General features: G+C 46.3%; 3 protein-coding genes across 3 annotated transcripts; all 3 read left to right on the top strand.

Moving 5' to 3' along the window:
- Positions 1 to 30,152: 30,152 nt before the first annotated feature.
- LOC123155898 (lysosomal Pro-X carboxypeptidase-like) lies at positions 30,153 to 45,041 on the top strand. The gene has a single exon (XM_044574051.1). The coding sequence runs from the start codon at positions 39,408 to 39,410 to the stop codon at positions 39,999 to 40,001; it is 594 nt and encodes a 197-aa protein (XP_044429986.1). The 5' UTR covers positions 30,153 to 39,407; the 3' UTR covers positions 40,002 to 45,041.
- A 3,053-nt stretch (positions 45,042 to 48,094) lies between these two features.
- Positions 48,095 to 52,933, top strand: LOC123155897 (lysosomal Pro-X carboxypeptidase-like). The gene is made up of 8 exons (XM_044574050.1): positions 48,095 to 49,518; positions 50,726 to 50,838; positions 51,231 to 51,354; positions 51,519 to 51,674; positions 51,782 to 51,934; positions 52,040 to 52,119; positions 52,237 to 52,286; positions 52,368 to 52,933. The coding sequence occupies exons 1-8, from the start codon at positions 49,327 to 49,329 to the stop codon at positions 52,496 to 52,498; spliced, it is 999 nt and encodes a 332-aa protein (XP_044429985.1). The 5' UTR covers positions 48,095 to 49,326; the 3' UTR covers positions 52,499 to 52,933.
- Positions 52,934 to 54,060: 1,127 nt separating this feature from the next.
- Positions 54,061 to 58,062, top strand: LOC123159533 (lysosomal Pro-X carboxypeptidase-like). The gene is made up of 10 exons (XM_044577366.1): positions 54,061 to 54,595; positions 54,929 to 55,109; positions 55,280 to 55,413; positions 56,283 to 56,395; positions 56,530 to 56,653; positions 56,821 to 56,976; positions 57,076 to 57,228; positions 57,328 to 57,407; positions 57,522 to 57,571; positions 57,663 to 58,062. The coding sequence occupies exons 1-10, from the start codon at positions 54,146 to 54,148 to the stop codon at positions 57,791 to 57,793; spliced, it is 1,572 nt and encodes a 523-aa protein (XP_044433301.1). The 5' UTR covers positions 54,061 to 54,145; the 3' UTR covers positions 57,794 to 58,062.
- The last annotated feature ends 13,848 nt before the right edge of the window (positions 58,063 to 71,910 follow it).

Consider the following 71,910-nt stretch of genomic DNA (forward strand, 5'->3'; position numbering starts at 1 on the left):
ATGTAACTCCCGCTTACCAGAGGAACACTTTGTGTGCTACCAAACGTCACAACGTAACTGGGTGATTATAAAGGTGATCTACAGGTGTCTCCAAAGGTACTTGTTGAGTGGACGTATTTCGAGATTAGGATTTGTCACTCCGATTGTCGGAGAGGTATCTCTGGGCCCTCTCGATAATGCACATCACTATAAGCCTTGCAAGCAATGTAGCTAACGAGTTAGTTACGGGATGATGCGTCACATAACGAGTAAAGAGACTTGCTGGTAACGAGATTGAACTAGGTATTGAGATACCGACGATCGAATCTCGGGCAAGTAACATACCGATGACAAAGGGAACAACATATGTTGTTATGCGGTTTGACCGATAAAGATCTTCGTAGAATATGTAGGAGCCAATATGAGCATCCAGGTTCCGCTATTGGTTATTGACCGGAGACGTGTCTCGGTCATGTCTACATAGTTCTCGAACCCATAGGGTCCGCACGCTTAAAGTTAGATGACAGTTATATTATGAGTTTATGTGTTTTGATGTACCAAAGGTTATTCGGAGTACCGGATGTGATCACAGACATGACGAGGAGTCTCAAAATGGTCGAGACATGAAGATCAATATATTGGACGACTATATTTGGACACCGGAAAGGTTCCGGGTGAGATTGGGACAATACCGGAGCTCCGGGAGGTTATCGGAACCCCCCGGGAGGTATCTGGGCCTTAATGGGCTTTAGTGGAAAGGAGGGGAAAGGAGCAAGGGAGGGGGCGCCCCCCCCCCCAAGTCCAATCCGAATTGGGAGGGGGGCCGGCCCCCCCTTTCCTTCCTCCCTCCTTCCTCTTCCTTCCCTCTCCCTCTCCAAATAGGAAAGGGAGGAGTCCTACTCCCGGTGGGAGTAGGACTCCCCCCCTTGGGCGCGCCTCCTCCCCTTGGCCGGCCCCCTCCTCCACTCCTTTATATACGGGGGAGGGGGGCACCCCATAGACACAACAATTGATTATTGATCTCTTAGCCGTGTGCGGTGCCCCCCTCCACCATAGTCCTCCTCGATAATATCGTAGCGGTGCTCAGGCGAAGCCCTGCATCGGTAGAACATCATCGTCGTCACCACACCGTCGTGCTGACGGAACTCTCCCTCGACACTCGGCTGGATCAGAGTCCGAGGGACGTCATCGAGCTGAACGTGTGCAAGAACTCGGAGGTGTCGTGCTTTCGGTGCTTGATCGGTCGGGCCATGAAGACGTACAACTACATCAACCGCGTTGTGCTAACGCTTCCGCTTTCGGTCTATGAGGGTACGTGGAAACACTCTCCCCTCTCATAGCTATGCATCACCATGATCTTGCGTGTGCGTAGGAATTTTTTTGAAATTACTACATTCCCCAACACGTGTGAAGCAGAGTACATAGCTGCTTTGGAAGCATCAAATGAAGAAGTCTGGATGAAGGAGTTCATATCCAATCAAGGTGTAATACCTAGTGCGTCGGGTCCAATGAAAATCATTTGTGACAATACTGGAGCAATTGCCTTGGCGAAGGAATCCAGATTTCACAAAAAGACCAAACATATCAAGAGACGCTTCGACTCCATCTGAGATTTGGTCAAGGAGGGAGACATAGAGATTTGCAAAACACATACGGATCTGAATGTTGCAGACCCGTTGACTAAGCCTCTTCCACGAGCAAAACATGATCAACACCAAGACTCCATGGGTGTTAGATTCATTACAATGCAATCTAGATTATTGACTCTAGTGCAAGTGGGAGACTGAAGGAGATATGCCCTAGAGGCAATAATAAAGTTGTTATTTTATATTTCCTTATTCATGATAAATGTTTATTATTCATGCTAGAATTTCATTAAACGGAAACTTGATACATGTGTGAATACATAGACAAAACAATGTGTCCCTAGTATGCCTCTACTAGACTAGCTCGTTGATCAAAGATGGTTAAGTTTCCTAGCCATGGACATGAGTTGTCATTTGATAACGGGGGGTCACATCACTAGTGGAATGATGTGATGGACAAGACTCATCCATTAGCTTAGCATAATGATTGTTCAGTTTTATTTCTACTGCTTTCTTCGTGTCAAATATATATTCCTCCGACTATGAGATTATGCAACTCCCGGACACCGGAGGAATGCCTTATGTGCTATCAAACGTCACAACGTAACTGGGTGATTATAAAGATGCTCTACAGGTATCTCAGAAAAAGTTTCTTGGGTTGGCATAAATCGAGATAGGATTTGTCACTCCGAGTATCGGAGAGGTATCTCTGGGCCCTCTCGGTAATGCACATCATATGAAGCCTTGCAAGCAATGTGACTAATGAATTGGTCCTAGGATGATGCACTATGGAACGAGTAAAGAGACTTTTCGGTAACGAGATTGAACTAGGTATGAAGATACCGACGACCGAATCTCGGGCAAGTAACATATCGATGACAAAGGGAATAACTATATTGACATTGCGGTTCGACCGATAAAGATCTTCGTAGAATATGTAGGAACCAATATGAGCATCCAGGTTCCGCTATTGGTTATTGACCGGAGAGGTCTCTCGGTCATGTCTACATAGTTCTCGAACCCGTAGGGTCTGCACGCTTAACGTTTGACGACAATTGGTATTATATGGGTTATGTGTTTTGGTGACCGAAGGTTGTTTGGAGTCCCGGATGAGATCATAGACATGACGAGGAGTCTCGAAATGGTCGAGAGGTAAAGATTGATATATGATACGTCTCCAACGTATCTATAATTTTTGATTGCTCCATGCTACTTTATCTACTGTTTTGGACTATATTGGGCTTTATTTTCCACTTTTATATTTGTCAGGACCCCGACTCGATGTCACATCGATCTAGCTGGTAACACCTCATATCACTTTGCGGCCTCACGCATGGTATCCCCACGGGTGTCGTCTTACCTTTTCCCGGGACCGTTTGCGCCTTTTGGCTCACGTATATGATAGTGTCGCTAGCATCCATATGATAAAGAGCCCGGGCTGACATGACTAGTCGTAAACCCAAAGTGGCACAGACTTACAGGGACAGGCATCCATGACCCAGCTTCGAACGTGTCGGTCATCAGCAAGTGGGTCCGGGCTGTAGTACTGGGCTAGCAGGACTCCGGTAAACCGGGCTGTAGCGGGCTAACAGGACTCCGGTACTCAAAGCGTGACATTTCCCCGAAGGGACAGACACAGGAACGAAGAAGGACACATGCCGGCCAGCCTAAGTGTTCCAGAGCAGTAGCAAGCTACCATGGCTCAGCGGTAACACTAGGAGACATTTCCCGGTAAGAGAGGCTACTAAAGATAAACAACTAGATAGTCAGATCCCACACATACCAAGCATTTCAATCATACACACAATATGCTCGATATGTGCAAATACAACGAAGCATCACAACATGACTCTATGACACAAGTACTTTATTTAAGGCTCAGTGAGCCATACATAACATACACAAAGGTACGGGTCTCACGACCCCACATACAAGTCATACAGTCATACAAACCAGCAGCGGAAGTAACTTGTCTGAGTACAGACAACTAGTGAAATAAAAGAGGCTTGGAAAGCCTAGCTATACTACGTGGTCCTTCACAAGCTCAGGGTCACCACCTGGGTCTTTAGCCTACTCGTTGATGTCAACGTCTACATAGAACCCATCAGAAGGGGTTGCAGCGTCTTCTGTAAAAAATGTAGATTATAGCAACATGAGTACAAAGGTACTCAGCAAGACTTACATCAGATCCTACATACATGCATAGTATCAAGAAGGGTTGGTGGAGTTATTGCAGCAAGCCAGCTTTGACTCTTGGCTAGGCTATCCTACGATACTCCAACTGAAATGGTTTTGCGCACACGAGTCCACTACTCACCACTTCAATACACTACCGAGGATCCACCTCCGTCTTCCTACGGAAGAGCCATCCTCGGCACTTACACTTATCTTGAGGCTTTTAACAGTATCCATTTACTTGTCTATGAACTGTATAGGTAACCAAGTAGTCCTTTACCGCGGACGCGGCTATTCGAATAGATCATGTTAACCCTGCAGGGGTGTACTTCTTCATACATGTTTCCACCACTTAGCGTCTGCACACGACATGTGCTCGGCAGACTTCAAGCGAAAGCCAACGTGGGTGTAGACCACGACCTACCTAAACACTTAAGCCTCTAGTCCAGGTTTATCGCCTATTCAGGTTCCATCCGCAGGGAGTCCGGCCGAGGTTTCCCATACGGCCCCGAACGATGTGAACAGGGTTCCCGAGATACCTAACGGGTATTCGGTACACCGTGCCACGTACCTACCGCATCACAGCCCACCCCTACGGTCAGCGCTGTCCACGGCCTCCAGTAGGCTACAAACACCAGAAACTACTTGCAACTCCTGGACAGAGAGCTAGGGTGAATAAGAAGTCGAGCGGGGTCATATTTCAGGGCCCAATGCATGGTAGTAGCTGTATCTTAAATCACATATACAGATCTCAGTGCTTAAGGTCGGCTTCAATGAAACAACCCACCATGTACTCCTACATGGCCTCTCATCGATACCTTTACCAAATCGTGTTCACCACACCACTCTCATTACCGACATAATCATTTCACTCTAGCCATCACCCAGATGAACCAGACCTGACACGACTCTAAGCATAGCAGGCATAGCAAGGTAGGAACAACACATACATAGGGCTCAATCAACTCCTACACATGCTAGTGGGTTTCATCTAGTTACTGTGGCAATGACAGGTCATGCAGAGGAAATGGGTTCAACTACCGTAGCACACAGCAGTTTGAATCGCGTTGTCTTAATGCAGTAAAAGAGAGCAGGAGCGAGAACATGGGATTGTATCGATATGATCAAATGGTTGGTTGCTTGCCTGATGGTTCGATGCACTGATAAGGTTCTTCGTTAGGGTAATCACGGTACTCCTCGGGGGCAGGACCTGTCGCAAGGACATCGATATACAACCATCACCAAACAATGTGCAACAATATGATGCATGCATGAAACATGGCAATATGAGTGTGTTGGGCTAATGCAACTAAAACCAGAGGGGTTTGAACAAATTTGAATCAAAGATTCAAATTTCAAACTCAAACATGGCCTCTTTAAGTGCTTTTCCTTGTTCTGCTTAAAACATCAATTTAACTTGTTTGATCATGCATGAAAATAGTACAGATGGATAGATTGGATTTTTCTAATCATTTTTCATATATAATTTGTCCAATTTGGAGTTACAGAATAAAAGTTATGAATTTTTGAAGTTTAAATAATATTCTGGAATTTCCTGATTTAAATTAAATCCAGAAAATCAATTACTGCGTCAGCCTGACGTCAGTGTGACGTCAGCAGGTCAACGGAACAGGTCTGGGTCAAACCTGACAGTGGGTCCCGCATGTTAGGGTGATTATTTTAATTAAAATTTAATTAAAACTAATCCTGTTTAATTAACAGGGCTGGGCCCCACCTGTCATTGACTCAGAGGAGTCAACCAGGGCCCACCCGTGGTCAAAGTCAAAGTCGGCTGCCGGCGTTTAGCCGCCGGCGAGCCCAACGCGGCGGCGGGAGTGGTTTTGGCCATTTCGGCCACCAAATGGGTCGCGGAGACCACCGGAGTGGAGCTGAGGACAAACCGCAGCTCTTGGCGGAGTCCGTTGGGGTCGGGGTGGCCGGAGTTGGCGCCAGCGACGACTTTGGCGGCCACCGGGGTTCGGTCGAGGATGAACTTGGCGCTAGAGGGATCGGTGAGGCTCGTGGAGTGGCTAGCTAGGTGCTGTGGGACTCGGTGAGCAAGATGGACACCATCTTGTGGCCGGAGTGTGGCCGGAAGCACGTCGGCGACGAGGTCCACGACGGTGCGGGCGTGTGATCCTCATGCGGTGGCTACACAGCTCGGGAATGAGAGAGAGAGGGTCGGAGGAGTAGCTAGGCTCACAGCGCTCCCGTAGAGGCCGCCGGCGGGGTCGGGGACGAGCTGCTGCGGCGGCGACGGCGAAGGGGATCTCCGGCGATGGCGGTTCGGGCGAGGTTGGTGCGGCGGCTTCGAGGCACGCGAGCGCTCGGGGCTCGGCTAGCTCGAAGGAGTAGAGGACGGCGGAGCTTCTGGACAGGGTGGCGCGGCGTGGAGACGACGGGGAGCACGACTACGACGGTGGTGCGGCGACGGTGGCGTCGGCCATGGCTGGGGCGTGCGAGGGGGAGGAGCTGGAGAGGAGAGGGGGTGTCTGGGGGGTTCGGGGGAGAGAGAGAGGCCGGTTCACGGCGTTAGCCGGGCGAGGGAGGCGGCAAGGCGGCGAGCAGCTGCGTGGCGAGCTGCGGTGCCGCCGCCGAGCACCTTGGCTGCCTGCCTGGCAAGCCAAGCAGCTCGCTGGAGCGGTGGCCGGGCTGGGCCGGCCAGGTGGGCTGGCTGGTGGGTGACAGGTAAGTTTTTCCCTTTTTTTCTGTTTCTGTTTTTTATTTAATATATCTGCAACTTTGTTGAATTTAATAAAATACCTAGGCAACTTCAAAAATCACCAAACTATTCCTGGCCCATAGTTGGATTATTTCCAACATGAAACATTTTAGTTTGGAGATATTTGAGCATTTAAATATTTTATATTATTTTAAATGCCCAAATTCAAATATTTATGATTTAATTCAAAAACCCTAGGATGGCCTAGGAAAATGTGCACCACTTTTGGCAGAGGTTCTGAACCAAGACAAAAATGATGGGCATTTTAGAAGGGCATTTCAGGTTCATTGAAAAATTATTTTAGTAACCCTAGTTGGTTTCAGAGGGGACTGGGGGTTCTGTCATCCCCATTTCAAGTTTCTGATGAAAGAGTAAACATGATGCAACACTCTAATGCATGACTAGCTAGGGTGTGACAATATTATTTTTGGGACTAACCTACTAACCGGAGGCCCAGCCCAGAATTGCTGTTTTTTTTGTCTATATCAGTATTTCGAAGAAACAGAATATCAAATGGAGTCCAATAGGAATAAACCCTTCGGGAACGTGATTTTCTCACCGAACGTGATCCAGGAGACTTGGACCCTGCTCCAAGGAACAACCGTGGAGGTCACGAGGGTGGGGGTGCCCCCCTGGGCGCGCCCCCTGCCTCGTGGGCCCCCTATTGCTCCACGGTCGTACTCCTTCCTCCTATATATACCTACGTACCCCTGTCAGATCAGATACGGAGCCAAAAACCTAATTCCACCGCCGCAACCTTCTGTATCCGCGAGATCCCATCTTGGGGCCTGTTCCGGAGCTCCGCCGGAGAGGGCATCTACCACGAAGGGCTTCTACATCAACACCATAGCCTCTCCGATGAAGTGTGAGTAGTTTACTTTAGACCTTCGGGTCCATAGTCAGTAGCTAGATGGCTTCTTCTCTCTTTTTGGATCTCAATACAATGTTCTCCCCCTCTCTTGTGGAGATCTATTCGATGTAATCTTCTTTTGCGGTGTGTCTGTTGAGACCGATGAATTGTGAGTTTATGATCCAGCTTATCTATGAATAATATTTGATTCTTCTCTGAATTCTTTTATGTATGATTGATTTATCTTTGCAAGTCTCCTCGAATTATCTGTTTGGTTTGGCCAACTAGATTGGTAGTTCTTGCAATGGGAGAAGTGTTTAGCTTTGGGTTCAATCTTGCGGTGTCCTTACCCAGTGACAGAAAGGGTTGCAAGGCACATATTGTATTGTTTCCATCAAGGATAACAAGATGGGTTTTTTATCATATTGCATGAATTTATCCCTCTACATCATGTCATCTTGCTTAAGGCGTTACTTTGTTTTTAACTTAATACTCTAGATGCATGTTGGATAGCGGTCGATGAGTGGAGTAATAGTAGTAGATGCAGAATCGTTTCGATCTACTTGTCTTGGACGTGATGCCTATATACATGATCATACCTAGATAACCTCATAATTATTCGCTTTTCTATCAATTGCTCAACAGTAATTTGTTCACCCACCGTAGAATACTTATGCTCTTGAGAGAAGCCACTAGTGAAACCTATGGCCCCCGGGTCTATTCTCATTATATCAATATCTATTATTTTATTACTTTCTTTATTTTTACTTTTCCTTTTACTTTTTACTTTCCATCTCTATATCAAAAATACCAAAAATATTATTTATCATCTCTATCAGATCTCACCCTCGTAAGTGACCGTGAAGGGATTGACAACCCCTAATCGCGTTGGTTGCGAGTAGCTATCGTTTTGTGTAGGTACGAGGGACTTGTGCGTGATCTCCTACTGGATTGATACCTTGGTTCTCAAAAACCGAGGGAAATACTTACGCTACTTTACTGCATCATCCTCTCCTCTTCGGGGAAATCCAACGCAGTGCTCAAGAGGTAGCAAGAATAATTTTTGGCGCCGTTGCCGGGGAGTTTGCGCAAAAGTCAACTATACCAAGTACCCATCACAATCCCTATCTCTTGCATTACATTATTTGCCTCTCGTTTTCCTCTCCCCCACTTCACCCTTGCCGTTTTATTCGCCCTCTCTTTCCCAATCTCCTCCTCTCTTTCCCTTCTGCCTTTTTTCGTTTGCCTTTTTGTTTGCCGCTATGTCTGAAACTGGGGATATTATCGTCAATATGGACAATAATGACAACATGGAAAATCCCAAGGCTCCGGCCGATGAACCCCCTATCTTGCATACTAAAAAATTTTGAATCGGCAGTGGTAACATTATTGGCAAGGGTGTTATTCAAGATTTCTTCACTTGTGCTGGTGCTTTACCTTCCTTGGGTTGTTCTATTCTTCATAGAACTAGTAGTCTTGCGGATGCTATCGCTATGCTTGTAGTTGAACTTGAAAGACAATTTATGCATATGCATCCTTGCATACAAAGGATTTTTCTAGAATTTTCTAATATTGAGCATTCTTCTGTTAAGCGTGCTGTTACTATCTTTTTGGCTCATGAGTTCAGATTTATCATTAGAGAGGCCAAAGAAATCTTTGCACACTATAGGGTGGACGTCGGTCGTCCTCCCATAGAAGCGATCCTTTATGATCAAGAGGAATTTAGACGTTTTCAATCTTCCGACTATGTCGCTTTTAATGAAAACCTTAGGAAAAAGGTTCCTACCAAAGTCTTGATTGATTGCATTAACGAACTTAATAATGATTTTGCTCTTTGAAACGATGAGCTAGGATACTCTCTTGAGTATAGGCTCACAAAATTTTGCCAAAAGAATGCTTTTAGTGATGAAATAGTTGTGCACTATGAAGGGCCGAAGGAGGAACCTATTCCTCCTTTGATTGATCTTGGGGACCTTTGTCCCACCAAATTTAGCCCTTTTGATTACTTTTTCTTGCCTCAAAGAAAGCTTGCTTCCGAACATAGAGAATATGAGATGAGTTTTCAAGATCTATCTTACTATTATGGCACTCGTTAGATCTATCCTTGCTTTTATGCCTAGCTAAGGGCGTTAAACGATAGCGCTTGTTGGGAGGCAACCCAATTTTATTTTTTGTTCTTTGTTTTTGTTACTGTTTAGTGTTAAATTTTGTTTCTACTTTCTGTTTAGATGTGTTTTTATGTTTTAATTAGTGTTTGTGCCAAGTAGAACCTATAGGATAAGCTATGATGATAGTTGATTTGATTCTGCTGAAAAACAGAAACTTTGCGCTCACGAGAAAAAATTCAATAAATCACAGAAACGTGATTTTGCATTGATTCTTTTTGCTGCTGATCAATAAAAAAATTTTCCAGTACTTCCTATTTTGTAGAATTTTTAGAGTTCCAGAAGTTTGCGTTAGTTACAGATTTCGACAGACTGTTCTGTTTTTGACAGATTCTGTTTTTCGTGTGTTGTTTGCTTATTTCAATGCATCTATGGCTAATAAATTAGTTTATAAACCATAAGGAAGTTGTAATACAGTAGGTTTAAAACCAATATAAATAAAGAATGAGTTTATTACAGTACCTTAAAGTAGTCTTTTGTTTTCTTTCACTAATGGAGCTCACGAGATTTCTATTGAGTTTTGTGTTGTGAAGTTTTCAAGTTTTGGGTGAATTCTTTTGATGGATTATGGAATAAAGAGTGGCAAGAGCCTAAGCTTGGGGATGCCCATGGCACCCCCAAGATAATCCAAGGACACCAAAAAGTCAAAGCTTGGGGATTCCCCGGAAGGCATCCCCTCTTTCGTCTACTTCCATCGGTAATTTACTTGAAGCTATATTTTTATTCACCACATGTCATGTGTTTTGCCTGGAGCGTCTTGTATTATTTGCATCTTTGCTTGTTAGTTTACCACAATCATCCTTGCTGTACACACCTTTTGAGAAAGCCATACATGATTTAGAATTTGCTAGAATACTCTATGTGCTTCACTTATATCTTTTGAGCTTGATAGTTTTGCTCATAGTGCTTCACTTAAACCTTTTTGAGCGTAATAATTTTTGCTCTAGTACTTCACTTAGATCTTTTAGAGCATGGTGGTGGATTTGTTTTAAAGAAACTATTGATCTCTCATGCTTCACTTAGATAATTTTGAGAGTCGTTAATAGCATGGTAATTTGCTTAAAGATAATATACTTGGTATTCAAGATATGTGAAACTTTCTTTTGAGTGCGTTGAACACTAAGATAAGTTTGATGCTTGATAATTGTTTTGAGATATGGAGGTGATAATATCATATCAATGCTCGTTGGGGTGATTATGAATTTAAATAATGCTTGTGTTGAAGTTTGTGATTCCCGTAGCATGCACGTATGGTGAACCGCTTTGTGATAAAGTCAGAGCACAATTTTATTTATTGATTGTCTTCCTTATGAGTGGCAGTCGGGGATGAGCGATGGTCTTTTCCTACCAATCTATCCCACTAGGAGCATGCGTGTAGTGCTTTGGTTTTAGATGACTTCTAAATTTTTGCAATAAGTGCATGAGTTCTTTTGATTAATGTTGAGTCCATGGATTATACGCACTCTCACCCTTCCACCATAGCTAGCCTCTCTAATACCGCGCACTTTTTGCCAGTATCATACACCCACCATATACCTTCCTCAAAACAGCCACCATACCTACCTATCATGGCATTTCCATAGCCATTCCGAGATATATTGCCATGCAACTTTCCACCATTCCGTTCATATGACACACATTACTTTTGTCATATTGCTTTTTGCATGAACATGTAGTTGACATTGTATTTGTGGCAAAGCCACCATTCATAATTCTTTCATACATGTCACTCTTGATTCATTGCATATCCCGGTATACCGCCGGAGGCATTCATATAGAGTCATATTTTGTTCTAAGTATCGAGTTGTAATTGTTGAGTTGTAAGAAAAATAAAAGTGTGATGATCATCATTATTAGAGCATTGTCCCAGTGAGGAAAGGATGATTGAGACTATGATTCCCCCATAAGTCGGGATGAGACTCCAGACGGAAAAAAAGGAGTGGCCATAAAAAAGAGAGAAGAAAGGCCAAATAAAAAAATGAGAGAAAAAGAGAGAAGGGACAATGCTACTATCCTTTTTCCACACTTGTGCTTTAAAATAGCACCATGATCTTCATGATAGAGAGTCTCATATGTTGTCACTTTCATATACTGATGGGAATTTTTCATTATAGAACTTGGCTTGTATATTCCAATGATGGGCTTCCTCAAAAGTGCCCTAGGTCTTCGTGAGCAAGCAAGTTGGATGCACACCCACTTAGTTTCTTTTGTTGAGCTTTCATATACTTATAGCTCTAGTGCATCCGTTGCATGGCAATCCCTACTCACTCACATTGATATCTATTAATGGGCATCTCCATAGCCCATTGATACGCCTAGTTGATGTGAGACTATCTTCTCCGTTTTGTCTTCTCCACAACCACCATTCTATTCCACCTATAGTGTTATGTCCATGGCTCACGCTCATGTATTGCGTGAAAGTTGAAAAAGTTTGAGATTACTAAAGTATGAAACAATTGCTTGGCTCGTCATTGGGGTTGTGCATGATAAAATACTTTGTGTGATGAAGTTAGAGCTTAGCCAGGCTATATGATTTTGTAGGGATAACTTTCTTTAACCATGGTATTTTGAGAAGACATGATTGCTTTAATTTGTATGCTTGAAGTATTATTACCTTTATGTTAATATGAACTCTTGTCTTGAATCTTTCGGATCTGAATATTCATGCACAATTAAGAAGATTCACATTGAAATTATGCCAAAGTATCACTCCGCATCAAAAATTCTTTTTTTTATCATTTACCTACTCGAGGACGAGCAGGAATTAAGCTTGGGGATGCTTGATACGTCTCCAACGTATCTATAATTTTTGATTGCTCCATGCTACTTTATCTACTGTTTTGGACTATATTGGGCTTTATTTTCCACTTTTATATTATTTTTGGGACTAACCTATTAACCGGAGGCCCAACCCAGAATTGCTGTATTTTTGCCTATTTCAGTATTTCGTAGAAACAGAATATCAAACGGAGTCCAAACGGAATAAAACCTTCGGGAACGTGATTTTCTCACCGAACGTGATCCAGGAGACTTGGACCCTGCTCCAAGGAACAGCCGTGGAGGTCACGAGGGTGGGGGGCACGCCCCCCCTGGGCGCGCCCCCTACCTCATGGGCCGCCTGTTGCTCCACCGACGTACTCCTTCCTCCTATATATACCTACGTACCCCCGTCAAATCAGATACGGAGCCAAAAACCTAATTCCATCGCCGCAACCTTCTGTATCCGCGAGATCCCATCTTGGGGCCTGTTCCGGAGCTCCGCCGGAGAGGGCATCTACCATGGAGGGCTTCTACATCAACACCATAACCTCTCTGATGAAGTGTGAGTAGTTTACTTCAGACCTTCGGGTCCATAGTCAGTAGCTAGGTGGCTTCTTCTCTCTTTTTGGATCTCAATACAATGTTCTCCCCCTCCCTTGTGGAGATTTATTCGATGTAATCTTCTTTTGCGGTGTGTCTGTTGAGACCGATGAATTGTGAGTTTATAATCCAGCTTATCTATGAATAATATTTGATTCTTCTCTGAATTCTTTTATGTATGATTGAGTTATCTTTGCAAGTCTCTTCGAATTATCCGTTTGGTTTGGCCAACTAGATTGGTAGTTCTTGCAATGGGAGAAGTGTTTCGCTTTGGGTTCAGTCTTGCGGTGTCCTTACCCAGTGACAGAAAGGGTTGCAAGGCACGTATTGTATTGTTGCCATCGAGGATAACAAGATGGGGGTTTTATCATATTGCATGAATTTATCCCTCTACATCATGTCATCTTGCTTAAGGCCTTACTCTGTTTTTAACTTAATACTATAGATGCATGCTGGATAGCGGTCGATGAGTGGACTAATAGTAGTAGATGCAGAATCGTTTCGATCTACTTGTCTCGAACGTGATGCCTATATACATGATCATACCTAGATAACCTCATAATTATTCGCTTTTCTATCGATTGCTCAACAGTAATTTGTTCAGCCACCGTAGAATACTTATGCTCTTGAGAGAAACCACTAGTGAAACCTATGGCCCCCGGGTCTATTCTCATCATATCAATCTCTATTATTTTATTACTTGCTTTGTTTTTACTTTTACTTTTACTTTTTACTTTGCATCTCTATATCAAAAATACAAAAAATATTATTTATCATCTCTATCAAATCTCACCCTCGTAAGTGACCGTGAAGGGATTGACAACCCCTAATCGCGTTGGTTGCGAGTAGCTATCGTTTTGTGTAGGTACGAGGGACTCGTGCGTGATCTCCTACTGGATTGATACCTTGGTTCTCAAAAACTGAGGGAAATACTTACGCTACTTTACTGCATCATCCTCTCCTCTTCGGGGAAATCCAACGCAGTGCTCAAGAGGCAGCAAGATATTGGAAGGTTATATGCGGACACCGGAATTGTTCCGAAGAGGTTCGGGGATTTTTCGGAGTACCGGGAGGTTACCGGAACCCCCTCGGTAAAGTTAATGGGCCACATGGGCCTTAGTGGAGAGGAGAGGGTAGCCACAGGAGGTGGCGCCCCCCCCAAGCAATCCTAATTGGACAAGGGGTGGGGGGCGTGTCCCCCTTTCCTTCTTCCTCTCCACCTCTTTCCCCTTTCCCTTCTCCGTAAAAAGGAAAAATAGAGGGGGGGCAAATCCTACTAGGAGTGGAGTCCTAGTAGGACTCCCCCCTCCATGGCGCGCCCCAGGTGGCCGACCTCAACCCCCTCCTCCTTTATATACGGGGACGGGGGGCACCCCAAAGGCACAACAACAACAACAACATTGTCTTAGCCGTGTGCGGTGCCCCCCTCCACCATTTACTCATCCGATAGTATCATCGTAGTGCTTAGGCGAAGCCCTGCGCGGAACACATCACCAACACCGTCATCACACTGTCGTGCTGATGGAACTCATCTACTCCATCGACACTCTGGTGGATCAAGAATCGAGGGACGTCATCGAGCTGAACGTGTGCAGAACTCGGAGGTGCCATACATTTGGTACTTGATCGGTTGATTCGAGAAGACGTTTGACTGCATCAACCGCGTTAAGTTAACGCTTCCGCTTTCGGTCTACGAGGGTACGTGGACACACTCTCCCCTCTCGTTGCTATGCATCTCCTAGATAGATCTTGCATGAGCGTAGGATTTTTTTGAAATTGCATGCTATGTTTCCCAACATAGAAATCGTCAACACTGGAGTCACCTTGCTGAAGAGCATGTTCCTGCCGGACTGTCACATCCCTAGCTTCTGGTGCTGCCTAGTGTTTGCATCTTGTTGCATCATGTTTAAATTTTATTTAAATTGAATTGGGGATGACAGAACCCCCAGCACCCCCCCTTAAACTAACCAGGGTTTACTAAAATCATTTTCAATGAACCCAAAATGCCCTACTAAAATGTTCATCATCTTTGCCTTGGTCTAGAACCTCTGACAAAAATGGTGCACACTTTTCTAGAACAACAGAGGGTCACTGGATTAAATCATTAGTTAATTGTATTTGGGCATTTAAATGCTAGTAAATATTTTAAATGTCCAAATAATCCCAAACCAAAATGTTCCATGTTGGATATATTCTAAACATTGGGCATGCACAGTTTGGTGATTTTTGAAAGTGCCTAGATATTTTTAGTAATGCCACAAACTTACAGAGCAAAAGAAAAATAGAAATAAAAGAAAGAGAGAGAGAGAGAAAAAAACCTACCTGGGCCACTTACCTGGCCAGCCCAGCCCACTGGCCCGGTGCCAGTCATCGCCTACCTCTTCCAGTAGGCAGAGGAGGGACACCTCGACGCCGCCGAGCTCGCCACGCCACCTCCCTGCCTGCCTGGCTCCTCCCTGGTGCTCCTAGACAATGCCACGGAGACGCCACGCAACCCCCGGGCCTCTCACTCTCTCCCGAATGTTCTCCCTCCTTCCTTGGTTCTCTCCCTCACTCCGCCCGAGAGCGACCACCGCCGCCGTTCGTCGCCACCGTGCCCAGAGCCACCCCCTCACCCTTCCGCCATGCCCCAAGGCTCCGCCTCGACGCCACGGAGCTCCAAGACGAAGCACGCGCCTGCGAGATGCTCGAAGCGACGCCATCTTCATCACCTTCATCGCCGGCCGCCGGAGATCCCTCTCGCCGCCCCACTCGCTCCGGTGCTTCCCCGAGCACGCCGAGGCCACCTCTGCACTCGCCGTGAGCTCCTGACCCTTCTCCACCTCTCCGTTCTTGCTCTCACACACCGTAGCCGTCGCCCCCTTGTTGACTGAAACCCGCCGCCGCCCGCACTCGTCGCCGGTGATGCTCCGGTGACCATTTGGTCCCGGGCAGGCGTCCAACGTCCTCGCCGCGCCGCGTAGACGCCGTAGGTGCTAACCTCGCATCGCCAAGACCGCTGTAGCCTCGACCCCGAGCTCGCTCGAACTCCGCCCGCCGCCGATTTGGTCGCTGCCATCGATCCCGACCACCGCAGCTCCTACCACCGCCACCAATGGATGCGCCTCATTCCCAGGAACCCATAGGTGCAAGCCGCGCATCGAATGGTGCCCTGTAGAGCATTTCCGAGCCGACCCGTCGTCTTTGTCGTCGCTGGCGGCTAAACGCCGACGGGCTGACCGTGTTGACCGGCGAGGTTTGACCCCTCTCTCTCACTGACATGCGGGCCCCGCCCGGCTAACTAAGTAGTTAGGGCTAATCCTATCTAGGTTAGTTAAGTTAGTTACTGACCAGTGGGCCCATGCCCTAATTAACTTAGGTTAGTGCTAACGTAACACTAACTAACCCTGTTAGTTAGTTGCTACACTGACATGTGGGCCCCAGCCGTCAGGTTTGACCTGGGCTGGCGCCTTTGACCTGATGACGTCACCCCGATGTCATGTTGACGCAGTTATTCATTTTCTAGATTTAAAATTATTCAGGAAATTCCAGAAAATGTTTAAAACTTGCAAAAATCATAGAAATTCAACCGTAACTCCAAATGAGATAAATTATATATGAAAAATGATCAGAAAAATCCAAAGAATCTGTTTATGGCATTTTCATGCATGTTTGAGCAACCTAAAGCTATTGTATATGACAAATTGAATTAATGGCATTTGAAATGTCATATATGGAGTTTGAATTTGAATCTTAGATTCAAACCAATTTCATTTAACCTGTTGCTAGTTGCATTAGCTCAAATCACAGCATATTGCCATGTCATGATCATGCATCATATTGTGCATTGCATTGATCGGGTGTTCTTTCTCTGTTGTCGGTGTTTGTTCCCTCTCGCTAGACGTGGTTCCAACGATGAGTTCGATTACACCGATGAAGAGCTATACTATCTTCAGAAGTGCCAGGCAAGCAAAACCCCCTTGTTCATTCCGATACAATCCCACTCTCTCGCTCCTGCTCTCTTTTACTGCATTAGGACAACAACGATTCAACTGTTACTTGCTGCGGTAGTTGAACCCCTTTTCCTTTGCATGACCTGTCATTGCCACAGTAAATAGATGAAACCCACTAGCATGAGTAGGAGTTGTTTGAGCCCTGATGTGCCTACTCATTCATGCTTGTTTGTCATGCCTGCTACTGCTTAGAGTTGAGTCAGGTCTGATTCATCGGGGATGAATTGGAGGTGTGTAAACATGTCCTACTGTTGAGAGCTAAGTGTGTGAACACGATTTGGTAAAGGTAGCGGTGAGAGGCCATGTAGGAGTACATGGTGGGTTGTCTCATTGCAGCCGTCCTCAGGAACTGAGTTCTGTGTTTGTGATCCATGAACAGTTACTACCACACATTGGGCTTCAAGCGCTCCAAGCTCTCTCGACTTATTAATCAACTTGATCTCTGTCCAGGAGTTGCAACTAGTTTCTGGTGTTTGTAGGTAGTGTTAGTAGTCTACCAAGTGGCACCCGGTACAGGTGGGCTTGGGACAGACTAGGCACCAGTGGCACGGTGTACCAAGCGTAGATCCACCCGTCGAGGTGGGCTTGGGAACCCTGCTCACATCGTTTGGGGCCGTGAGCGACACCCCGGCCGGATCTCCTTGCGGATGGAACCCGAATAGGCGATAAACCTGGACGAGAGACTTGTGTGGTTAGTCAGGTCGTGGCCGACACCCTCGCTGGGCTTCCGCTTGAAGGTTGCCGAGTACATGTCGTGTAAACGGCGGTAAGTGGTGAGAGCGTGTGTGAAGAAGTACACCCCTGCAGGGTTAACATGATCTATTCGAATAGCCGTGTCCGCGGTAAAGGACTTCTGGGTTGCCTGTACAGTTCATAGACAAGTGAAAGTGGATACTCTAAAATACGCAAGATAAGCGTGAGTGCTATGGATGGCGTTCTCGTAGGGAGACGGGAGCGGATCCATAGTGGTGTATTGATATGGTGAATATGTGGACTCGTGTGCGCCACCTCAAAAGAGTTACTTGCAGTCGTAGTTCAGGATAGCCACCGAGTCAAAGCTGGCTTGCTGCAGTTAAACCCCACCATCCCCTTGTTGATAATGATGCATATGTAGTTAGATCTGATGTAAGTCTTGCTGGGTACATTTGTACTCACGTTGCTTAATTTATGTTTTTGCAGAGAGACTTCAGTCTCGCTAGTAGTACCGCGTGGACTTCGACGTTTAGCTTGTTACCTCAGCTACGATCTTGTGCCCTCGGCAGGATCTGGTAGATAGTCAGGCTTCTCAGCCTTTTTCATTTGTAGATGTCTGTACTCAGACATGTTAAGCTTCCGCTTGTGCTTTGACTTGTATGCTCTGAATGTTGGGTCATGAGACCCATGTTTGTAATATCTCGCTCCTCGGAGCCTATTGAATAAAATACTTGAGTTGTAGAGTCATGTTGTGATGCCATGTTGTATTTGCACATATCGAGCATATTGTGTGTATGTTATTGAAATGCTTGGTATGTGTGGGATCTGACTATCTAGTTGTTTATCCTTAGTAGCCTCTCTTACCGGGAAATGTCTCCTAGTGTTTCCACTGAGCCATGGTAGCTTGCTACTGCTCCGGAACACTTAGGCTGGCCGGCATGTGTCCTTCTTCGTTCCTGTGTCTGTCCCCTCGGGGAAATGTCACGCGATGAATTCCGGAGTCCTGTTAGCCCGCTACAGCCCGGTTCACCGGAGTCCTGCTAGCCCAGTGCTACAGCCTGGATTCACTCGCTGATGACCGACACGTTCGTTGTTGGGTCATGTATGCCTGTCCCTGTAAGTTAGTGCCACTTTGGGTTCACGACTAGCCATGTCAGCCCGCGTTCTTTGTCATATGGATGCTAGCGGCACTATCATATACGTGAGCCAAAAGGCGCAAACGGTCCCGGGCCAGGTAAGGTGGCACCCGTGGGAATACCGTGCGTGAGGCCGCAAAGTGATATGATGTGTTACATGCTAGATCGGTGTGACTTAGGATCGGGGTCCTGACAGCTTTGGTATCAGAGCTTGACTGCCTGTAGGTTTACCAAGCCAAACTGGTCGAAGTTGAGTCTAGAAATTCTTTAGCTATGTAAGGGAATCGATTGTGGGATGGAACGTAAGGCTCTTTTTACTCCTTATACCTCATGCCCTCTGATCCGAGTCATCTTATCTCTCCTACGGGGTTAAGGAACTAGGCTATCTCTTCTGTCTATCAGGATCACGTGTTACTAATCCGTAGACTTATAGTATTGATGGACTCAAGCCTCAGTTCAGTTCCTACTGCTTCCGTATGTTAACTGTTGATCTCGAAACCTCGATATTGTGATGTTGAGTGGCTATGCCACCATTTTGCCGGATGTCTAAAATCTTTTTGAGCATTTACAGCCGTTATGTTGTCCGAGTCATCCCAGGTTTCTACAATATTCTGATGTATTTGCAAATCCCTTCCTTCTGTTTCTGATGTCTCTTTGGGCCAGTTTGACCACACTATCGGTGAGTTGAGGTATTCTATTGCCTTGACATATATGTTGGAATTATGATTATGGCCCTAGGTGTCTTGGAGTATTACCTAGTGATCTAGCCATGTTTTGTGTTCCAGTGTGATGATTCTGACCATCATTCTCAAAAGCATCCCGTGATGCCACTTAGTTAGTAGGCATTCTATTCCTGGGTTCTTGACCCAAGATCCACCCTACTTACTTCATGTTGATAGTGTTTGCTCGTCTCTTTAGGTTATTAGTAACCTTTGCGATAGTCCTCGAAGTTCCTGGTATTTCCTTCTTCCAAATACTATGAACCACTTTATGGCAGAAGTTTGTTGGATCAAAAGATCACAACAGGAATATCCTCGGTGAGTTCTCCATTCTATATTGTGGCTCTGCCAGTTCTACCTTTCTGCATGGATTATCCGGAAGAAATATGTTGAACTTCGTTCGACATGCTAAACCATGCATCCACAACTCAGAAAATCGTATGTTCCTTTGAGTTGTCCCTCTTTAGTTGTCTTCTGACCCTCGTCTATCAATTGATAGTCAAGAGTATGTGTGCATTCGTTCATCGATGCCTATTACTCTTGTGGTCCATCAAGCCATTCTATTCCAGAATGACTAGGAGAAACAAACTCCAGTACCCCATCCATATCCAGGATTGGGTCAAAGTAGTTGTGCTCCGCAGAATAAATACTAACCAGCTTTTGCTCTGCTCCACCTTGGAGTATTACCATCTTTATATCAAGAATATCACGGGAATTGCACACCATCCTATGAACTCTTGATAAAGTGATACTCTCTCCATCATTATTCATTTCTCGGTTCCCGTGTTGTTGCAACCGGAATGTCGACAAGTGAATCGTGATGTGTGAAATCAATACTCCTAGCAACCTTGTTGCTTGGTAGTTAAAGGACAATAATTTCATTCTTAGCATGTTGGTTCTTGAATCATCATTCTAAGACTGATCGTGCTACCTAGTCCTTATTTTCGGTGCACCTTTCGATCAATGAGTTAGGATTGTGCCAATCCCTCGCTCCTTTGATCATACCATCTTGCCCTGAAAAGCAAGATTGTTCTCGAGCTTATTAACATATCGGTGGTTCGTGATTTTCCGGATATCTTCTCGGAAGTGTCACCGGGTCGTCACCTGACCGCTAAGTTGAGTTCGTGATCAAGTTGGTTTTCTTGTAAACCACCCTTACTCCAAGAATCTGTGTTGGATACCCTGAGCTAGTTGGTTAAGCTAAACAACAACTTGGAGAGTTGGAAGATAAAAGCTTGTCCGACTCAGTTCATTCCAAGGGATATCCTTGTGCGTGTGTGTTGAAGAAAGATGATATCTTCATTGACTGATCCTCGTGTCAATTGTTGGATCTATTATCTTACCCAAATCTTTGATTTGCGTATGGGCTATCGTCAAATCAAGTCAGAACCAACGATATTCATAATGTTGTCTTACTCGTGGTTGATCCCTCGGGCATACACCATTACATCCTTTGGTCTGACCAGTGCTATCACCTTGTTCATATAATTGTGGAATTCCATTCATATGGAAACCTGGATGAATTGTTGTTGAGCCCATCGACAACATCCTTATCCCCTCCATGATTCGTGTTGAACATCCAGCTAGTATTGGAAACTTCTATAAGCATTATCTTCATGTTCCGTGCATGAAGCATATGCCCGGATGAAGAAGTGACTTCCTCTAATTCATGTGCATTTGATGCAAGTTGCCGCCGTGGATTTGAGAAAGTCAATGTTGCTTCCTCTGGAATCACCCCAAATCAGTCATGCATACGTGCGAAGTATTCTGTGGTTTGGAGACTTGCAACCTTCATTCTATATGTATCCCTAGCACACCAAGCCACTGATTGACTTGTTCAAGGAAAAGAAGTCTATGCTTGGGATCTAATCCATGGACTTGCGTAAAGACTTCGAAATCCTTGATGATGGTTCCCAGCCAGAACTCGGTAGTGTTTCGTTGTAAGACTACCATGTGCTCATGCTTGTCTGGGACAGCGTGTTCACATGTGTGTAGCAGAACCAGCTCATGTTTTGGAGCTTGCTATCGTAGTTCATTTCCCGAGAATCTCGCAACGCCATCTCGTCGATTTGTGTTGCAAACTTTCATTTTTCTTCCTAGACTCGATGAGTCTGGAATATCCTGACACCAACCAGATCTGAATCTCAGGCAGATATGATGGTTGGAACATTTCCCAAGAACTATAATAATGGTCTCTCTGTAACCGGTTAAGTGGATGTCGTGGCCAACACACCCAGCCGGAAGACCTATTATTATATTATCTTGATTGAGGAAGTTGGCCACCTCCCCATGAGGATTTCTTATGGATTTACTTCCGTAGTTATTCCTTATGATTTTTCGGTTCCCGAAGTCCGACCTTTACTTGATGTCCTAGATATCAACCCAGTTTAATAAATGGGTTGTGCTAGCACATCAAGGAGAACATTAGAAGCGGAGTGCTAAATGTCTCTCGGTCGATCATCCAGATTTTGTCCCCTTGGCCCCGCCAAGGTGAAATCTGAGAAGGTGTTATCTTCCTTTGCATCTGCATCTCTTCCACCGGTATTCATCATGGTAGTATGTTGTGTTGCCAGGATCCTTGACAGGGATATTGGTAAAACCTTGATGAATATGGAAATGCTCAAGTTCTTGAGAGCACGCGCAAGCGCTAGGTGTTATCATCGGCACTACTGGGATTGCTCCTAGTTTCTTCGGTTATGCTATAACTTTTCAAACAGTGGACTCACTCTCTACTGTTGAGCTTCTCCCCAGTTACTAAAATCATCCCTTGTGTTGTTTTCAACAAGGTAATCCACATCATCCATTTTAATTCGGGTATGCCATTCTATCGAACTCCTCCAAATGATCGATTGTGATTTGCCTTAAGCTGGTATAAAGAGTTTCAATGATCTCTGAATCAAAGGTAATTTTTTTGCCACTTAAGGGGATATATCTACGAGTCACCATCCCTAAGGTTTCCCGTTGTGGTATCATGGCAACTCAACTCCTTGCTACGTTGACAACCGTTCACCACTCCCTTAGGTGTGGAATTGTTGTCTACCTAGTGAACCCTCGTCATCTGTTACACTCCATCCCTTTGGATATATGCTTCGTGTCTCAGCTCGAGAGATGTTCTATGCCTCATTCCGTGAGTTGATCGTCAGTTGCTCGATCTTTGAGGAGATCAGTTCCGTAGAATTTCTTTCTATCGTCATCGTGGTGGATGAAGATCTCGAAAGCAAAGACGTCAAGATCAATTTGAATCAATGAACCAACATCTTGGAGAAGGGCAGATGGATCATGAAGATTGTGATAGTTCTGTGACCCCTTTTCCTCTTACCTCACGTCTTGAATCTCGGGACGAGATTTTTGCTTAGTGGGGGTGAGTTGTCACATCCCTAGCTTCTGGTGCTGCCTAGTGTTTGCATCTTGTTACATCATGTTTAAATTTTATTTAAATTGAATTGGGGATGACAGAACCCCCAGCACCCCCCCTTAAACTAACTAGGGTTTACTAAAATCATTTTCAATGAACCCAAAATGCCCTACTAAAATGTTCATCATCTTTGCCTTGGTCTAGAACCTCTGACAAAAATGGTGCACACTTTTCTAGGACAACAGAGGGTCACTAGATTAAATCATTAGTTAATTGCATTTGGGCATTTAAATGCTAGTAAATATTTTAAATGTCCAAATAATCCCAAACCAAAATGTTCCATGTTGGATATATTCTAAATATTGGGCATGCACAGTTTGGTGATTTTTGAAAGTGCCTAGATATTTTTAGTAATGCCACAAACTTACAGAACAAAAGAAAAATAGAAATAAAAGAAAGAGAGAGAGAGAGAAAAACCTACCTGGGCCACTTACCTGGCCAGCCCAGCCCACTGGCCCGGTGCCAGTCATCGCCTACCTCTGCCAGTAGGCGGAGGAGGGACACCGCGATGCCGCCGAGCTCGCCACGCCACCTCCCTGCCTGCCTGGCTCCGCCCCGGTGCTCCTAGACAATGCCACAGAGACGCCACGCACCCCCGGGCCTCTCACTCTCTCCCAAATGTTCTCCCTCCTTCCCTTGTTCTCTCCGTCACTCCGCCCGAGAGCGACCGCCGCCGCCGTTCGCCGCCATCGTGCCCAGAGCCACCCCCTCACCCTTCCGCCATGCCCCAAGGCTCCGCCTCGACGCCACGGAGCTCCAAGACGAAGCACGCGCCTGCGGGACGCTCGAAGCGACGCCATCTTCATCACCTTCGTCCCCGGCCGTTGGAGATCCCTCTCGCTGCCCCACTCGCTCCGGTACTTCCCCGAGCATGCCGAGGCCACCTCTGCACTCACCGTGAGCTCCTGCCCCTTCTCCACCTCTCCGTTCTCGCTCTCACACACCGTAGCCGTCGCCCCCTTGTTGACCGAAACCCGCCGCCGTCTGCACTCGTCGCCGGTGATGCTCCGGTGACCATTTGGTCCCGGGCAGGCGTCCAACATCCTCGCCGCTCCGCGTAGACGCCATAGGTGCTAACCTCGCATCGCCAAGACCGCTGTAGCCTCGACCCCGAGCTCGCGCGAACTCCGCCCGCCGCCGATTTGGTCGCCGCCCTCGATCCCGACCACCGCAGCTCCTACCACCGCCACCAATGGATGCGCCTCATTCCCAGGAACCCATAGGTGCAAGCCGCGCATCGAATGGTGCCCTGTAGAGCATTTCTGAGCCGCCCCGCAGTCTCTGCCGTCGCGGCGGCTAAACGCCGACGGGCTGACCGTGTTGACCGGCGAGGTTTGACCCCGGCTAACCAGAGGTTTAACCCCTCTCTCTCACTGACATGCGGGCCCCGCCCGGCTAACTAAGTAGTTAGGGCTAATCCTATCTAGGTTAGTTAGGTTAGTTACTGACCAGTGGGCCCAGGCCCTAATTAACTTAGGTTAGTGCTAACGTAACACTAACTAACCATGTTAGTTAGTTGCTACACTGACATGTGGGCCCCAGCCGTCAGGTTTGACCTGGGCTGGCGCCTTTGACCTGATGACGTCACCCCGATGTCATGCTGACGCAGTTATTCATTTTCTAGATTTAAAATTATTCAGGAAATTCCAGAAAATGTTTAAAACTTGCAAAAATCATAGAAATTCAACCATAACTCCAAATGAGATAAATTATATATGAAAAATGATCAGAAAAATCCAAAGAATCTGTTTATGGCATTTTCATGCATATTTGAGCAACCTAAAGCTAATGTATATGACAAATTGAATTAATGGCATTTGAAATGTCATATATGGAGTTTGAATTTGAATCTTAGATTCAAACCAATTTCATTTAACCTGTTGCTAGTTGCATTAGCTCAAATCACAGCATATTGCCATGTCATGATCATGCATCATATTGTGCATTGCATTGATCGTGTGTTCTTTCTCTGTCACCGGTGTTTGTTCCCTCTCGCTAGACGTGGTTCCAACGATGAGTTCGATTACACCGATGAAGAGCTATACTATCTTCAGAAGTGCCAGGCAAGCAAAACCCCCTTGTTCATTCCGATACAATCCCACTCTCTCGCTCCTGCTCTCTTTTACTGCATTAGGACAACAACGATTCAACTGTTACATGCTGCGGTAGTTGAACCCCCTTTCCTTTGCATGACCTGTCATTGCCACAGTAAATAGATGAAACCCACTAGCATGAGTAGGAGTTGTTTGAGCCCTGATGTGCCTACTCATTCATGCTTGTTTGTCATGCCTGCTATGCTTAGAGTTGAGTCAGGTCTGATTCATCGAGGATGAATTGGAGGTGTGTAAACATGTCCTACTGTTGAGAGCTAAGTGTGTGAACACGATTTGGTAAAGGTAGCGGTGAGAGGCCATGTAGGAGTACATGGTGGGTTGTCTCATTGCAGCCGTCCTCAGGAACTGAGTTCTGTGTTTGTGATCCATGAACAGTTACTACCACACATTGGGCTCCGGGCGCTCCAAGCTCTCTCGACTTATTAATCAACTTGATCTCTGTCCAAGAGTTGCAACTAGTTTCTGGTGTTTGTAGATAGTGTTAGTAGTCTACCAAGTGGTATCCGGTACAGGTGGGCTTGGGACAGACTAGGCACCATGGCACGGTGTACCAAGCGTAGATCCACCCGTCGAGGTGGGCTTGGGAACCCTGCTCACATCGTTTGGGGCCGTGAGCGACACCCCGGCCGGATCTCCTTGCGGATGGAACCCGAATAGGCGATAAACCTAGACGAGAGACTTGTGTGGTTAGTCAGGTCGTGGCCGACACCCTCGCTGGGCTTCCGCTTGAAGGTTGCCGAGTACATGTCGTGTAAACGGCGGTAAGTGGTGAGAGCGTGTGTGAAGAAGTACACCCCTGCAGGGTTAACATTATCTATTCGAATAGCCGTGTCCGCGGTAAAGGACTTCTGGGTTGCCTGTACAGTTCATAGACAAGTGAAAGTGGATACTCTAAAATACGCAAGATAAGCGTGAGTGCTATGGATGGCGTTCTCGTAGGGAGACGGGAGCGGATCCATAGTGGTGTATTGATATGGTGAATATGTGGACTCGTGTGCGCCACCTCAAAAGAGTTACATTGCAGTCGTAGTTCAGGATAGCCACCGAGTCAAAGCTGGCTTGCTGCAGTTAAACCCCACCATCCCCTTGTTGATAATGATGCATATGTAGTTAGATCTGATGTAAGTCTTGCTGGGTACATTTGTACTCACGTTGCTTAATTTATGTTTTTGCAGAGAGACTTCAGTCTCGCTAGTAGTACCGCGTGGACTTCGACGTTTAGCTTGTTACCTCAGCTACGATCTTGTGCCCTCGGCAGGATCTGGTAGATAGTCAGGCTTCTCATCCTTTTTCATTTGTAGATGTCTGTACTCAGACATGTTAAGCTTCCGCTTGTGCTTTGACTTGTGTGCTCTGAATGTTGGGTCATGAGACCCATGTTTGTAATATCTCGCTCCTCGGAGCCTATTGAATAAAATACTTGAGTTGTAGAGTCATGTTGTGATTCCATGTTGTATTTGCACATATCGAGCATATTGTGTGTATGTTATTAAAATGCTTGGTATGTGTGGGATCTGACTATCTAGTTGTTTATCCTTAGTAGCCTCTCTTACCGGGAAATGTCTCCTAGTGTTTCCACTGAGCCATGGTAGCTTGCTACTGCTCCGGAACACTTAGGCTGGCCGGCATGTGTCCTTCTTCGTTCCTGTGTCTGTCCCCTCGGGGAAATGTCACGCGATGAATTCCAGAGTCCTGTTAGCCCGCTACAGCCCGGTTCACCGGAGTCCTGCTAGCCCACTGCTACAGCCTGGATTCACTCGCTGATGACCGACACGTTCGTTGTTGGGTCATGTATGCCTGTCCCTGTAAGTTAGTGCCACTTTGGGTTCACGACTAGCCATGTCAGCCCGCGTTCTTTGTCATATGGATGCTAGCGGCACTATCATATACGTGAGCCAAAAGGCGCAAACGGTCCCGGGCCAGGTAAGGTGGCACCCGTGGGAATACCGTGCGTGAGGCCGCAAAGTGATATGATGTGTTACATGCTAGATCGGTGTGACTTAGGATCGGGGTCCTGACACAGACCACAGACAGATATAAGGCATCACTAGAGGGCTGATAGCGCTGACGGAGACGGGTCCACATCTCAAATACGGTAGGGAGCCCCAAGAACTCAGAGGCAAACTGAGGCAGAACACTAGCAATGAGAACAACTGCGGCACGGGCATCCTCATCAAGCCACTGAGTGTAAGCAGAAAGAGCCTCATGATAAGTCTGAAGAGCCTCCTCATAATTCAAAACCTGCTCATCATAAGCATGGACGACAACGTCATCTGCAAGCTTGGTTGCACCCTTCACAACGATCAGCATCGGCAGCAAGAACCGGTGGCGTCGGTGGAGTAGGGGCCACAGGTGGAACCGGACACCGCGGACAACAGAACTCGCCAGAAAGAACGCCCCAAAGACGAATGTAGCGCATATGAATGCGCATGAAGCCAACAAACTCGATGTAGTTAGTGCCATCAAAGATCACCGGCCAGCGAGGAACTACGACATAGCCTGACGGTGTAGACATGTTTTTTGTCAACAAGCAGGCAACCAGCAAGCGAACTAGGCGTACGAAGACAGAGCCAGCAACAGGACAACGGAGACCGTATCTAGCCGCACGAGAGAGTCGGCAGTAGGCAGAAAAACGGCGAGATCCGACGAGGACGACGGAGCGGAATCTGGCAAGGGCGGCGGAGATCGGCAGCTGACGGTGAGATCCAGCGAGGGCGGCGGCTGGCGGCAGAGATCCGGCGAGATCGGCAACGGGCGGCAACGGAGATCGGCAACGGGAGCAGCGACAAGCGGCAAGGATCGGGGGCCAGAGAAGACGCTCGATCCAGAGAAATGGACCGGGTCCTGTAGATCCTGCCACAAGGCGGGTCCACGGGCGGGCGGGACGTGGGAAGAAACTGTCTTGGGGTTGACCTGTAGGGGGAAGGAGCAGGCGTGGAGATCCAGCGGCAACAAGGGAGAAAGAGCAGCGACAACCATGCAGGGGTGACGATGTGGGGTGCATCAACAGCACGAGCTAGTTGCAGCGTGCAAAAAATTGACATAGCTCTAATATCATGTTAGGAAATATGCAACTTGTATTTTCAGGAGGCCATAGGCGAGTATATATACATGTACAAGTGTGGAATATATACAGAAAACCCCTTATACAATTGGGTAAATACGAAAGGTTACATGACTATATATATGATACTCTAACAGTAGATTCTTGTAAGTTATTTTGATCCAACTACTTAGCTGTGTCCATTTGGTAGATTGTTTTTCCAACTAATAATTCATAAAGGGTCTTTTTCAGAAAACAACTCATTCAATATAATGGCTGAAGGACATCAACGTTTGGGAAAATTGCGGCTACCATCCTGTATCCATGTGACCACTAGAACATGAAAACGCGCATTGACGCGCCCGTCCGTCCTCAAGAAAAGAATAGAAATTTAGAAGAAATATATGGGGTAAAATTTATGGAAAATTGGTATCTATGTATTACTACATATTTGTTCGAAGTTTGGCTATCAATTAGCTAATATAAGAAGAATGTGGTTATTAATTGATGTAACAAAGCCAGATTCAGTATATAAAACAATAGAACACTGATTTGCACATGCCGGTAAATAATTGTAAATTTACGCCTACACACATATTTGCCAAGCAAATACACCAAATTTGATTTCGTGTCCCCACATCAAGCTGCAAATCAAAATTTGCAAGAGCTTGAAGTATCACATAATATTTTGATTGACCAGAAATGAAGAACATGACTACCTAAGCACTACCCACGCAGTTCCACGAATGCAGTGTATCTCACAAAAGAAACCGACATCTATACACGAGATGAGGTGAGAGAAACAAGATGAGGCTAGTACCTGTTTGTGGTCGGCTCCGGAAAAAAATTTGGAGACAACCCGGAGATTGGGATGGATCAGACCCAACTCCTGGAAGACGAACCATATTTGGGTGTGGAGCAGCTGTCTGCGGCTCCATTGCTCCTTTTTCTCCTTCCAGATCTTCACACGGGCTACACTTTGCAGCCAGGAGGTGACCGAGAAGGCCATTGGTGACTCCTTCGCACCATTCTCTTTCATCATCGAGTTTGTGTCCATGAAGGGCAGTGTGCTACTGCTGCATCGCTGGGGAGGTTGCGCCAAGGAGACGAAAGATACAGTCAAACCAGGGGCTCTTCACCGCCGCCAGCTGCACGGATGGGGACGTGACGCTTCAGTAGAAGAAACTTGTGATGGCTCGCGGTTGGGTAGGCCTGCTAAATAGTCACCCCTCTCGCAACCGCGCAGCGCACATCATTTCGGCCCCATAAACGACAAGCCGTCCAAGTCAACTTGAGGAGCAGCGACCCGGTTAGGCTGGATCGCCAGTACACACGCTGTGACGGGCCACCCATAGCGCACAACCCGCTTCACGTGAATTCATCCAGATGGATCAGCGGAGCAGCATCCCTATGAATTGATCTGGTCCATTTGTGAGCGTAATCAGACGGCTGGTGCTGCCAAAACGTTGAGAGAGGGCGTAGGTAGCTCCATTTTACTGTTAAGTAAGTAATGTCCACTTCATCCATCAATCAATCGAAGTTCACTGTTCACCATATGCAAAAAATTAGATCAAGCATTTTGTGAACATCGCTCTACTCAATTGGTTGCTCTACCTTTTCACCTCCAGTGCCATGTCATGACTGTGTAATGGGGCTACCCAAGCACATCATGCTCCGAATTGAACTTCTCCTTCCATCACGGCCTCCTGTGAAGAAACCAAGCAGCTCCACACAGTCATCCCGTATGTCCTCCTCCTCTCGGCAAGAAGAGACCCGCGCCGCCTCTGTTCCTCTGAGTCTGGTCACCCTGCAACCTGAAGTTGCGTCGTCCCCCGACACGGTAATCTCCATCCGACCACACACGCACGGCGAAGCCGCCTCATCCGGCCACCCGCGACTGCCGTTCTCTGTTGCTTCTTCACGCAGCACGCCCCCGCCGATGATGCTAGCAGACCGTTCTCCCTGCTCGGCTGCTAGCATCGGGTTTGCCGCCGGGAAGGGGTCACACCTCGGTTCATATTTTTTTTAAGCGAAGGTTCATTATTGTTTATGGGCCGCATTTGGAACTACATACAGTCGGGTATTGTCAGTTGGGCCGAGCCGGTCTGGTTAGAGAACGGAGCAACACACACATGGAGGATCGACGCTGTCCGTTAGATCTGCCCCCACGCGAGCTCTGCACCGACACGTGGAGAAGGCACGCACGGCACGGTGCCGCGTCCAACCCGCTCGAGAAAACCCTCGCCGCCGCACTCTCACGGGCTCACTCATCATTAGTTTAAGTGTGAGGCCGCCGCGTGCGCCGCCGGCGGAGGCGGCCACTCCGCCCGTCCCGCTCGCCGCTGCCGATGACCGCACCACCTGAGACCGCGGCCACCCGGCAAAAACGGCGGCGATGAGGAGGCCCGGCCCTTGGCGCAGACCCGCGCTCCCGAGCGGCGGCAGCGTCGGATCCCTCCGCGCCGCGGGGCCAGCCCTCCCGTCCGCGCCGCGCCGCGACTCCGCCGGCTTGGAGGCCCGTGCTCGGGCAGCCGCCGCGAGTCGTCGGCGCCGGATGCGGTGGCGGGGCCTCCGGGGACCGCGTGGCGAGGGACCGTCGCGGCTTCCGGTCGTGGGTTACGGCGACGCCAAGCCGTAGATCTGAGCCGCCGTCTCCGCTTCGTTTCCTCCGTGTTTCGATCCGGTACCTCCACCCCTCACCACCTCTCTCCCTCTCGCCCGCTCGCCGCGCGAGCGTGTGTGTGTGCATGTGCAAGTGCAGTGCTCGGTTTGGTCGGTCGCTGGCTCCAGATCTCACCTCTACGGGGGCCGCCTCCTCCGAGCAGTTGGTCCGTTGGGCGCTGGGAAACCTTAGGGGGTAGGGACGGACCCAGCGATGCGAGGAACCGAGCGGTGGCGGTGCAGAATCTTTGAAAGTACTCCGGTGACCAGGTGGTGATCGACGGAAATTTTGGTTTTGTACGCCGGGGATCACCACCGGCACCACTGACCAGTGGCGGAGCTTTACAAACAAACATTGGATGCTTGTCAGCATCATCATCTTCCTACAGACCGAGGGTTTGATCGGTTGCTGGTTCCAGATCCCACCTCCACGGGAGCCGCCTCCTCCGACCAGTTGGTCCGTTGGGTGCTGGGAACCCATAGGGGGTAGGGACGGACCTAGCGATGCGAGGAATGGAGCAGTGGCTTGTCAGAATCTTTGCAAATACCCTGGAGTCTGGATATTGGTATATCCAAAACATCTTATACTCCCTCCGTTCCTAAATATAAGTCTTTTTAGAGATTACAATACAGACTACATACGGAGCAAAATGGGTGAATCTACATTCTAAAATGCGTCTATATACACCGTATGTAGTTCTTATTGAAATCTCTAAAATCCCCTCACAATCATCATCATCATCATGATCATCTCCCTTGCTGTCACAATCAGCTTGGTCCTCTTTGGTTCAGAGGATTCTACAAAAGAAAGAGAGGAATATGTGATAGTCCTAAAGAATTCCTTTGAATCAAAGAGCCCCCCAACTTGTTGCTGCTGCTGTTGTTGGTGGTGCAAGCTAGTGCGAAGTTCATATGAACTTCCTTTGAATCAAAGAGGCCCTAAGGCTGTCGCACCTTTTGTTTGTGAATGATGCATGGCTTTATGATCAACCGGGCCTGGGCCATTCTTGCTAGGGCGATGATGATTGACCATGGCTGAAATAGTGTGTCTTTGAGCAATCGAGGCACCTGTGGGTATCAACTTGGATCCTCCCTCTTGTCTCTAGAATCCTTTTTGATCATGTGATACTGATGGCTCTGTCCTTGGACGGTCATTCTTCTTGAGTGACAACCAGGGCAGCTCCACAGTATAAACTGGTTGATCTGGTTATAGCAGATGATGTGGGTAGGTTATATGATTGAGCAAAGGCGAATCTGAGCCCACTATGCAATAAGCTCCATTGTTTATATCTGTCTTGTGTAAAGATTTCTTCTCTATACCTTCATTGCATAAGTTTTGCTTGACCTTTTTTTGTTCGCCGTTGCTCCTTAATTTAATCGGGTTAAGAGTAAGTTGCACTTTGTTATGTTAAGAAGACTTGCTCCCAACAAATTATCGGTTGAATGGCTTGTTTTAATCAGTTGTCATACTATCACTTCTATTTTTCTGCAAGTTACCAGTTGCAGCTATTTGTTCTTACATGCTACAAATAATAATGCAACTGGATTGTTTTGGAGAGAATGCTGGACTTTTCATGTAAAGAGTGACCGAGGCAGAATGTCACATGTTACTGTTTGTAGCCATAAGCAATTTTTCAACTGCTTTGATTAAGTTGCTAGGTTAATCTGAGCCATTGAGCGGTCATTTTCTTTTGTTTTCTTTAGTTTGTTCTGAAGCTTTCCCCAATTCTGTCTGTGGCCACTACATTTTTTTGGATCATCCACCAGACTAAATGTAGCTGAACTTCAAAGGATGTGTGTTTTGTTAGTGTCTTAACTTGTTTCCTTGCTAAGTCTTCTAGGTTATGTTGTTCTGGTGCTGCCTTCTTTATACATATATTTTTTGCATCGCTTTGTCTTGCACTCTTCTTGGCAAGCTTATAACAATGATGACCTTTGTCCATTTAGACATAGCAACGCGCGCTCTGCACTTGACATGTGGAGAAGGCACGCTGTCTCAAAAAAAAGTGGAGAAGGCACGCATGGTACCGCTCGACAAAACCCTCGCCGTCGCACTCTCTCACATGCTCACTAATCATTAGTTTTAAGTGTGAGACCACTGTGGCCACTTGGAAAATGGTGGCGATGAGGAGGCGCGACCACTCAAAAAACAGTGGCGATGAGGAGGCCCGGCCCTTGTCGGCGACCTGTCCCTCTGAACGGCGGCAACGTTGGATCTTTGCCTCGCGGGGCCAGCTCACCCTTCTGCTCCGTGCCACGAAGCCGCCGGCACGGCGGCCCTTGCGCTGGGCAGCTGCTGCGGCATCGTCGGTGTCAAGTGCGACGGTGGGGGTTGTGGGGACCGCGGGGCGGGGGACTGGCATAATTTCCTATTGTGGGTTCTGACGACATCAAGCTGTAGATCTGAGCCGCCGCCATGTCCACTTCATTTCTTCCATGTTTCGATTTGGTAACCCACCCCACTTCCTCCCCCTCGCTCGCTGTGCAATGTGAGCGCGTCCATTTATAAGGAGGTGCTTATGTGTTCTACATGTGCGAGTCTCGGCGTTTTGGTGAAGGTGGAGCTGTGCAAGTGTTTGGTTGGTCGCTGGTTCCAGATCCCACCTCTATGGGGGCTGCCTCTGTTGGATGCTGGGAAATCTTAGGGGGTAGGGACGGACCCAGCCAGTGATGGCACTGCCACAACCTTTGCAAGTAATTTGGCGACCACCACTGTCAGTGGCTTAGCTTTGCCAATAAATATTGGAACCTCGTCAGCATCATTATCTTGGTCGCTGTCTCAATCACCTTGGTACTCTTTGGTTCACAGGATTCTAGAAATGTGGGAATATGAAGGAATATGTGATAGAATCATCCAAAATTCCTTTGAATCAAAGAGGCCTCAAACTTGCTGGTGGTGGTGGTGGTGATGCTGGTGCTGGTGCAAGCTCCTCTCTCTCTACTGCAAAGTTCCTATGAGCTTCCTTTGATCAAAGAGGCCCTAAGCTGTCACACTTCTTGTTTGTGTATGGTGCATGGCTTTATGATTAACCTCAGTGTCTGGTTGCTGAACTGTGCCGTGCTGAATGGACTTTCCATTTTGACAAGTCTGCTAGAGTTGCTCTTAGCTGGCGTGGGGCTATGATGATTAATTATGGCTGATATAAGCATGCTCTCGAGCAATCGAGGCACTTGCGGGTATTAAGTTGGATCCCCCCTCGTTTCTTTGAGCCATTTTGATCATGTGCTTATTTTAGTGGCTCTGTCCTTGGATGGTCATTTCTGATGGGTGATAACCAGGACAGTCTCACCATTGTAAGAACAGATTGATCTGGTGATGGAGACACTAGTGGAAGGGTCATATGATCGAGCAAAGGTGAACCTGAGCCCATTCAATTGCAGTTCTGGTCTCAAGAACAATGTGCTATGTTGTTGCCGTTCTGTATTTATATTTAGCTCCTATTTGGTTGGCAGGATTTTAAGAACACATTAAAGGGCAGCCTGGTGCATGTAGCTCCTGCTTGCGCAGGGTCTGGGGAAGGGTCGCATCGCTTTGGGTCTATTGTACGCAGCCTTTCACTACATTTCTCTAAAAGGCTGTTTCCAGGACTTGAACCCGTGATCTCATGGTCACAAGGCAGCAGCTTTAGCACTGCACCAAGTCTCCCCTTCATTTTAAGAACACATTGAAGGAAAAAAAAATGAAGGATTCCATTGTTAGGGCAACTCCAACACTTACCCTGAACAGCCGGCTGGGTGGAGGCCATTCTTGCTATGGCGATGATGATTGACCGTGCCTGGAATAAGTGTGCCTTTGAGCAATCGAGGCACCTAGGTATGAAGTTGGATCCCCCCTCTTGTCTCTAGGATCCATTTTGATCTGTGATAGTGATGGCTCTGTCCTTGGATGGTCATTCTTGGTGAGTGATAACCAGGGCAGCTCCACAGTATAAATGGTTGATCTGGTGATAAGAGATGATGGGGGTAGGTTATATGATGGAGCAAAGGCGAATCTGAGCCCACTATGCAATAAGCCCGAACCCCTTTTTATTTGTATTTAAAGGTGTTGCTTATTTATGCTCTAGTGTTTATATCTGTCCTGTGTATAGATTTCTTCTCTTATACCTTTATTGCATAAGTTGTGCTTAATCTAGTCTGGTTAAGAGTAAGTTGCACTTTTTTATATTAAGATGACTTGCTCCCAGCAAATTACCGGTTGAATGGCTTCTTTTAATTAGTTACTCCCTCTGTTCATCAGTACAAGACCTTTTGATAGTTTAATTCGAACTGCCAAAACGTCTTATATTGATGAATAGAGGTAGTATCATACTGTTACTTCTGTTTTCCCGCAAGTTACCAGTTGCAGCTATTTGTTCTCACATGCTACAAATAATAATGCTACTGGATTTTTTAGATTTTTTTTGGAGAGAATGCTGGACTGTTCATGTCAAGAGTGACCGAGGTAGCATGTCAAATGTTCTGTCTGTATCCATAAGCAATTTTTTGACCGCTGTGATTAAGTTGCTGGGTTAATCTGAGCCATTGAGCGGACATTCCCTTTTGTTTCTTTAGTTTGTTCAGAAGCTTTCCCCAATTCTGTCTGTCACCACTGCATTATTTGGGTCATGCACCAGACTAAATGTTGGTGAACTTCGAAGGATGTGTTGTTTTTGTTAGCTTCTTAACTTATTTCCTTGTCAAGTAAGCCTTTGGGGTTATTCTGTTTTGTTGCTGCCTTCCTTGTACATATAGTTTTGGTCTTTTGCATCGCTTTATCTTGCACTCTTCCTGGCAAGCTTATATCAGTGATGACCTTCGTCCATTTAGTCGTAGTATCTATTTGAATAATGAAAATTTGCTACCATTTGGTTATCACCAGATGTTTGTCTGTTGACAAAACATGTTCCAGGAAGGCATTTTGTCTGCTATGTTTTTTTTGAAATAGAATTCTGATTCGGGGCAACGATGATTGACCATTGCTGATATAAGCATGCTCTCGAGCAATCGAGTAAGCTGTGGGTATTAAGTTCGATACTTCCTCGTCACTTGGAGCCATTTCAACCACGACAAGAATTATGGAACGGAGGGAGTATATTTTTTTTGTGGCTGTCCTTGGAAGGTCATCTTGATGAGTGATAACCAGGGCAGCCCCACACTATAGTATATATTTTCCTGGCAAGCTTATATCAGTGATGACCTTCGTCCATTTAGTCATAGTATCTATTTGAATAATGAAAATTTGCTACCATTTGGTTATCACCAGATGTTTGTCTGTTGACAAAACATGGTCCAGGAAGGCATTTTGTCTGCTATGTTTTTTTGAAATAGAATTCTGATTCGGGGCAACGATGATTGACCATTGCTGATATAAGCATGCTCTCGAGCAATCGAGTAAGCTGTGGATATTAAGTTCGACACTTCCTCGTCTCTTGGAGCCATTTCAACCACGACAAGAATTATGGATCGGAGGGAGTATATATTTTTTTGTGGCTGTCCTTGGAAGGTCATCTTGATGAGTGATAACCAGGGCAGCCCCACACTATAAACGGGTTGATCTGGTGATAAGAGATGATGGGGGTAGGTTATATGATCGAGCAAAGGCAAATCTGAGCCCCCTCAAATGCAATTCTAGTGCTCTTTCAGCATAATGTGCTACACTGTTTCTCTTTTTTTATCTGTATTTGAAGGTGTCGCTTATTTATGCAACTGTGTTTATAGCTGTCCTGTGTACATATTTCTTCCCTTATACCTTTATTGCGTAAGTTGTTCTTGCCCTTTTTTCCGTTCTTGCATCTGTCTGCACTATAGTACATCAAGTATCAACAACAACAACAACACACGGAGCCTTTGTTCCCAAACAAGTTGGGGTAGGCTAGAGGTGAAACCCATAAGATCTCGCAACCAACTCATGGCTCTGGCACATGGATAGCAAGCTTCCACGCACCCCTGTCCATAGCTAGCTCTTTGGTGATACTCCAATCCTTCAGGTCTCTCTTAACGGACTCCTTCCATGTCAAGTATCAGCCAAGAAAAATTTGTACTTTGATGCTACATATTCAGTTTTCAACTTAAATGGATTGCTGTGGCCCCCAGCATACTATATTTTGTGGTTGCACACATGCACAGCAAAATACTCCAAATCTGCTGTGGTCTAATGATGCTCTCAGTAGATAGCATATTCTTGGTTGGTTCACCAGTCATCAGATAATTTTGCATGTAGGCATTGCTATTGATGATGTTCCACAAGATTCTGGATCCTCCTAACTGCGAAGGATGTTTGTTTTGTTAGCTTCTTAACTTTCTTTTCCTTGCTAAGCAAGCCTTTGGGGTAATTCTATTTTGTTGCTGCCTTCTTTTTACATATAGTTTTGCATCGCTTTGCTCTGCACTCTTCCTGGCATGCTTATAACAGAGACCTTTGTCCATTAGACATAGTAACTATTTGAATAATCAAAATTCGCTACCATTTGGTCACCACCAGAAGTTTTTTAGTTGACAAAACATGGTCCAGGAAGGTATTTTGTCTGCTATATGTTTTTTGAAATAGAATTCTGATTTGGGGCAATGATGATTGACCAATGCTGATATAAGCATGCTCTTGAGCAATCGAGTAAGCTGTGCGTATTCAGCTGGATCCTCCCTCGTCTCTTGGAGCCGTTTCAACCATGACAAGAATTATGGAACGGAGGGAGTACTAAGAGCAACTGTTAACAGATTTGCTATATTTTTGGTGGCTGTCCTTGGAAGGTCATCTTGATGAGTGATAACCAGGGCAGCTCCACACTATAAACGGGTTGATCTGGTGACAAGAATGAGGTAGGTTATATGATTGAGCAAAGGCAAATCTGAGCCCCCTCAAATGCAATTCTAGTGCTCTTTCAACATAATGTGCTACACTGTTTCTCTTTTTTTATCTGTATTTGAAGGTGTTGCTTATTTATGCAACTGTGTTTATAGCTGTCCTGTGTACATATTTCTTCCCTCGTACCTTTATTGCGTAAGTTGTTCTTGCCCTTTTTTTCGTTCTTACATCTCTCTGCACTATAGTACATCAAGTATCAGCCAAGAAAAATTTGTACTTTGATGCTACATATTCAGTTTTCAACTTAAATGGATTGCTGTGGCCCCCAGCATACTATATTTTGTGGTCGCACACATGCACAGCAAAATACTCCAAATCTGATGTGGTCTAATGATGCTCTATCATGTATTTTAATAAGCATGCCTTAGAGCAAGCTTCTATATCGCCGCCCTTCTCCACGGAAGCATATGTTCAAGTCACAAGCGAGTGTTGGTGGTGCTGTAATTCGTATGGTCAATCAGTGCAACATGCTCCTCATATACTTTTTGGATGCAACTGAGAGTGCATGTGCACATTAAATGCTGTGAATCAAAGCTTGTGTGCCTGGTCAGTAATTTTGATATGTGAGCCCTCGATTGGCTATGTATAATGTGTTGTTCTCTCGCCATGTATGTGTTGAGTGTTGGTTAACAAAATGATAATGTTCAGTGAAATTTTTCAATATCAAACAAATTTGTTTTACAGAGTTTTTTTAGTTCTATTGAATTTCCCATGAGAGTTTTGTATACCGGTACCATTGTGTCTCTTCATGAATGCGGTCCTGCTGGGCAAGCCTGAGAAGCCCTTGTACTAATAGTTTGTGTATCTGAGCAGTTTCTTCCTTTCAACTGCGATGATGTGTGCAATTTCATCTTGATTGTAAAGTAGAGTTTCCTTTCTACTTGAGGTTAGATCGAGGTCAGTAGGCATCAGGAGGATTACATAGCCCAGTATCCTCCCTTGCCACATAATTTTGCAAGCTATTGGTGACCATGAATTTTTACGGGTTCTGTATGCTAAACAATGCTCTCTGTTTAATGCAAGATATTTTGTTTGTATTGTATTGCTATTGCACAAGATTTCTGGTCCTAATTTTGAGGCACTATTTGGTTTTGCTTGACAGTAATTTTGGCGCTTTACATTTCAACTAAAATGCAGGCAGGGCATGTTGTTTGGTCATCTGATCTTTTTCTTCTCTCCTACGGCTACTTGTTCTTTGTTTGTTTCTGATCATTTTGGCTGCTCTCAAGAGATGCTTACCATATTCTCGCTTGGTTCATCAGTGACCTCATCCATTTGGTTTGGTGCCAAAAGAGAAAGGGTCTTCCAACCAAGTTTCATGTTGATCTCATTGGCTCTAGCTTGTAGATATCGCTGCCTGTGGAACATATTTTAGCGTCTCCTAAGTTGGGTTCTAGAGTGGTTGCACTCTGTTATACCAAGGTAGACTTGCTGGCTTGTTTTTAAATGGTTGTCATACCAGCATTGTTTTCTCCTCGCAAATTACCATTTTGTTCTTTCATGCGACATTTTGTTCTTACAGCAAGTATGTTGCATGTTGCTGTCTGTAACCATAAGCAAATTTTTGACTGCTGTGACTGTGATTGGGTTGCTGGGTTTAGCTGAGCCACTGAGGTGATATTTCTTGGAGATGCTCTGCTCCTTCACTTGATGGTCCCAAACATATCGTTGCCGTAAGAGCATCTTTCTTGAAGTCTCGAGTGCCAGTTTGGGTGTTCGACGCCTATGGTCTGTTCTAAGTGCTGCGGTTTGTCGTGTTTCCCGTGACAGGTTTCTTCAATGTTAAGCATCATTTAGCATGTTATTGTTTTCTCAAACCGTCTGTCTTCATCTCTTGGACTTGGTTTGAATAATTATGCACTTTTGGATGTACGTGTGCAGGGCTGCATGCAGGCTGGCTGGCTGGCTGGGAGTGTAGGTTCTCGCACACCAGCGCCTTCTTAAATCCAACACCACATGCCACATGGGCAGGGACGCCGGCGAGCTGCAGAAATGGGGGCCTCCTCCCAGCTCGCCGCCATCCCGGCGCTGCTGTTGCTGCTCCTCATGGCATCCGCGCCCGCACCGGCAGCAGCAGTGAGCCCCTCCAAGCGCCCCACCCATCAGCCTCCCTCTTTCCCCGCAGGAATCTCTACCCTGCGGCAGCGGGCTGCAAGCTCGAGCGGCGGGTACGCCACTGCGGCGAATCCGTACACGGCGCACTACTTCCCGCAGGAGCTGGACCACTTCACCTTCACGCCCAACTCCTCCCGCGTCTTCTCCCAGAAGTACCTCCTCAACGACACCTTCTGGCGGCGGAAGCCCACCGTCGAGCCGCTGTTCGTGTACATGGGTGGCGAGGCCGACATCGAGTGGTTGGCCACCACCACCGGCTTCATGTTCGACATCGCGCCAGAGTTCGGGGCTCTCATCGTCTTCATCGAGGTACCCTTCTTTGCCACATCCTCCGCCATGGCTGATACTTTCAGGTTTCAGCTAATCATCATATCATCGGTGGCCACGCCTTGGTCCAAATTTTGGTTGTCGTGTTGCACACCATTTTGTTTCTAATTAAGCATATTAATAATAATACTATTAAGAGGTAAAGGGCCAACAAATGCATCTATATAGACTAGATCGGTTGAGACACATACGATTATTTTCTGTTAGTTGGATCAAGAACAAAATTCCCGCAAAAAAATCAGAGCAAATTTATCAACTAAATATTTTCCATCCGTACTCCACATTGTTTATAGATGTAAATAATTCTATATAAAGAGTAGAATTCTGAAATATATATAAAAACACATTTCAAAATGTTAAAAAATTCTGAACAATAATTTCGTGTGTACATCCGGACATTCTATCTATCTTCGCACACAAAAATTCGCAAATATATATAAAAAATTTGTGGCATGTATAAAAAGGAAAAAAAAATGTCTCATGAATAGTTGTAATCAAGCACCGAAAATTGTATTTTTTACACAAGCCACAAAAATTGTCCCTTTTCATCGAAACTTTGTGCGTGAACATATAATGTCCGGATGTTCACATGGGGTTTTTTCTCGAATTTTTTGAACTTCTTAAAAATATGTATTTAGACAATGGGTGCAATACACCTATGAACCAAAGTGAATTTCCGCTACATACGGATGTATATAGACATATTTAGAGTGTAGATTCGCTCATTTTACTTCGTATGTTGTTCATATTGAAATCTTTGAAAGGACTTATATTTAGGAATGAAGGGAGTAGGACATTAACTAGCCCAATTCAGGCTTTGATAAGATATAAGATAATAACATGCGGATTATGTTACAGAAATCAAACTAATATAATTGGATTTGTAATATAAATCTCTTTTCTTCACTTATCATTTGATTATTTTTATCTTAACTGCAAATGAAATATTGATTATATAGTTTAAAATTGAAAAAATGTGTGCCTTGCATTTGTTACGGAGGGACCATGCAATAAGTTATTTTAGTCACGCTAAAAACATGGCATACTTACATGACATGGTCGATGAGAGAGAGAGTGAGAGAAGTCTGAAATAACAATTGACGGAGCGATACAAAGAAAAGTTCATGTCTACAAGGTATGCAAGAGTTGGTGGTAGCTAGGAAGATAATACAGATAATGTTTTCACAATTATCGTTAAATATGAACACATTACATTAGTAGACATGGAACAAAGGAAATTAGAGTAAGGCAGCATGTGTGGAAGCATGTCGATGCATGTCATATCCCTAATTGAACCTAACTGCAATACCACTAACGACGAGAAAGGGAAGAAAAAAGGCCCAATGATATTATGTTTCGATTATTTCTTATTTAAAGCTCCTCTTCAAGATAAATGTGAGATGCTAAACACCAGCAATTGTCCGATCTACGCGAATTTCATTAGCACAAGATAGTTGGTGGGTACAATTGGTAGATCGGGATGTACGATACCCTGCCTTAGAGGATGAACTAGGGTTCCTAGCTACTATGAATTTGGGGAATTTTCGGGTCTCCCGTGCCCTGCCTTGCTACATATAGCTGGCCAGCTCATACAGTAATTAAACGGTTACAACACAGTGAAGTTTAAAGTGAGAAGTAACTGGCGAGGATCCATCCGAGCCGTTGGATCTCCCTGAACTCCCTCGAGTCATCTTGACCGTTGCTTGACTGAACTTGTGCGCTGTTGGTGGTCTTCAGAACTGTCTTGGTTTCGGTCCTGACAATGCCGCCGCCATAACAACCGCCTTGTCCTCAAGGTGGAATAACTTGTGGCCTGGGAATGTCTTGTTTAAAAATGCCGCATCTTCCCACGTCGCATCGTTTGGCGCCAAACTTTCCCATTGTACCAAGCACTGACCCACAGGTGTTTTGTTCCTTTGTATGACCCTACGATCCAACACCGCCACCGGAATTGTTTTGACATATCCTTCTGCTGTTACTAGTGGAACATGAGGCAGAGGAACCGCTCGATGACCCACATGCTTCTTGAGTTGACTGATGTGGAAAACAGGGTGAATGTGAGTGCTCTCTGGCAGTTGTAATTTGTATGAAACTTCTCCAATTCTCTCCAGAATTTTATACGGTCCATAGAATTTTGACCTCAACTTCAGTGAGCCTCTCAGCCCAAAAGCATTTTGCCTGTAAGGTTGTATCTTAAGATACACCATTTCTCCCACCTCAAATGTTCTTTCAGTCCCGTTCCTATCTGCAAAATACTTAATCCTGCTTTGTGCCTGTTCCAAGTTGGCTTTCAGCTTGTTCATCATGTTTTCCCTTTCCTTTCTGAAACTGTCAATCTTGCTTCTGGAGATAATGTGGTGTCCATAGCAAATTCTCCCACTTGAGGTGGCTTGTAGCCATAGAGAGCTTGAAATGGAGTACACTTGAGAGAAGAATGGTAACTGGTGTTATACCATAGTTCAGCTAATGGCAACCACTTTAACCATTTCTTTGGTTCTTGGAACACTATCCCTCGCAAATAAGCCTCTAGACATTGATTTACTCGTTCTGTCTGGCCATCTGTTTGAGGATGTGAAGCTGTACTGAATCTGATCTGCACCCCAAATGCTGTGAACAATTCCTGGTATAAGTTACTGGTGAAGATAGTGTCTCTGTCCGACACTATGCAGATCGGAAGCCCATGTAACTTGATAACATTATCCATTAAGGCTTCAAATACAGTTATCACTGAGAAAGGATGTGCCAAGGGAATGAAATGGGAGTATTTGGTTAGCCTGTCCACTACTACCAGAATGACCTCTTTGCCTTGAGAATTTGGCAGTGCAGTGATAAAATCCATGGTAATATGTGACCAAGCCATATCAGGAACAGGAAGTGGTTGCAGCAACCCAGGAGGATGGATGTGTTCTACTTTGTTCAATTGGCACACAGGACACTGGCTAATGAATTCTTCTATGTTCTTCTTCATGTTGGGCCAGTAAAATACCTTTTTCATCCTGTAATAAGTTGCTTTACTCCCAGAATGGCCTCCCAATGCCGAGGAATGGAAGGTTTGCAGTAACTGTTGCCTGAATCCTGTGCTGGCTCCTACATAGATTCTGTTTTTGTATTTTAACAGCCCTTTTGTCAAGGAGAACTTGGGATCTGGACCAATATCGGCAGCTACTTTCTGCAGTAATTTATTGCTGTCCTGATCCCCTTGATAGCTTTGTATCACATCCTCCGTCCACTTTGGAACTACAACAGTAACACTGTTGCACTGCATTGCTTGTATTGTCTCTTTCCTAGAAAGTGCATCAGCCACTACATTTTCTTTTCCCTTTTTATACTCAATAGTATAGTCATACTCCAACAATTTCAGCAGCAACTTGTGTTGTACCCCTTCTGTCAACCTCTGAGTTGTCATATATTTCAGTGACTGTTGATCTGTTTTAATGATCAATTTGTTTCCCCACACATAATGTCTCCACTTCTTGATTGCTTCTAGGATGGCCATTGCTTCCTTCTCATAAATGGACTGAGCTGCAGACTTTGGTCCTAAACTTTTACTGAGATAAGCCAGTGGCTTCCCTTTTTGCATAAGAACTGCTCCAATACCTGTGGCACATGCATCAGCTTCAATAGTGAAAGGCACAGTAAAATCTGGCAGTGCTAACACAGGGCAGCTTGTCATTGCTTCCTTTAATTTTTGAAAAGCTTGTTTCTGTGCTATGCCCCACTGAAATGCATCTTTTCTCAACATATCATGCAAAGGTCTACAGATTTTCCCATAATCTTTAACAAATCTTCTGTAATACCCTGTTAGACCCAGGAATCCTCTTAACTTGGTGGCATTTTCTGGTTCTGGCCAATCCAACACATCTCTGATTTTCCCTGGATCCGTGGACACTCCTTGTTCAGAAATCACATGACCCAGATAATTCACTTGATTTGTTGCAAATGTACACTTAGACCTTTTTACATACAACTTATGTTTTTGCAGTGTGGCAAAAGTTCTTTCCAAATGTTCCACATGTTTTTCTAAGGATTTACTGAAAACCAGCATGTCATCAAAGAATACCAATATACATTTCTCCTCCTCTGGTTCATTGATTTCTTCACAAACATTGTTCATCAGCCCTTGGAAAGTACCAGGGCCACTAGACAGACCAAACGGTACCACTGTATATTCATAATGCCCCATATGAGTCTTGAAGGCAGTTTTTGGAATATCTTCAGTGGCCATTCTGATTTGGTGGTAACCTGACCTCAGATCTAACTTAGTGAACACCTTAGCCCCATAGAGCTCATCCAACAAGTCCTCAATTATGGGCATGGGAAATTTATTCTTTATTGTGAGTGCATTTAGCTCTCTGTAGTCCACACACAATCTCCATCCTCCATCTTTCTTTCTGATCATAATTGCAGGAGAAGAGAAGGGACTGAAACTCTCTTGTATTTCTCCCTTTTTAATTAATTGCTTGATAATTTCTTTCATGGCCTGCTTTTGGTAATGAGGCACTCTGTAAGGTCTCAGATTAGGTGGTTTTGCCCCTTCCTGTAACACAATTCTGTGATCACACTCTCTTTTGGGAGGAAGTTCTTGAGACTCTTCAAAAATCTCAGCAAATTTATGGAGGAGTGGTTGTAGAGCTACAGGAGGAGGAGTTTGTTCTGTGTTGTTATCTGATTCCAACTCATGTACTTGGAGGATGTATCCCATAACACCTTTCTTCAGTAACTTTTCCATTCTGGCTGCTGAAATTACACACTTTTTCCTTGGTATTGTATAATCAAACAAGGTGACTGGTTGTCCTTGCTTGGTCAGAACCAACAGCCTTTCCACCAGATCTAAGCAAATGGGACTGTACTGATAAATCCAATCAGCTCCCAATATAATGTCATAGGAGACTAGATCTAACACTTTAAAACTGCTGTGGAAAGTATGACCTTGCACTTTGAAATTTCTGTCTGGAATCTTAGCTACAGAAACTAATTTTCCACCACCTGCCACTGTTACCTTTCTGGGAGACATAGGTTGTTGGAAACAATTACTTTTAATTGCAAATTCTGTGCTCATGAATGTGTCCGATGATCCACTGTCAAACAGAGCTGTTGCTTTCTTTCCATCCACTTCTACTATCAAGGCAAATGTGTTTGCCCCTGTTGTTCCTTCTGTGGCATGTGCAAAAATGTGCATGGCCTGTGTCTTTTTTGGAACAGTCCCTTCTGGTCCTTTTTCTTTGTCTGGAGTATTTGGTGCTGTATGATATATCTGTTCAGGCATAGTGATTTCTTCTGTACTTTCACTATCCTCATCTTCATCCACTTCTTGTAAAATATGCAAGGTTTTCCCAATTTTGCATTTGTGCTGTCTTGTCCATGGTTCTCTACAATACCAACATGCTCTGGCATCTTTAGGAAAGGGACTCACTTGCTTCTCTTGAGCAGGTACTTGTACTTGCAATGGAGGAGGTGTTTGTTTATAAGCAGGTTGATATGATCTGTTTTTATATCCTGTGGAATAGGGCAACTTCCTTGCTGCTGCTGCTTTTTCATAAACCTTTGCATACCAATAAGCTTCTATGATCCCTGTTGGTTTCTGTCCACATACTTCATGCTTTATATCTGGTTTCAATCCTCCAATGAAACAGCTGAGAAGAAAATTTTCCTGTAGACAGGGATGGTCTCTCTTAACTAGAGCTACACAATTTTCAAACTCATCAATGTACTGTGCTACTGATGTGTGCTGTTGAATATTTTTCAGTAACTCCACTGCTTCATGCACACTTGCTTCTGAAAACCTGTCAGCAATCATCTGACAGAATTGTTGCCAAGTGATCATTTGCCATGGAACACATATGTTCTTCAACCAATTTGATGCTCTTCCTTGTAGATGACCAGTAGCTAGATTGACCCATTGGTCATAGGGTGTGCCAGACATGTCAAAGAACTTCTCACAGGCAATCAGCCACCCAATTGGATCTTCCCCACTGAATAATGGTATTTCCAATCTTGGTCCTTTCAGAACAGCTTCAGCAAAATAAGAAGGGCCTCCCAATTGTGTTGCATGTTGGTTTCTTTGAGCCTCATACAAATTTCCTGCTGCCTGATAAACTGGTGGGAGAGAATTTGCTGTTGTTGTCATGTTGATATACTGCCCAGTGATTGGATTGTATGTTGGCCTTGGGTTATAAAGTGGTGCATTTATCGGAGCAAAATATCCACTATTGCCTGAAAACCCCAATGTATGAGCCTGTACTGCCACACTGGTACTTGCCGCTGACACCCTGAATTGCTGTTGTGCTGGATTTTCTTGCTGTTTGTCAGTGTGGATCTTGGTGCTTTCAGTAAACATACTCACTGGAGGTAACCCTGAGGTTATTCCTGCCCCAACTGTGACTGGCATATGTCCTTGATTCACGAAGTCTTGATGCAGATTTCTGGTTACTGGTGGCTGATCCATTTTTGTCTGAAGAGGAACTGATAAACCTTGTGGACTGTTCGCTCCCCTTTCTGAACATACCGGAGAAACATCACTTGGTGTTGCTGGCTCCACCTTCTGACTGCTTACTGACATGTTTTGCAATATCAGGTTGAGAGTCTTCTGAATTTCCGTGTTCATCTCTGTCAGTTTTGCTTCAACCCGTGGCATAGTCACCATTTCAGAGCGTAATTGCTGTACTTCTGTTTTCAATCCTTTCAGATCCGATAGCTCCTCTCTGAATTCCGCTACTTCCTTTTCCAATCTGTCCACCGTGATCTGAACTTTTGCCCGTGTGTCTGCCATCTTCAGATCGAGTGGATGACCGACACCTTGAATTTGTACTCCTCGATCTGGGCTTCACTCCTGTGTAGCCGTCGGACGAACTGAACCTTCCAGTAGCACATGGATCGTCGTCAGGGACAGGAATTTTACCACGCGGAGAAGATCCCCACGCAACCTTCCCGAACTCGTCGATCTGCGCCCAAATGCTCGCCGCCGCCGCGGTCGCCTCCACAAACTTCCCCACCGCCTCCGCAAACAGGGAGGGACGGGAGGGATTTTACAGGAGAACCCAACCCCTCGTCCTCCTCTGCCTGATCCGCCGCCCAGCGTCGCTGTTGCCGATGAATCGACTGGCTTCTGATACCTTTGTGAGATGCTAAACACCAGCAATTGTCCGATCTACGCGAATTTCATTAGCACAAGATAGTTGGTGGGTACAATTGGTAGATCGGGATGTACGATACCCTGCCCTAGAGGATGAACTAGGGTTCCTAGCTACTATGAATTTGGGGAATTTTCGATTTGGGTCTCCCGTGCCCTACCTTGCTACATATAGCTGGCCAGCTCATACAGTAATTAAATGGTTACAGCACAGTAAAGTTTAAAGTGAGAAGTAACTGGCGAGGATCCATCCGAGCCGTTGGATCTCCCTGAACTCCCTCGAGTCATCTAGACCGTTGCTTGACTGAACTTGTGCGCTGTTGGTGGTCTTCAGAACTGTCTTGGTTTTGATCCTGACAATAAAGAAGCATCATAATGTGGTGTTAATTTTTCGTGTCTAATTTCTCAAGGCCAATGAACCAGATTGAGAAGAAATAAACAAACATGCTATTACCATTTAACAACGGGCGACAAATCTACCCACGCAAATGCATGGGTCATTCCGCTAGTTGGTACTTAAGCTTCATTAATGGTACTAAATATCATCAATGTTCACTTGTTCAAATTGCAACTTGTTTGAAATTTGTGTGTCGGAGTGCAGCATCGGTTCTACGGGGAGTCAAAGCCGTTTGGCAATGACTCGTACAAGTCAGTTGACATGCTGGGCTACCTGACGTCCACACAGGCGCTCGCCGACTTTGCCATCCTCATCACGAGCCTTAAGCAGAACATGTCCATTGTTGACGCCCCCGTCGTCGTCTTCGGCGGCTCTTACGGTGGCAGTAAGTCTATCACTAACGTGTTTCCTTATATTATATCCGTTCATGCATTAGTCTGAATCTCCTTAAGTTTATTATTATTTTTAGGAGGGCTTGCCGCCTCCCGGCTCGTTTTGGGAATCACCGGGCTTGGGGTGGGGAGGGGGAAAGATCCCCCCCCCCCCCACACACACACACATATATATATATATATATATATATATATATAGAGAGAGAGAGAGAGAGAGAGAGAGAGAGAGAGAGAGAGAGAGGGGTAGTCTCACCAAGACAATGCGACAACATTACCAACCGGCTCCTTAAACCGCCGAGATCAAATGTTCGAAGTCCAAATCCGCATGAGGTGATCTCGAGGTGATGTCGAGGTGACTCCAAATCAGCATGGAGCTCAGAGAGTTGATGAAGATGTGGTGGGTGTCTTACAAATGTGCACTAAGCGGGCTTTTCTTTCGAAGCAACATTGGCAAGACCATTTCGTAGATTCGCATGCAATCCATCTTGCATGGTCTATAGAGTACGATGTTGGTTTTTTCCGGTCGACGGTGGCGGCGGCCGCGGGCGTCGTTTCCTCCATGAAGGCTCCGTTGTGGTGTTCCCTTTCCTTCATGGTTCTCTGGGTGAAAACTCGATCTTCGGGGTCGGGCGGTGGCGACAATCCGATGTCATGCCCTTCGTGAAGGCACCACCTTGGAGTCCATCCTCTGTCAGTGTCCTGCTTCACTTCTTCTCGGTGGCTAGTTCTCGGGAGGTCCTCGTTGGCTACAAGTGGTTCTTTTTGGCTCATCTGTAGTGCTTGGTGGTTGATTGGGTAGTGTGGCGGTGCGTCGACACCCTTGTATCTTGCCTTGGGTGAGTGTGGTGTGTGTGTTGGTGGCTTGTTGTATCCGGATGTGTATCTCTGGTCGTTGCTTTATATATGAAGTGGGGCAAAAGCCTTTTTCAGTATTAAGTGGGTGTGGAGGCTGGGAATGTGGTGGCTAGGGGTTGCTGTAAGCCAAACAGAAGTGGTGAAGTTGTTTCTCAAACAAAAGAGAGTTGTTGCAGTTATGGTAGCTTTATTTTTTTGCGAAGAAGGGTCCCTATATATTATAAATTTCACCAGTAGTACAAAGCACTCCTGACATAGTAAAAATAACATTGAGGTCCTTGGACCACTACCGCCAGCAGAACAAGCCGTCCACGCGCTCCTTTCGCTCTTCCTCTATCGGTGTCAGCCTGACCTTGTCGATGACAGTTGGGAAGTCTTCGTGCATGTGTCCCTAAGTACCAGCATCCTGGACAAGGTCGTTGCTGTTGAACCCATGAATCGGTCCGAAGTGCTTGACACCATATGTGGTTGTAAAGAATGTGAGGCGAGAAACCTAACCTCGCCACTCCAAGGAGACGGCAAGACAGGAACTCTGTCGAATCTGCCCTGATGGCTAGGTTAGAATGGAAGAATGGTCAATAGACGTGACCGATGGAGCCAGGGTGCTGGGATTGGTAGTTTTGTGGAGATCAAGATGAGCTAATATACACTAATGTTGCCATGTCGATATTACAAATAATGATGTCTTATGGTCTGTGGCTTTGGCTGTTGGTTCTAGTGTTGGCTTCATGGTTCAGGTTAAAGTATCCCCATGTTGCCATCGGAGCCCTGGCGTCTTCTGCACCCATCCTGCACTTCGACGACATCACCCCGTGGTCAAGCTTCCATGATACCGTCTCACGGGACTTCAAGGTAATTTTCTATATCTAAATAACTAGCTGTCACTAACTATTTTAGAAAACATGCAGCTATGCTATTGCTACCTCATTATCCTAATAAGTTCTACTTCCTCCGTTCCTAAATATAAGTCTTTGTAGAGATTTCACTATGGACCACATACGGAGCAAAATGAGTGAATCTATACTCTAAAATACATCTAGATACATCCGTATGTGGTCCATAGTGAAATCTCTTCAAAGACTTATATTTAGGAACGGGGAGAGTAGAAATTAATTGCATGCATGTGTCCTTCGCACCAAGTTTTCTTCTCCACATTTATGCGGGGTTTTTCTTCTTCTGAATTCCCTACTTGTAAGTGAGCGCACATATGATGCGATCAAGATATACAATATTATAATTAAAATACTCATATTGATACAATAAAATCACATGGAAATATATTGCAACCAATTCGTGCGGCAATGCGTGGGGTGTCATCTAGTATAATTAATTAGCACTCCATAGTAACAAGAAAAAGAAATAAGTTGGCCTAATTATTGGTCTCGAGAAAGCACGGCAGGTCGACATGAACGTCTTCTGCAAACTGATTGATGGTGTCGGCTCTGGAAATTATTAGTACTGCTACTGATTGCACTTGTCACTTGTTGTCCGGTAGCATGTCTCTCTTCCTCTCATCCTCTGGTGTTATCAATACTATCATATTGGTTTTCAGTTCTGGATTATGAATTAGTGAATGGTGATGGCGGCTAGCCCTTGCACTTTCCATGGGCATTCAGCTTAAATTTATTTGATTGAATGTTACCTTCCAGCCAATGATGTAGATGTCTAGGTGAGGTCTTGATTATGAGTTCATCATGGCTATTCAGTTGTTGATTAGCTTGGTGGCGATGCTCAACCGCATCAAGAGACTATTTTTTTGAACCATGACTGCACGTGAACTAAATAAATAGCACTGAAGGACTATCAATAGGCGGTTGGGAGTAAGGTCCTCATTTGGCCAAAGATATGCAGATTGATGCATTTTGTTCATTACTGATGATGATGACGCATCTGTTGCTAATAACATAGGGATAGGATATAACATGGAAATGGAATGATAAGTAACTAGCTAGTGACATCTTTGTCTGACTGGTGCTTGATTAGTCCTTCTCCCCAGATCAAGTTTCCATGGAAACCCAGGTGTTTAGTCAGCTGATTGTAACATCCAACTATTTTGCAGTCCGAGAGCCTGAATTGCTTCAGTGTCATCAAGGCAGTCTGGGATGTGCTAGATAACAGGGGATCCAACGATACAGGGCTCTTGGAGCTCAGCAAAACCTTCAGGGCCTGCAAGTAAGCTTTGCTTAACACAATTACTCAATCTTTTCATGAAGAGAGAAAATGGTTTTTTTTTTCTTTACTCATAACTGTATAGGACACCGGCCGCATGGAATAAAACTTATTGATATAGAGAGAAAAACAAGAGATTAAGACTGCAAGTATTCTTTTCTATCTGTAAAGTGTAAGTAAAGTAAACAAATAGTCAAACCTTGTAGCAAGAAATACATGAAAAAAAATGACTTGCAGCCCCAAACAAGGTACATTAAGTTCAATGATAAATCGATGGACAAATCTAATCTTGCCATGTTAACTGGAGTGGTGAACTAATGAAGGATTTCATACTTTGAGCAAATCGACAAGAAATGACACTGGTTCATGGCGTTGCTTTACCCTTTGAATCTTAGGACCGTGCAGTTCATTTATTCGCTGAGCAGCTGGCTACAGACAGCGTTCATCCACACAGCCACGATGGACTATCCAACCCCAGCAAATTTCTTAATGAATCTGCCTGCTTACCCAGTCAAGGAGGTTAGCCACTTGTAACCTAATTTACAACTATTATTCTCGCCTGCATTACATCAAATGAATGAGAGTAACTTGAGTTTCAGAGTTACCAAACCGAGTCATGCAAAAAGAGGACCTGTTCTTTTTTCTCCTCTGCTATGCATGTAATTCTCCTGACATTTCTGCAGATGTGCAAGATCATTGATTCTTTTCCTGCGGGAGCTGACGTCATCGACAAGGCTTTCGCTGCGGCGAGCGTGTACTACAATTACACAGGCGACCAGAAATGCTTCCAGGTGGAGGGTGGCGATGACCCTCATGGCTTCAAAGGATGGGGCTGGCAGGTACAAGCCTGACTCACATACATGTGTATGTGGTGTACTGAACTACTGATAACACATGAAGACTGAGAAGATCATATATGTGTTTTATGAAACAAACTGTTGTGCAGGCCTGCACAGAGATGGTCATGCCAATGACGGTGTCGAACGAGAGCATGTTCCGACCATCCAGCTTCAGTTACGAGAAGATGTCCGAGAGCTGCCTTGCGGGCTACAGAGTTCGTCCAAGGATGCACTGGATCACTTCTGAATATGGTGGCCATGTAAGTTTTTGTTCAGATTTTCAGTGTTTGTATACGACCGTCAGTAGCAGCATTTGTTTGGGTTACATGTGCTCACCTGGTACTGCATTGCACAACCCACTACAGAAAATTGACAAGGTTCTCAAGAGGTTTGGGAGCAACATCATCTTCTCCAACGGGATGCGAGACCCGTGGAGTGGAGGCGGGTAGGAGTAAAAGATTTCTCACCGTCTGATCTATTCATGTTGATAGTTTCAACCATTTAGGTAGCAATTTTACCATAGTAAACAATAGTAATAGCTTTCCTTCTGAACTGCTACCAGGGTACTCAAGAACATATCATCCAGCATCATTGCTCTTGTCACGGAGAAAGGTAAACTTGAAGTTGTAGAAAATATGTAAGGTCAAAAGTATTGTTAACTTACGAGTGGCTACTTCTTGTGGTGATGTTCAGGGGCCCATCATTTGGACTTGAGATCTGCAACCAAGGATGATCCAGACTGGATTGTAGAACAAAGGAGACAGGAAACTGAGATCATACATGGATGGATAGATCAGTATAACAAGGACATTGCACAGACGTAGCAGCAAGAAGGCGCCATTGATTTTCAGTCATGGAAAATAAATATGGCTTGGTGGCTTTGTTAATCTATTAATCTGAAGTCAGGCAATCGCCTTTTATCTAAATAAATAAATAAATAAATATGGTTACATGCAAAATGTAAGGATTTTCCTTTCTTCTACAGGGTGATAAGCAGTAAAAGAAGAAGATAATGCATTAGTGCAACTTCAAATTCAACAAGACACCAGAAATTCTTGAACTTAAGCGGTCATACGTGAATCATGAATGCAGAGGGTCTATTTTTCTTCGTAACTGTTGGAGTGAACATTGAATTTAGGGACAAACATGTATTTGTCCCTGCTGAAAATTTTAATGCATGGTTTTGACATATGCGATGTCTATGACGTGTGGGGTCTGAGTCCACATGTTATACACATTGGCCATATTTCACAAAAATAAATAAATTGACATGGGCCATGTTATTAATTTGCAGGGGCCTCTCAGGAAAGAAGCGACATTGCATTAAAAACAAGTGCACCCAAACTGGTTATAACTGACATAACATAGCATAACACTGTTTGTTCTTGTATACACAACACTGTTTATGATCCCAGAAAATAAGACCAATTTAAAAGCTAAAGCTATGTTGATGGAAGCCCCCAAGCCTGCTTCTAATTAACTCGACCGCTGCAATTTGCACAATTTCACAGATACAATATGAAAGCATCATCTTGAGTGAAATCCTGCACCACAGAGGTTTGATTTAGATACACCTGACCAGCTCAGCAGATTCATATGCAAAGTCTGAAAGGCCTAGAGATAGTGTCAAATCATCATAAAGAAGGCACATAGTTTTTTCACCTGAATATGGTCTTGTTAAAAAAAAAGGATTGATCCAGAGAGAAGGGAAACCAAATGGAAATCCTAAACAGGTCGACCCTATTTATGATAAAAACATACGAAAAACCACACAAGCAATGAGGCCTTGTCGACCACACGGCACACGACCATAGTCTTAGCGAATGCACACTTTCAGATCTGGAGCCGCCGCTCCGACTTGTCCCGCTCGCATGCAAGCCGCAACTTCACGTAACTCGGCAGCCACATAGTCCTTTGTTACTCGCGCCGATCCATAATAAGTGTTAGTAGTTTTGAACTAAGGTTGCACTAACCTTAATTCAAAATTGTGACACTAATTTTGGATCGGAGGGAGTAATAGTTATCTTCCAACCACACAATTTTATTTTGAGACGTCTTATAATGATATTAGCGGAGCAATTCATATTACGACAATAAGATTAATACAATAACAATCGGCCCCGCCGCCGTCATCTTAGGGCCCGGCGCGGATACGATGACGCAGGGGCAAGCGGGAGGTGGTGGCCGGGCCGGCGGCGGCTAGGATTTTCCCCGAGTCGCCCAGCTCGGGCGATGCGGGGGACATGCCTCTACCTCTTCATGGAGGTTCTTATATCCCGGGAATTCCGTGTAATGTTGTTGATTGATTAATAAAACTGACATTTCTCTAAGAAAAACTTAGTGTCGTACGACCATCTTGTCTCGTCTGCGTTCTTAAACCCCACAGAACGCTTTATGCAAAGAAAATGAACCCCACACGACACGAGCACTGACACGAGCAATCTGCAGTGAGAGCTCTAGCGACGGCAAAAATGGCGGCCTCCTCCTCGCTCCTCGCCGTCGGCCCGGCGCTCCTCGTCCTCTTCTTCACGGCGCTCGCGCCCGCACCACTGGCAGCAGCAGCGACCTCCTCCAAGCTTCCCAGCCAGCCTCCTCCTTTCCCTGCTGGACTCGCTCCTCTGCAGCAGCACCGGGCGGCAAGCTCGAGCGGCAGGTACACCACCGCCGCCACGGCCCCCGCGAAGCCGTACACGGCGCACTACTTCCCGCAGGAGCTGGACCACTTCACCTTCACGCCCAACTCCTCCCGCGTCTTCTCCCAGAAGTACCTCCTTAACGACACCTTCTGGCGGCGGAAACCCACCGCCGGGCCGCTGTTCGTGTACACCGGCAACGAGGGCGACATCGAATGGTTCGCCGCCAACACCGGCTTCATGTTCGACAGCGCGCCCGACTTCGGCGCCCTCCTCGTCTTCATCGAGGTACCCTTTTGGCCACATCCTCTGCCATGGCTGATATCGTCGGTGACCGCACGCGCCCTGGTCCAAAATTTGGTTGTCCTATTGATTCTGTCGAGACAAGACACCATTTTTGCTGTTGTTTAAGCATCCATAATAGTAATCACTTGTTTAAATTTTGTTGTTCTCATGCTAATTGGCATCCATAGTAATTACACTCTATTTTCCCTCTCACAATGAAAAGAGACGCAAGCTTTATGTATTCGTGAAAAAAAAAAGAAATTACTAATTAGTACTAACTGCAATCACTTGTTCAACTAGTATAATAGTACTAACTTGTTTGAAATTTGTGTGCAGCATCGGTACTACGGGGAGTCGAAGCCGTTCGGAAATGACTCGTACACGTCGGCCGACATGCTGGGTTACCTGACGTCCACGCAGGCGCTCGCCGACTTCGCCATCCTCATCACCAGCCTCAAGCAGAACCTTTCTGCCGTCGATGCCCCCGTCGTTGTCTTCGGCGGCTCCTACGGTGGCAGTAAGTCCATCACCGACGCGTATCCCCATATCGCCAATTAAATCCATGTGTGCGACAATCTTTTTTGAGAGAAAATTAGGATGAGCTAATCTACAATAATAATGTAGTCAGTGTGGATGCATCTTCCAAAAATAAAGTACAGTAAATGATTTTATGCCTGTTGTTTCTAGTGCTGGCTTCATGGTTCAGGCTCAAGTATCCCCATGTCGCCATAGGAGCACTGGCATCCTCTGCTCCGATCCTGCAGTTCGACGACATCACCCCATGGTCTAGCTTCAACGACATTGTCTCGCAGGACTTCAAGGTAATAATAGGAATTAATCACTACTACTGCATAACATCATCATGCTTTAACTTCCTCAAAAGTAGGTCAAATAATTCCTGGATGAATGGCCCAGTGTCACTGGTCAAATTATTAGTGATGATAAGGCATGGCAGATCAACATGCTCTCCTCTGGATACTGAATTTCACTTGTTGTCACCGTGTTGGCTCTGAATTACTATTAGTAGTGAATTTCACTTGTTGTCGTGTTATCAGTGGGCTCCCTGACGTGCTGCAGGGTGCAGTTGGGTCACTGACATGTGGGCCATCCAGCAGACGGGCCCACATGTCAGTGACCGAACTGCACACTGCAGTACGTCAGACGATCCCTGTCCGTTATCAGTACCCTAGCGGCACATTAGTGGTTTTCAGTTGTGAATTATGAATAGGTGGTGGCCCTTTTCTTCATGAGGATGTAGCTTAACAAATACGTTTGGTTGGAATCTTCCAAGAAAAGAACATGGAATTTAAGTGCGTGATTGAAATGGCTAATGATGTGGATGTCTAGGTGATCAGGTCTTACCTTAATGAGTTCACCATGTCTAATGGTTCATTTTTGGATTAGCCTGATTGCGACGCTCAACCGCACAGAAGGGCTATCAATAGGCGGTTGCAAATAAGGTCCTCACTTGTCCAAAGATATGCAAATTGATGATGCCCTGTGACACAACTATTACGTACTAATACGGCAGAGACAAGATATAACAAGGAAAGGGAATGATGATTCACTTGCTAGTGACATCTTTGTCTTATTCATGCTTGATTAGTAGCTGTCCCAAGTCAAGTTTCCAAAAAGATAAATGTGTTTAATCAGCTTATTCTAAGTTTGTAACATCCAACTAATTTTGCAGTCTGAGAGCCTGAATTGCTTCAGTGTCATCAAGGCAGTTTGGGATGTGCTAGATGAGAGGGGATCAAACGAGACAGGCCTCTTGGAGCTCAGCAAAACCTTCAGGACCTGCAAGTAAGCTTTGTCCAACTGATATTGTTTTGGACATGCAAATCTCATCTTGTCAACGGAGGATATGGACATCATACTTTGGCGAATCGACAACGATGACTCGGGTTGGTGACATTGCTCTATCTCATGTATTTTAGGACAGTGCATTCCGTTTCTCGTCTGGGATTGTGGCTAAGGGCAGCATTCACCACCACTGCCATGGTGGACTATCCAACCCCAGCCAATTTCATGATGAATCTGCCTGCTTATCCTGTGAAGGAGGTTAGCCACTTGCAACCTAATTTACAACCCTTACTCTCGACTGCATTACTACATCAAATGAATCACGAATGAGGAGAGAAACATGGGTTTCAGAGCTACCAAACTGAGTCTGAGGACCTGTTTTTATTCTTTTCTGCTGAGCATGTAATTCTCCTGACTTTCTGCAGATGTGCAAGATCATTGATACTTTTCCCGCCGGAGCAGACGTCATCGACAAAGCTTTCACTGCGGCAAGCCTATACTACAATTACACAGGCGACCAGAAATGCTTCGAGGTGGAGGGTGGCGATGACCCTCATGGCCTCCATGGCTGGGGCTGGCAGGTACAAGCCTGACTCACATACATGTGAATGCGGTGTACTGATAACAAATGAAGCCTGAGAAGATCATATATGTGTTTTCTGAAACAAACTCTTTTGCAGGCCTGCACAGAGATGGTCATGCCGATGACGGTGTCGAACGAGAGCATGTTCCCACCATCCAGCTTCAGTGACGAGAAGAGGTCGGAGGGCTGCCACCTGTTCTACGGAGTTCGTCCGAGGATGCACTGGATCACTACTGAATATGGTGGCCATGTAAGTTTTTGTTTCAGATTTTCAGTGTTTACATATCAGTAGCAGCATCTCTTTAGATGCATGTGCTCACCTGGTACTGCATTGCACAACCCACTGCAGAAAATTGACAAGGTTTTAAAGAGGTTTGGCAGCAACATCATCTTCTCCAATGGGATGCGAGACCCATGGAGTCGAGGCGGGTAGGAGCAATAGATTTCACCATATGAATCATGCATGACGATAATTTCGACCATTCAGGTAACAATTTTACCACAGTAAAAATACTAATAGTATTCCTGTCAAACTGCTATCAGGGTGCTCAAGAACATATCATCCAGCATCATTGCTCTTGTCACAGAGAAAGGTAAACATGAAGTTGCAGCAAATATGCAAGGTCAAAAGGATTCTGAAACTTACTTAAACATGACTACTTCTTTTGTGGTGGTGATGTTCAGGGGCCCATCATTTGGACCTGAGATTTGCAACCAAGGATGATCCAGACTGGGTTGTAGAACAAAGGAGACAGGAAGTTGTGATCATACATGGATGGATAGATCAGTATAACAAGGACATTGCACAGATGTAGCAGTAAGAAGGCGCCATTAATTTTCAGTCAAGGAAAATAAATGTGGCTACATGGAAAATGCAAGGACTTTCCTTTCTTCTACAGGGCGATAAGTACAAAAACTTAAGATAGTGCATTAGTGCAACTTCAAATTCAACAAGACACCAGAAATTTTTGAACTTAAGCAGTCATAAACGGATCATGAATGCAGAGGTTCTCTTTTTCTACTTATGGAACTGTTGCGGTGAACAGTGAATTTATCAACCAGAAAATAATTAAGACCAGCTTAAAAGCTAAAGCTATGTCGATGGAAGCCCCTAACCCTGCTTCTAACTTTTTTCTAGAATATGCATAACATTTGTATCATTGCATTAAGAAGTGGCAAAGACGCCGGGTACAACACCTTTTGGCCATTACAATGCCAATCTCTAGGACTAGCAACCACATCCACCACGCACACCACCACACCCACTACGAAACATGCCACACCTAGTCCAGCCTCATGCTGATGACAATGAGACAAGACATAGAGCATCAAGCCGTGTCACAACCAACACCGAAGATCTCTACAACAAAACCAAGACTCGTGGACAACACGGACCAACGTATCCCCACCCATTGCGCCATGAGAAAGTCGGGGCGCGAACGCACCTAGAAGAGGCGTCGTCGAGAGAGCGTCGACAATGGTGTACATTGTGCCCTGGAGTCCCACGCCTAGAGCAGTAGCCGACACTTCCTCAAGCCACACCCCCGCGACTCCTCGAGCAACAAGATGACACCTCCAAGAAGGGAACAACGTCAAGATGCCGCCGCCGCCCTGCTTCTAACTGAACTACGACAATTTGCACAATTTCATGGATACAATATGCAAGATCAACAGTCGGTTAACACACATGCAGAAACATCTCTCAAAATACATGAAAGCATCATCTCGAGAGAAATCCAGCATCGATAAGAAGTTTCATTTATACACATGACCAACTCAGCAGATTCACATGCCAAGTCTGAAAAGTGTAGAGATAGTGTTAAATGACCATAAAGACCTGCACCCTCGGCCTTCCTTCCCTCCTCCTGCCCCCTGCCGCTGCCGGCGGGTGACCCCGGCTCCGGCCCGGGTGGTGCCGCCGGCGGCGGGATCTCCTCTTCCCGCGCGCTCGTCCTCCCTTCCCGGGGCGGGGGGCGGCGGCGGTGTCACTCGGCGAGGCGGAGGTCCGGCGACCCGGCGGGGTGGCCGGCGGCGGATGTGGTGGCGGCGCTGCTCGTTGGCGGCGGGGCGGCGCGGTGGTGCAGGGTGGCCGACGGCGTGTCCCGCTCAGATCTGGGCCCTGCGGGCCCCATCTGGGTCTTAGCGGGTCGGTCCCCGGCGTGGCTTCGTTGTCTTTTGCATGGTGAGGAAGAGGAGCAGCTCGGACCGGGGGCGGCGACGTCGACGGCGTGCCTGCTGCAGCGCGCAGGCGGGAGCTTTCCAGGCCTACGAGGGCCCGGCTGGGTATATGTGTTTTGTAAGTTTTATATATTTTGTCCGGCCTGTTGAACTTGCGCAGTTGCATTGTTGATTTATTTTGGTAAAATGCACAGCCATATCTAGCTGCTGAGAAAACCGATGGAAGCTACGATTTTGACAGAACCATTTTTGGTGTCAAAACATCTCAGCGTCGTCGAGATTAAATGTAGGGCAAAAGATGAGCGAGCTCACAAAATTTCAAAGGCCCTTTGTTCGTATGGAGTATCTGCTGATAAAATCAACATCAAGGAAAGAATACGGTCCTCCAGTGGTAAGTCAAAATTTCAATCTTCCTAGAATTTTGGTGTTTTTTGCATTCCCATTTCATGTTGTATGTGTTAATTCAAAGCCGGGCTTTTGAGCCTTTTCTCTTAAAAATGTTGTATGTGTTAATTAATTTCGTAACCGATATTTTAATATAGTTGAAGAACTAAATGTGTAAATGATACGTATCAAGGGGAAATTGTTCTTCTGAAGTCATGTTATAATCTTGTGATTTTAAAATTGTCGGTCTTCCCACGGCAAGGCAAAGTTTCAGTCTTCCTAGATTTTGAAGTTTTTCGGATTCCCATACCATGTACTCCATCGGTTCTAAAATACTTGACTTTCATTTGTCCAAAAATGAATGTACCTATATACTAAAATATGTCTAGATGCATCTATATTTTGACAAATGAAAGACATGTATTGTGGAACGGAGGGATATGTGTTAAATTTGCCAACGGTATTCTTTAAATTAAGTTAGTCGGAACAGTGAATGTGTAAATGATGAGCATCAAAGGGGAACTTGTTCTTCTGAAGTCAAATTATTAGTCTCCTGCAAAATTTTTTTTCAAATTATTAGTCTTGGTGATTTTTAAATTTTTGGTCTTCCCACACTAAGTTAAACTTTCTATCAGCTTCATGCATGTTGCTAAACTAAAGTACGGTTCTTCTGGCCCCGCAACATTTAAATCAAACAATATGCCAGTCCAACTAATTGCACTTTCTTTTTATACTTGTACAGGAACATATTATGAGTCTGACACGTCGGTCCATTCGTATTCAGACCCGGAGAAATATCAGTTTGACTAACATTTGGAACATTGTTATGAATTTACTTGCTTCACCAGGGGACCTTTTGCGTATGTTTTAGTTGTTGAGTCAAGGCCTTTGTAGTTAATTTCACAAAATTGAAGTATGGATGCAATTGGAATTTGGTTCAGGGGTTGAACATAAGCTATCTTATCTGCTTTGTACTTTTTGTTTGTGTCATATTCCCGTTTCATTTTCTGGAACTTGCTACATTGTTTTGCATTACATATCATGTGTTTTCTTATTCACTTACCATAGTCACCACACAAAAACAAAGATTAGTTACCCGTTCACCCTGTGCCGCTCCCGCGAGAGGCCAGGGCCACCACCACTCCGGCCCCCCTGCCCCCCCCCCCCCGCGCGCTGCTCGCAGGAGCCGCAGGGTAATGCCCGGCCGGCATAGGCGGTGGCGGGGACCTCTTCCTCCTCTTGTGGCGGGTCACGATGCGGGGCGCGGCTGCTTGGCGAGGACGTCATGATGTGGCATGGGGCACGGCGGCGGCGCCCCGCGTGCGGTGGTGCGTCAGGGTTGTGGCGGCTGCGGGGCGGTGGTGCAGTCGTGCTGTGGTGCTAGCGGCCGCAAGGCCTCGCGTGGCTAGGGCCGTCCTCTAGGATGGCTCGGTGGTGCTCCGGATCTGACGGCGCGGGTTGCGGGCTGCGGGCGGCATGGACGAGCGACCGTGGCCTCCTCGGTTGTGGGCGTTGGTGGTGTGCTGGGATGGTGGGCGGGCGGCGCGTGATGGCATCTTCAGTAAGATCCCTTCGCTGCTGTTGCGGTTCGATTTGGTACCCCTCATCTATGGGCGCGCTATTGCTGGTTGCCTCACGGGGATGTGTGTCGGCTGCCATGGTGAGGCGACACAAGGATGTGCTCGATGGGGAGCTCGGTAGGAGGCACGGGTGGCCTCGATGTGGCTGCGTCACCTGTCGCTGGGACAGGGGTGTGCCGGTCCGGATGCATCCGCTCCTCCTTCTCCCCCTTTTCTCATGTTTGGCGGGGAGGTAGGTAGGAGGGATGGGTGGATGCGGTTGTGTCACCTGTCGCGGACACAATAGTGTGCTGGTCTAGATGCGTCTGCTACTCCTTCTCCCCCTTTCTTGTCGCGGGCGGGTCACCGCAGGTTTGCCGATGAACGTCTGCTGATGGCTCCGTCGGTCGGGGGTTGTCGGTTGGGCCAAAGCTGGGGCCTTTGCGTGGTCTCGGGGTTGTCTGATTGTGATACGTCTCTAATGTATCTATAATTTTTGATTGTTCCATGCTATTATATTATCAATCTTGGATGTTTTATATGCATTATTTGGTTATTTTATATCATTTTTTGGAACTAACATATTAACCTAGTGCCAAGTGCCAGTTGCTGTTTTTTCTTGTTTTTGTCTTTACAGAAAATCAATACCAAACGGAGTCCAAATGAAATGAAACTTTTTGATAATTTTTCTTGGACCACAAAACACCCTGAAAGCTTCGGGAGGAGGCCAGATGAGCCATGAGGCGACGGCAAGCTCAGGGGGCGTGCCCGGGGGGCAAGCTAGTGGGCTCCACGTGGTTCCTCTAACCCTAATTCTTCTTCTATAAATTCTCAAATATTCCGCGAAGTCCACAGGGCACACCAAAAATACGTTTCCACCATTGCAAGTTTCTGTCTTTGTGAGATCTCATATGGGGACCTTTTTCGGTACTCTGCCGGAGGGGGATTCGATCATGGAGGGCTTCTGCATCAATCTTGCTGCCCGTCCAATGATGTGTGAGTAGTTTACCACAGACCTACGGGTCTGTGGCACCCCGGCTCGGAGAAAACCGGAACGCCCCGTATTCCAGCCCAGAGATCGAGATGAAGTCTTCTGGAATACGACACTGCTTAGCATAGAACAAACCAGCCTTCTATTATTACACGAATATGAATACAAGGTCTCTGATATTACAATGAATAACATCGGTACGGCGACACTACGCCTGCCACTGTTGCTCTATGCAAGCAGCAGAACAACACGATGCAGCGGAAGAACTCTAGCAGCGGAACAATGACGACGGTGGTGAACTCCACTCCGCAGGGACTCTGGCTGGAACGCTTATCCTAGCTCGCACGAACGGAAACCACGACAAGCAAGCAATCAAATTCGGCATGACCTGCAAGCTGGCATGACACGCCAGGTCAGTGCATTGAATGTACTTGCAAGCTCAAAATAACCAGAAGCATTCAGGACAGACAACATCATGGCAATTACAGGTTAAAGAGGAGTTATCATGAGATCATCAGAATAACATGGCATGACCAACATAAACATGGTACAACTAACACAACATGAACATATCAATCCGACAATACTAGCATGCAACATGATGCCACTATATGCACCACTTATCCTGCTCGATTTACCTCGTAACCAACACATGCATCACTTACCAACCTCGGACATCACACGATCATCTCAGGATCAAATCAAGCTTGGTATAAACAATACCATAGTAATCACTAAATGACCACAAGGAGCTCGATTTTTACCCACGATTCTCGCACAACATCACGAATATACAATGACTCGGTATCCTCGATACCACCGTGATCCTTACGGCGATCACAACCACGACCAACACTTGGTCCCAAACCGTGATCCTTACGGTGATCACAACCCGACCAATAAATGGCCCGTGATCCTTACGGCGATCACAACCCGACCAATAAATGGATCGTGATCCTTACGGCGATCACAACCCGACCAATAAATGGCCCGTGATCCTTACGGCGATCACAACCACGGGTTGTCATTAATCAAGTTATTCTTATTGCTGTTGACTCATGGTGTGACCTACTTTCGACCTGGGCGTCGGTGTCAAAACCGGCGAATCTCGGGTAGGGGGTCCCGATCTGTCCGTCTTAGGCTGATGGTAACAGGAAGCAAGGGAAACAATGTTTACCCAAGTTCGGGCCCTCTCGATGGAGGTAAAACCCTACTTCCTGCTTGATTAATATTGAAGATATGTGTAGTACAAGAGTAGATCTACCACGAGATCGTAGAGGCTAAACCCAAAGAGCTAGCCTATGATGCTATGATTGTAATTGTGATCACCCTTCTAAGGACCATGCTCTCCGGTTTATATAGACACCGGAGAGCTAGGGTTTACATGGAGTCGGTTACAAGGAAGGAAATATAAAATCCGGATCGCCAAGCTTGTCTTCCACGCAAAGGAGAGTCCCATCCAGACACGAGCCGAAGTCTTGAGTCTTGTATCTTGACGCTTCTATAGTCCGGACGATGTGCATAGTCCGGCTGTCCGGATACCCCCTTATCCAGGACTCCCTCAGTAGCCCCTGAACCAGGCTTCAATAACGATGAGTCCGGCGCGCAGTCTTGTTTTTGGCATTGCAAGGCGGGTTCCCTCTCCGAATACTCCGATGTACCCATCATGATGAACAGTGTACGACATCTCATCAATGTTGTACTCCTCGGCTTCAGTGCTTCAATAATGACCATTTCCACGTGTCGAGCGAATGCGAGGAGTCGAGGCATTTTTGCATTTGCCACCCTCGGTCCTTCGGGCTAGCCATCTATTTGAAGAGACGGGGATTCCCAGATCCAAACCTCACTCTCCCTCCTCGAGCAAGCATCCAACAGAGCGCCCAGAAAAAACCATTCCAACATGGCTGGTCGTCGCAGCTCTTCTGCTCGCTCCCCTTGCCCCAAGCCGGGAGACTGGGGAGAGTGTTCAGTTTCCCATAGCCGTTTGGTAAAGTTACAAACCCAAGGGCTCCTCCCGCCGCCGTTCATGGTCCCTGCCGAGCCGGAGTGGCCACCTATAACGGCGGAGAACAAGCGGAGAGATCCCCCAATCCGTCTCCAAAGGAGCGAATATGCTTAATTCCACATCTGTTAAGGGGCGTCGGGTTTCCTATTCATCCATTCCTTCGTGGTCTTCTGGAGTTCTATAGCCTCCAGTTGCACAACCTTACCCCAGCCTCCATACTACATATAGCAGGGTATGTCGCCCTTTGTGAGCTACTCCCTCCGTTCCTTGATATAAGGTGTATAGATTTTTGAGAAAAAATCCGAAATATAAGGTGTATTGCATTGCACCACTCGTTTGGATATTTTTCTTAGGGATTTGATGACATTTCCTTATATTAGTCAAGCCCCTCTATTTTCACATGTCAATTATTCAGGTGTAATCTCACCCAAAACTTGTGAAATTTTTCCTCCACGTGTGTTCTTTAATTTCCGTGCCAAAAACTATACACCCTATATTGAGGAACGGAGGGAGTATTTCTAGGCTGCGAGGCCCATTTCGGATTGTGGAAGAAGCTGTTCTGCCTTGTCCCCCGCAACCGGGGAGAATCCCTATGTGAAGTGGGCAGGGCCTAAGTATGGCGTATCGCTGAGACCGGATACCTATCCGGTACTCCCAAGAAAGCACCAGATAACTGGGCTTCAGAGTGGTTTTATATTGACGATGCTCCCCAAGTTCAGTAACACCCCACCGAGGGCACATCTAAGCTGGCGCCCCCGAGGCCCCCAAGAGGAGGATTCCAGGGAAGTACATTTCCTGATGAGCAGGATAAAGTTACTAGCCAAATCTGGACTGACGATAGTCGAGGTGATGGCAATATGCATAATGCGGGGAGTGCAACCGCTTCAATATCGGAGCAATCCCATGTGGCACTACAATGGGACAGACGATGCCACCCGCTGTGGCCGTAAGGGTCCGGACTCCCCCACTGCTCTGGCAAGGATACTGTCTGACTTGTACGAAGGAGAAGAGGAAGACTTCCTCCATATCAAACTGTGGGACGGATTCTCCATGTACAATCCCCCAAACCGGGTAAGTCGTCATTTATTTTCTCGCTTCACTTATTGTGGCGTTCTTTGCTAAAGTTACCCGCATCGACATTTCCGAGCAGGAACTGAGGAGGGCCGTAGAAGGAATCTCCAGCCCTTCCCCGCAGCCAGAGGACCCCGAAAGGGCCCTGGATCCAGGACTCGAAGAAGACCCAGATGCAGCCGTGGAGCTTGTCGACGGGATATTTTATCGGGCGAGCCATGACGGCGCCTCGGTGGCCATTACTTCTGATTATCGCAGACTGCTACCCTCGTCGCGCGTAAGCCAAGCCAAAGACCCGATCCTCCGAAGAGGACTCTTCCCTGATGTCACACCTTATCCCTGAAGTGTCGTGTTTTTGCAGAAGCGACATTCGGAACGCAGGGCTGAGCCCCTAGGGACCCATCAGCCACAGACGTCCGGATTGGGCAGGCTCAAGAGGAAGGCGGTTAGGACCGACACGCCCTTACAGAGGTAAGGAAACCACCTGTCATGTAATTTGTTGTTATTTGAAGTATAACAGTGCCCTTTTACATCCTGGCAGGAAGAGGAGTATCCGGACTGTATCCGGAGATCCTGCCAACCACGCCTCCACCAGTCGTGCTCCTAGACCAACTTCGAGAGAGGAGGCGGACATAGGGCTGACGTCGCATAGTCCTCCGACAGAGGACGCAGATATGCTCTCTGCCACAAATTCGGAAGTAGAGAGCGCCATGCATCACCGGCGTCGACGGGCCGTGCTTCGCAACAACATCTTTTCCGAAGAGGCATTTAATACTTTCAATTCGGGAGACGCATATATCCGAGCTGCTCAAAGCGGACTCGCCCGGGCGACAGTCCAGTATACCAAAGATATACGGGTAAGAAAGTTTGATGAGCATGCATAGTAGTAGCCCCTGAGACTTGAAACGGTTGAAACAACAGTTTTAAGTATCAATTTATGCGCAGGTTCTTGTAGATAAGAATGAACAATTATCTCGGGAGCTAGAGGAGTTCAAGACCCAACTGAGGGCCACCGTTGCTAAGCTAGAGGAATCCCAGAAGGCCTCATATGGTAACATTTATCTCAATTATATGAGAATGCACCAGTTGGCAACTGGCTGGTATGACAAATTTAACAGAAAGTTCTGTAGACAACCCCGGAGTAAATCTGGAGGGCGGGAGGGATGACGAGTCGCATCTCCAGAGGCAAATAAAGGCCGGTGAGCGCATTCTTACGCAAGTTAAGCAGGAGAAGAATGCTCTCCAAGATGCCAATGTTCGGCTGGATGTAGAATTGAAAGACGTCCGTGCGCAGCTAGCGGACTTCGTAAAGGAGAACAAAAGGCTTCGCCGTGGCATTTATGGTAAGTGCCTAGATGAACTGTAGCATAGTTCGGTGAGGAAGTATATTGAAAAAGTTTTGTTTATAGGAATGCTAACGGGCCACCCTGAGGAGAAGATGCCCGCATCTGCAGGTGACTTACTGCAGGACCTCTCAGAACAGCACGAGCGAGCTCGGCAGGTGATGCAGGGCATTGCGCAGTCTCTATGGCCACCAAGCTCCCCGCCAAATGGCATGGGGGGGCTTGTGGACATGCTTCAAGGAGCACGGCGGCGCTTCCGTTTGTGGAAGATATCAGACTGCCGGCAAGGTGCAAGAGAAGCATGGGCTATGGTGAAGACGCGCTACAGCAAGCTGGACCCAAACCATATGGCCGAAGTTGGACCGGCCGGGCCAGATGGGCAAGAAATTCCCGTGAGTCTGGTATATGACCAGGTGGCATTAGCCGCAAAGTATTCTCAGCAGGATTGTAAGCTAGATGGCCTGTTGGATGGTATAGAGGATGAATATAATCAGTCCAAATGACTGTGTAATTTGATGGACATAAGTAGCCCCTAGCCGGATTAAAATCATTTGTCATGGCGGACCTTTTCGCTTCAGCCCCCAGATCCTAAAGTCCAGGGTGTGTCCGAATACCCGCTCGGTTATACAAAACCGGAGTATGCGTGGAAACCAGGCGTAGGAGTCATAAGTGCTTGAACAGACAGGTGCCCAACTAGTTATGTTATATTACATGGATAGTAAGAAATCTTCCAGGGAGAATAGTTCCGTTAAGGGTTCCTTTCCCTGGGTAAGCATGTGTCAAGGCACATGTCCGGACTACGAACCAAAGCACATGATACAAAATTTCTGGGGATTAATGTTATAATAAACAAAGACATCTTTTGTTCACCGATCGAATATTCTCTTAAGGAAACTAGCTTTCGGCTTCACCCAGTCTGAGGTACACATCCGGCTCAACCGGCAGTAACAATCGCAGAGGTGCTCCCCTTTTGCCCTAGCCGAATTAACAAGAACGTAGGGCATAAACACAGGAGCCAGGCAACCCAGCTTGGCCACGTCTTAAGTCATATCGATGCATATAATGGTGAATAAAAGGCACACATGGAAAATACATGTATGATGGGTAAAAAGCCCTTTAGAGTAAGTTATGTTTAGCTTCCGTATAGGAAGCCCCCAGGTATTGCTTGCACACAAAGTGCGGCCGGAATAATCCGGGAACCCGCACTGTACTAAATACTTCGTGTGAAGAGAAAAAGATCGAGAAAGGAAAAAAGGGGGGGAAGCATAATTGAAAAAGGAGGGTCAAGGAGACGAACACTGAGTTTGGCGCTAGGCGTAGAATCTCCGGAGTCTGGCCGTGTTCCATGGGTTCGGCTCTAGTGAGAACTTTGTCGATGATGAAGGGGCCTTCCCACTTGGGTTTGAGCTTGTCCTTCTTCTTCTCCGGTAAGTGTAGAACGAGTTCGCCAATATTATAAGTTTTGGCCCGCACTTCTCTGCTTTCGTATCGTCGAGCCTGTTGCTGATAGAATGCGGAACGGGCCTTAGCGACATCACGCTCCACCTCCAGGGCGTCCAAATTATCCTGCCGATCTAACTCGGCTTCCTTCTCTTCGTACATGCGTACGCATGGCGAATCATGTATTATGTCGCAAGGTAGTACTGCTTCCGCACTGTACACCATAAAAAATGGTGTATATCCGGTGGTGCGATTCGGCGTGGTCCGCAGCACCTAGAGTATGGAGTCGAGCTCCTCGACCCAATGAGTATCCGACTCTGTAAAGGATCGCACTAGTCTGGGTTTGATGCCGCTCATGATGAGACCATTTGCTCGTTCGACCTGACCATTTGTTTGAGGATGGTAGACGGAAGCATAGTCGAGCTTAATGCCCATTTTGCCGCACCAAGCTTTCACTTCATCAACTGTAAAATTTGAGCCATTATCGGTGATGATGCTGTGGGGGACATCGTGTCGGTGTACGTCCCCGGATATAAAGTCTATTACTGGTCCGGATTCGGCCGTTTTCACTGGTTTGGCTTCTATCCATTTGGTGAACTTGTCTACCATGACCAATAAATATTTTTTCTTGTGGCTTCCCCCTTTAAGGGGTCCAACCATATCCAGCCCCCAGACCGCGAAGGGCCAAGTTATGGGGATTGTTTGGAGAGCGGTAGGGGGCATATGACTCTGATTGGCAAAGAGCTGGCAACCGACGCAGTGTTGGACAAGGTCCTGTGCGTCTGCTCAGGCTGTCGGCCAATAGAAACCTGTACGGAAGGCCTTGCTGACTAATGTTCGAGACGCAGCGTGGTGCCCGCCCAATCCGGCATGGATTTCAGCCAAGAGCTGCCGCCCTTCCTCTTCGGAGATGCACCTTTGGAGCACTCCGGTGGCACTTTTCTTATAGAGTTCCCCTTCATGGACCTTGTAAGCTTTAGAACACCGAACGATGCAGCGTGCTTCATTTTGGTCTTTGGGGAGCTCCTGACTATTTAGGTAGGCCAAGAAAGGCTCAGTCCACGGGACAATAACAGCCATTAGTTCGTGGGCTGACGATGTTATTTCGGTGGTGGAGCCTCCGATTATGTCTGATAGTTCGGAATCTGGGGATGTATTTGGATCCGTGCTGGTATTGCCGGACTCCCCTTCCCATACCACGGATGGCTTGAACAACCTTTCCATGAAAATGTTAGGTGGGACATGGTCGCGTTTAGCGCTGATGCGGGCAAGGACATCTGCCGCTTGATTGTTTCCCGAGCCACATGGTGGAATTCGAGCCCCTCGAACCGAGCTAACATTTTAAGGATGACATTACGGTAGGCCACCATTTTCGGATCCTTGGCATCAAAGTCTCCGTTTATTTGTGATATTGCGAGGTTTGAATCCCCGCGCACTTCTAGGCGTTGAATGCCCATAGAGACTGCCATCCGAAGACCGTGCAATAGAGCCTCATATTCGGTTGCATTGTTGGAGTCTGTGTATAATATTTGGAGGACGTATTGGACCATGTCTCCGGTGGGAGACGTCAGGACTACGCCCGCTCCCAGTCCGTCCAGCATTTTAGAGCCGTCGAAGTGCATGATCCAGTTAGAGTATGCGCCGTACTCTTTAGGGAGTTCGGCCTCCGTCCATTCGGCGACAAAGTCAGCTAATACTTGCGACTTGATAGCCCGCCGAGGCTTGTATATTATGTCGAACGGAAGGAGCTCAATGGCCCATTTGGCGATCCAGCCCGTGGCATCACGGTTATTTATTATATCATATAGTGGTACTTCGGAGGCCACCGTAATCGAACACTCCTGAAAGTAGTGTCGTAGCTTTCGAGATGCCATGAAGACCGCGTATGCTATTTTTTGGTAGTGTGGGTATCGGTATTTGCATGGGGTGAGGACCATGGATACGTAATAAACCGGCTTTTGTAGCGGGAATTTGTATCCGTCAACCTCTCGTTCGATGACGAGTACTACGCTTACAACTTGATGTGTTGCAGCTATGTACAATAGCATAGGTTCGCCTATATTTGGTGTTGTTAGGACTGGATTATTGGCCAATAAGGTCTTTATTTCATCGAGTCCGGCCGTGGCTGCATCCGTCCACACGAAGTGTTCGGTGCGCCGAAGAAGGCGGTAAAGAGGCAATGCCTTTTCTCCTAACCTGGAGATAAAGCGGCTCAAAGCAGCCATGCATCTAGCTAGTTTCTGGATGTGTTTGAGTTCTGTTGGTATAGCCAACTACGACAAAGCTCGGATTTTTGCCGTAGCTTCAATTCCTCTATTGGAAACAATGAAGCCCAGCAGTTTTCCGGAGGGGACGCCAAAAATGCACTTCTCCGGATTCAGCTTGATGTCGTATGTTCGTAAGTTGTCGAACGTAAGCCTCAAGTCATCTATTAGGGTTTCGACGTGTCTTGTTTTTATGACTACGTCGTCCACGTATGCCTCCACTGTTTTGCCGATTTGCTTTTCCAGGCATGTTTGAATCATGTGTTGATAGGTTGCTCCGGCATTCTTAAGCCCAAAAGGCATAGTGTTGAAGCAGAAAGGGCCATATGGCGTTATGAAAGCTGTTGCAGCTTGGTCAAACTCTGCCATCTTTATTTGATGGTATCCAGAGTATGCGTCGAGGAAACACAGCGAGTCGTGTCCAGCTGTGGCATCGATGATTTGATTGATGCGAGGGAGGGGAAAGGGATCCTTGGGGCAAGCCTTGTTAAGGTCTTTGAAGTCGACGCACAGGCGCCAGGATTTGTCCTTCTTTGGTACCATTACCAAGTTCGCCAGCCAATCCGGATGTTTGATATCTCTGATGAATTTGGCCTCAAGTAGCTTGGCTAGCTCCTCCCCCATGGCTTGCCATTTGGGCTCCGAAAATCGCCTTAGGGTCTGTTTAACAGGTTTGTATCCCTTCAGTATGTTAAGGCTGTGTTCGGCCAATTCGCGTGGGATGCCCGGCATGTCCGATGGGTGCCAGGTGAAGATATCCCAATTCTCGCGTAAGAAGTCACTCAGTGCGGCGTCCATAGCGGGGTTCAATTGTCTCCCGATGGAAGCTGTCTTTGTGGGGTCCGTTGGGTGGACTTGGACTTTTACTATCTCATCTGCGGGTTTAAATGAGGTGGACTTGGGTCGCTTGTCGAGTATCACGTCGTCCCTGTCCACGGTGGCGTGCAGCATTGTTAATTCTTCTGCCGCTAGGGCTTCGGATAGTGCTTCCAAGGCTAGTGCTGTGGTTTTGTTTTCGGCGCGGAGTGCGACGTCCTGATCACTAGCTAGAGTGATGATTCCATTGGGTCCGGGCATTTTGAGCTTCATATACCCGTAATGGGGTATGGCTTGAAAGCTTGCAAATGCGTCCCGCCCTAGAAGGGCGTGGTATCCGCTGTTGAAAGGAGCCACTTGGAAGGTGATTTCTTCAGACCTGTAATTCTCTAGGGTGCCGAATACCACATCGAGTGTGATTTTTCCCGCACACCATGCCCCCCGACTAGGGATAATTCCCCTGAAGGTTGTGCCGCTTTGTTCAATGCGGCTTTTATAATTTCCATCTTCTTGAGTGTTTCTTCGTAGATTAGGTTTAATCCGCTTCCGCCGTCCATGAGTACTTTAGCGAGCCGAAAGCCATCCACTATTGGGCTGAGGACCAGAGTGGCCGGCGCCCGGACGGACTGGAATTGGGGTTCGCCACTGGCATTGAAAGTTATAGCAGTGTCGTTCCATGGATTTATTTTTGCCACATGGCAGATTTCAGTGGAGCTTCGATGAGCTCGCTTGCGCCTATTGTTCGAGGCGAAGGTCTCAAAGACTGTTCGTACTGTATTGTGTTCCTTGGCGGGATGTGGTTCTGCTTTATGGCTCTCGAGGAGATCCTCACCACTCTTAGCTACCTGCCGGAGTATCCAACATGCTCTAAGGCTATGGGT

The sequence above is a fragment of the Triticum aestivum genome, chromosome 7B (genome assembly GCF_018294505.1).
Source record: "Triticum aestivum cultivar Chinese Spring chromosome 7B, IWGSC CS RefSeq v2.1, whole genome shotgun sequence".
Lineage (NCBI taxonomy): Eukaryota > Viridiplantae > Streptophyta > Magnoliopsida > Poales > Poaceae > Triticum > Triticum aestivum.

Bases quoted from the DNA above. Each gene is read 5' to 3' on its own strand.
- LOC123155898 (XM_044574051.1), top strand. From the start codon at position 39,408: ATGCCACATGGGCAGGGACGCCGGCGAGCTGCAGAAATGGGGGCCTCC.
- LOC123155897 (XM_044574050.1), top strand. From the start codon at position 49,327: ATGTCGATATTACAAATAATGATGTCTTATGGTCTGTGGCTTTGGCTG. The intron at 51,355-51,518 runs GTTAGCCACTTG...ACATTTCTGCAG, and splicing joins CTGCTTACCCAGTCAAGGAG to ATGTGCAAGATCATTGATTC. The intron at 52,120-52,236 runs GTAGGAGTAAAA...AACTGCTACCAG, and splicing joins GACCCGTGGAGTGGAGGCGG to GGTACTCAAGAACATATCAT.
- LOC123159533 (XM_044577366.1), top strand. From the start codon at position 54,146: ATGGCGGCCTCCTCCTCGCTCCTCGCCGTCGGCCCGGCGCTCCTCGTC. The intron at 55,414-56,282 runs GTAATAATAGGA...CTAATTTTGCAG, and splicing joins TTGTCTCGCAGGACTTCAAG to TCTGAGAGCCTGAATTGCTT. The intron at 57,572-57,662 runs GTAAACATGAAG...GGTGATGTTCAG, and splicing joins TGCTCTTGTCACAGAGAAAG to GGGCCCATCATTTGGACCTG.